The sequence below is a fragment of the Malus domestica genome, chromosome 07 (genome assembly GCF_042453785.1).
Source record: "Malus domestica chromosome 07, GDT2T_hap1".
In the NCBI taxonomy this organism is placed as follows: Eukaryota; Viridiplantae; Streptophyta; class Magnoliopsida; order Rosales; family Rosaceae; genus Malus; species Malus domestica.
The window spans coordinates 27,593,029-27,665,117 of record NC_091667.1 but is presented as its reverse complement, the minus strand read 5'-3'; the positions used below and the strand labels follow the sequence as shown (position 1 = coordinate 27,665,117).

The 72,089-nt window shown below is 37.8% G+C and overlaps 2 protein-coding genes, 1 long non-coding RNA gene and 3 pseudogenes across 3 annotated transcripts; 4 read left to right on the top strand and 2 right to left on the bottom strand.

Annotated features, from left to right (window-relative positions):
- Positions 1–17,021: 17,021 nt before the first annotated feature.
- Positions 17,022–19,058, bottom strand: LOC103406323 (dof zinc finger protein DOF3.6-like). Its single transcript, XM_029105887.2, has 2 exons — positions 18,712–19,058; positions 17,022–18,531 (listed from the first exon to the last, which is right to left on the bottom strand). The coding sequence occupies exons 1-2, from the start codon at positions 18,763–18,765 to the stop codon at positions 17,512–17,514; spliced, it is 1,074 nt and encodes a 357-aa protein (XP_028961720.1). The 5' UTR covers positions 18,766–19,058; the 3' UTR covers positions 17,022–17,511.
- A 12,931-nt stretch (positions 19,059–31,989) lies between these two features.
- On the bottom strand, positions 31,990–33,661 carry LOC114826106 (uncharacterized). The gene is made up of 3 exons (XR_011582877.1): positions 33,346–33,661; positions 32,326–32,508; positions 31,990–32,205 (listed from the first exon to the last, which is right to left on the bottom strand). It is a non-coding gene; the product is annotated as an uncharacterized lncRNA (long non-coding RNA).
- A 409-nt stretch (positions 33,662–34,070) lies between these two features.
- On the top strand, positions 34,071–35,197 carry LOC139197801 (heat shock cognate 70 kDa protein-like). Its single transcript, XM_070825774.1, has 3 exons — positions 34,071–34,277; positions 34,948–35,080; positions 35,166–35,197. The coding sequence occupies exons 1-3, from the start codon at positions 34,071–34,073 to the stop codon at positions 35,195–35,197; spliced, it is 372 nt and encodes a 123-aa protein (XP_070681875.1).
- LOC103417759 (heat shock 70 kDa protein 4-like) lies at positions 34,404–47,272 on the top strand (annotated as a pseudogene).
- Positions 47,273–47,946: 674 nt separating this feature from the next.
- Positions 47,947–51,577, top strand: LOC114826105 (heat shock cognate 70 kDa protein 2-like; annotated as a pseudogene).
- A 616-nt stretch (positions 51,578–52,193) lies between these two features.
- Positions 52,194–64,914, top strand: LOC103417741 (heat shock cognate 70 kDa protein 2-like; annotated as a pseudogene).
- The last annotated feature ends 7,175 nt before the right edge of the window (positions 64,915–72,089 follow it).

Sequence of the window (72,089 nt, the reverse complement as noted above, 5' to 3'; positions counted from 1 at the left end):
GAACCTAGATAATTATCAACTTGAGCTTCACATACTTAGTATTTCTTAAGGGCAATTTCGTCCATTCACAGCCACGAATGTAATATTTTGGAACGGGCTGTGACAATCTCCCCTCCTTATAGAATTTCGTCCCCGAAATTCCAGCCACCAATCAACCCATCAATACTCATACCAAACTCGGTAAGTTTCTTTCATCCGATTCTCTTTCTCCCACGCAATTTTCTTCCACTGAATAATTCCTTCACAAAACTTTTACCATTTACTCTATCTTAACTCTCAGGATTTTCTTTTTCCAATCCAAAGTCGTCCATAGCTCCTCACTAATTAGATCCAGCTTAATTCTCAATAGTTGCACCAGAATTCCATGAGACGACTCTGCCACCTAGTGACAACGCATCGAACACAAAATACATTATGTGCCTTAGCCAATTCTGAAGGCATCACAAACTTGTATGCAACTTCGTCGATTCCTTTAATGATCAAAACGGACTGATGTGTTCAAGACTTATCTTGTCTTCTTTCTGAATCTTACTATTTCTGTTCATGGTGAATTTTCCAAAATATTGAATCATGAAACACATCATGCACTTACGACAACTCTGGAAGCCATTCAATTCTATAATCAACTTCACCAACCTTTCGATGATCACATAAAATTCGGTTCACTTAGGATTTAACTTGCCTTCCTATCCAGACCGAATCACACTTTTCCAAGGTGAAAACTTCGAAAATATAAAACCATCTGTCTTATACACTCGATTAGTGGCATATCCATCTGTTGATCTCTTTTGCCATTCCTGGTTACTTCAGGTTAACTTAATCACCTGAATACTTTGAGGAGACTCATCCATAGTCTCAGGGTCTACTAAAACTCTTTCTTGATCGAATCTTTCTCTATTCAGAAGCATTTCATTCACACGACACGCTTCAGGGACCCTATGGCGTTATTTCGGAAACTGCGCACCTAACATACTTAAGAAACTCAGCAGTTCCGTAATCCAATTCTCTTTCCATAAAACAAATAAGTATCGTTGTCCTGTCTGGGAAAAAGTTATTACTCAACACTGGAGTAATTGTACTAACTTGGTACATTGACCAACTAACACTTCAAATTCGATCATAACCATCCTATGTACAAGGAAACTTGTACACATAATCCAAAGTAATATCTTTCTATTTCCACTGCGAAACAGAAAATAGTTATCTCAATCCAAAGGTTTATCTCTTTCTGCCTCAATCTGCTGACCAAATAAAACTGTCGAATGGTATGATAAATCTTATTACTTTTGGAATATTGCAGAAGTTAAACAATGTACTTCGTCCAAAATTGCTTACTTTAAATCCTTAGCATTAGGCACATACTTTTTGTTTTCTTGTATCCACATACCATTTGATTCACGAATCATGTACTCATTCTTTTTCCTTTCTTTCTCTGCCTTGGTAATTTATTAAATTTCCTCGTCAAACATTTAAGTTTCGAATACGACCTTACCAAACAGGCCTAACTTGAAAATTAACAAGTATAACTTCTTCTCGATCTTTCACTCTTAACTTTTCTTCCGTTGGTTTTCAATCCACAAGATGATACTCTTGGCAACGTGCCAGACATTAATCTTACTGCAATCTTTTCACCAAGTGTATCAGCTAGAACAATTTTACGATCACCCTGGTCGTACAATCATATACATTAAACAATACAATTCACTTTCGCTGCCTCATATCAAAATCCTTCCAAGTAATGGATATTGAAGACTTTTTTTTGGATTCGTAAAAAAAAAAAAATCTTGCATTCTCACTAAAATATAATGTCTCCATAACTTCACAGCAAGGATGGTAATCGTGACTTCCAAATCACCAGTAGGGTAATTCGTCTTATGAGATTCCATTTATCGTGAAACGTATGCAATCACCCTAACATTTACATCAACATGCCTCCAATACCATTCAAGAAACACCACTAAAAATTTATGATTACCACTATTCTCTGGAAATACCAAAATACGTGCATGAGTGAGGAAATACTTCAATTGTTGAATCCTTTACTCACAATTTCCTTCCCACTCATACATAACCTCTTTTCTCAACAGTCTCGTCAATGACAAAGCAATGACTAAAAACTCTTTCACAACCATCCAAGATAGCCTGGTAAGTTAAGAAATTCCAAATCTCAATTACGACTCGTGGTTGTTCCAAATTCTCAATTTCTGCTATCTTTTAAGGATTCACTTGAATACCTTAAGCTGATATAACAATTCTTAGAATGCCACTTGATTCATTTAACTTTAGCCTTTGCTACTTAGCATACAACCAACGTTCTCTCAATCTTTGCTTCATCGACTTAATACGTTTACATGCTCTGCTCTGGCTCAGAATGTACCAGAATATCGTCAATGACAAATGATAACAATTTATCACGACATTCGTGGAATACTTCATCCATAAACTCCTAAAACAGCGTGAGTTTTCTTATAGCATCACCAAAGCTCATAAAAGATCATAATAAATCCAGAAAACCATCTTATGATCAATGTCGCTCAAAATCTTCAATTGGTAATAACCAGACCTCAATCAATCTTTGAAATTACACAAACATCTCTGAGCTTATCAACTAAACATCAGTACACTATCATGGATAACGGTTCTCGATCGTTACCAATTCCATTGTCTATAATCAATGAACAATCTCTAAGTCCATTTTCTTTCTCACCAACAAACTGGTGCTCCTCAAAAGTGTTGTACTAGGTTGAATGAAACTTTTATCAACCAATTCTTTCAACTGAATTTCCAATTCCCTTAACTCATCCTGAACCAATCTTTAACATAAATTTATACCTGGCAACAATTCAATAATGAACCTCATATCTCTGCCTGAAGACAATCCAGGTATACTTTCAGGGAAGACATCAAGAAAAGTCTAACCCCTTTTTCATTTTTCACACTTCTCCGAGCAACATCCTTTAGTACCACATGAACTAAGTAATTTTGGGCAGCCTTTCAAAACAATCTCTTTGCTTTCACAGCATAAATAATGGCTGAACTCACTTCACTTTATATGCCCACCAAAGTAACCTCTAATTAATCAACTCAATGGAAAGTAACTGGTTTCCCGTAACATTCCATCTAGTCACAACTATAAACAATCACTCTAATGGAATAAAATTAATTGACCCAATACATACTTTATTATTACTGAACATTCTAAATAAGTACAACACTAACATAAAATAACCTACCGGTTTGCTTGCTTAGCGAATCCACGAATGAGTTATTAATATTACGGTCTGCAGCCCGCAATACTGATAAATCATCGTTGTCTCGATAAGTAGGCAACCACTCTCAAAGATATAACATTACTATTTTGTCACTCAATGCAAAATACATACATTCGTCTCAACTACATTTATTTACTACTCTCTAGGCAATAACATACATAATAAGAAATATATCAGCCGAAGTCAACTAGAATGACCAATACGGCTAATTCAACTCTTATCTCAATAATACGTCGGCCGGATCCACTCCGCGTGGTCGGTACGGCCGAGCCTATAACTCACCAATTTCTCATGCGTCAGCCAGATCCACCTCTCGTGGCTTGTATGGCTGAACATATAACTCATCAAATCTCTCTGTACCCACGGTCAATCCGACCAAACTACTAAGTCCATAAACCTGCTGAATCGATACTACGATGTCATAGAAAACTGTTGGGTACAACTGAGTTTAGGGACGATTCATAATTCTATGTCCCCTCTATCCACATAAACACATTCCTTGATTTCACACTTCCCAAAGTGTTAATTGTGTACCTGCTGCACAAGGTACATTTCCTTTACTCGAGACACCTTGTCTCAAATATCTGGGATTACCAGTATATCCATCACTTTTATTCTGACCAGCGACATTAAAACCTCAGCTGGAAGAATTAACTCTAGCTTCACTTCTTTCGAAACTCTGAATCCTTCGATATTCTTGATATGACGAATCATTAACTTTATCGTCTTCTTTTAATTCCCATTCTTTTCTTATTCCTCTTCACTCTAGCTGATCATATTCTCAGAGTCCTCAAGGCTCAACAACATCTTGTATACTCTTGGTAAGAAATACAATGGATAGTGATCACTCAAAGAACGCCGCTTTTTCTTACTATCCAGCATAAACAACATAACACCTCAACCAAATTAACAGTAATATATGGATGGAAACGAGGCTAGTCTGAAAACTTTCTATAATACTCATTTGTCGTCAACTCCCTTGATTCACATTTCCAAACTCTTGTTTACTACCATCGATCAATGCCGGAGGAATAAACTTTTCCTTAAACAAATCCTTAAACAATTTTAAATCGGCTGCTTCCTCTGGTGACAACAATTAATACTCCTGCTTCCATCAGGATACACGTTCATAACTCAAACCAGGTAGTCGTCTCGACCCCCTGTCAGAAGGAAGATTCCTTTGACTTGCATAATCTGAAACATCTTTTCCAAATGGTTAAACCGTTACTTCGTTCCCTCAGGTTCATCATTCCATAAGGTGATTCAAATTCAACTCATAACCCGTCTTAAAATGTCCATTTTGATAATATACTGAATCACCATAATAATAGTTTCCTCTAAACCGCTAAATCAGGGAGACTAAGTTCCTCTAACTACGTGGTTTGCTACGAGGCGGTGTAGTTCTGACAGAATTCACTAGAACTTCTCAAGATGTCCAAGGTTGTAACCCTGCTCTGATACCAACTGACACACCCCGTCCCGAAGGAGGGCATGCTGGCCGTCACGTGAGAGTGATGTAACCATTTGCACAGTACGGAAGCTTTTAAATACAATTTATAAGTTGATACACCCGAAGGTGAGTCCTAATTTTGTCCAATATGTCAGAACCCCGCTCGAATTCCTCGTAGTCACCACACCTTTGTGATTCCTGAACCTGGAGGGGCGCAAAACCAAAATTGAGTGGGTCAGTAAAACAATTCTTTTCCAAATCCAAACATTTCTCAAACGTTGTAACCCCTCTCCGTAAAACTTGTATACTTTCCCAGAAATGTAAAATATAAATATACATATATATTCTCAAAACTTCATTTTTACTATCTCAACATTTTTCTTTCTCAATCATGCCATGCCATGTCTAATTCAACAGTTAAGTATGGATGCATCAACAATAATCATATCAGGTGCAAGAAAGTAATCAACCGGAGGCCCTCTAATAGCCCTGTACGGTTGAACCTAGAGCTCAAAATCTATCACTCTCACTCTGCCGGAGTCACCTCTGTGACCTGTACGGCCTTCTGCACACAAGTTACGCTCTAGTGCTTTCTCATCAATCATCTGTGCACATAATCTAAGGTCACCCACCAGTCGAAATCTCACTAACACTCTACGACTGGCCCGTCGCACCCACTCCGCGTGGACTGTGCGACCAGCATCTACTTGGATCCAAGACGAGCGTGCGATGCGGTGAATACTATAAGCACTAAACCATGGTGCAGGATTTGAGCTCAATATACATCAACATCATCATAACAATAATAATACTCACCTGATACTCACCTGTGCGTCCACCGCACCATTTCATATATATGCATCATATCTCAATTCATATCATTTGATTCATATCATTTCATGCATGGCAATTCAATTTACATTTCCATATATATTTCATATACTTCTATGCATGACCTTTCAATTCACGTTTTCATATAATTCTATATACCTTTCATTTAAAACAAAATTTCATTCTAATTCAATTTCTGGGAAAACGTCAAGTATATATATATACGGAAAACAAAACTGCCCACTCACAGATTACATCGACGTCTCGTAGGTCCCTGAGCATCCCTTGGCCATGCCCGATGCCCGCATAAGCCTCACCTATACAAAAGTAACCAATTTGGCGTTATTTAACGCCTAACCCAATTCTTAGCTAATAACTCCTCATATATTGCTCAAATTGGGTATATGAATATACCACTGTGACCTACACAACCTCAGGATCATCCCCATATTTTTAAAATAATTTTTGGAGGTTTCACGCGCCCCCACGCGCCTGACGTGGCACGGACCTACGCGCCCCCACGCGCGGCCACGTGCAACGCATGCTGACGGCGTCAGTTAACGTCGTCAGGAATATTCCGTTAAAACCCCGGAATATTCCGTTAAACTTAACTGGATACCGTTACTGCCGTTAGGATATTCCATTAAAATTAACGGAATATTCCAGTCTCTTCTCCGACGGTCCTTCGCCGGACTCCGGTCGCCGGAAACTGGGTAATTTTTCAAATCCACTATTCTCCTTCGTTTTTCAACCATTTTTCATGTAATTTGTACCAAATTGAAGCCCTAAACACCTACTATCACGTTGGACTAGTTTTAGGGCCTAAAAACTACGAGATCAAACTTTTCAAAAATTCAAGAATTCGGCCAAACTTACAACTCGTGGTCCTGACGTCCAATTCATGCCAACGAAGCACTCCGAGCTTCCTTGGGACTTCCTTAACCTCACTGTGAGCTTGGTTTCACCTAAAACAAAGCCAATTCGAAGTTCGTGAACAGTGCTCTTCACGGGAACTTTGAAACTAGGGTTTTTCCGAAGCAAAACTTACCTGAAATGGATACCATCATGATTGTGGAGGTTCCAGGAGTTATCAACTTGAGCTTCACATACTTAGTATTTCTTAAGGGTAATTTCGTCCATTCACAGCCACGAATGTAATATTTTGGAACGGGCTGTGACACTCTTCACCTCCCCTCCCATCCAAAAACCCACCCCACCCCCACCTTCCCCGAGCCCTTTCTCCTCTTCACCCCCACACATCCCCCCCTTTGGCGCACCCACCCTCTTCCCTCCTCTACACACCCACTCCTTAAATCCACACCCATTTTCACCTCACAAACCCAGCGATGGTGGCGTAGACGAGATCTGGGTTTTTTTTTTCTAGGTTGTAGTTAGGGGGTCGAGGGAAGAAGATGAAGATAGGGGAGAAGGAGGGGGGAAGACGAACTGAAGGGGTTTTTTTACTTCTTTTTTTTTTCTGGGTTGTAGGGGGGAAGAAAGTGAAGATGGGGGAGAAGAAAGGAAGAGGAGGAAGGGGGAGGGAGGTGCGTCTGCATGGGTCGTGGGGGGGATAAGGTTTCTGGGTTTGAGGGTTGCGATGAGGTGTGTTTTAGCTTTTGTTTTTGGTTTTTTTTTTTTTTTTAAGAAGATTCAGAACTCCGCCTGTGTAAGTTTATCTTACATTGCCGGTCCCAAGCCCGGGTAAAGGAGGAAGGGGAGGGCGTCAGGTAGTCGACAGCCGGCACTCCACAGTTACGTCGAATCCTTATGAAAATGAATCCAGAACAAAATCGCGCTAAAGTTAGGGCGTCACCAGTAAGTGGCGCGCTGTGTGGCCCGAGCATAGTGATAAGTGAGCAAGGGTCGCTGTATCTCCATTGGCACCCGGATGCAGTGTTAAATGAGCAAGGGGGCCATAGAAACTTCTTTTTGAACAACTCCACTCAAAGTTGTTTGGGAGCATATGCTCCTATCAACTTTACACAGGACACACAAAATAAGTACTTTGAAGTTTGGACATGTGCAAAACCGAGCGCAATGGTGTTCTAGGATTCATATAGCCAACCCCACTTAGTGGGAAAAGGCTTTGTTATTGTTGTTGTTGTTGTTTTAAGAAGATTCAAGTTTTTAAAAAAAAAATTGAAATTTTTTTGCCACATGACACACATTTGGCAGCCACGTCAACATTTAACGAATCAATAGATGGAAAATCTAACAGAGGTATTATTTTGAAATAAAATAGTACGTGAGGTATGAAAATGAAATGTTTTAACACTACTACAAAAGAGGCTATCATTGGCGGTGTTAAAACCGACAATAAAACCTAATTACTGTCGCATTTTTTTGTAAAAATCCGGCATAAAGTCGTGCAATGTCGGAAAGGTGAAGCGACACCATTGCTACAGTCACCAAAAGGGTACTGACGTCGGTTAGTCCTTTTAATGCACCACCAAGAAGCAAAGTAATATAAAATAAAAAGAATAACAACGTTGCTTAAAAGCGACATCCAACATTACGTCGATTAGAAGTGACGTTAATTTCTGACATGATGGTTGTTCTAAGCAACGTCAAGTAACAATTAAAGAATTAAAATATCAAACCTACTATCGATCCTAACCGACATCAACAGTTAAAATAATAAATTAATCAAACATACTGTCGGTTCAAACCGATATTACCTAACATTTCGTTACATAAAATATTTCTTGTGTTGTCATCCATAAGCGACACCAAATATTTTAATGATAAAAAAAAATTAAATTAATTAATAATAATAATAATATTATTATATAAAACATAATTCCCAACATATTTTAAGCCAAAGCAAACACTAATGAAAATTAATAACAATTATCTACCATAACAAACAGTTTATATCACACATAACATACAAAAACTCATCCGCCATAACAAACTCGACTGGTTTATCAGTAATAATACGTTTTTTTTAAATTTATTTCTGTACTCTTTATGTACATGCTCCGCAATCTTAAGCGTCATGTGGCGGATCATCGGCATTTTTACTATATCTTCTTCTTGAAAAATAACATTGTCCTAAATTCATCAAAAAAATCCAAGCTAATTAATTATTATTATAATCATTGACTTATTCTACAATCTTCAAGTAAAAAAAAAATATTTATACCTTTATTCTATTCCAGAACACTTCCTTGTCTTCTTCCTTGATCAAACGCCAATCTCTCACAATTGGAATATTTTTGTAATCTCTAACCTCTACCGCTACATGTCTAGAAAACACACTAGAATTATCAATAATGCATTCTCCAGATGAATCAAATGAACAAGGATGTTCTTTCCAATTGGGAATTGAGGGTCCGCGTCTCCGTTGAGTTGATCCTTACAAATACAGAAAAAACAGTTAAAACCCAAGAAACAAAAAATAAATTTTCAATTTAAGCATAATACTAGTTAGACTACAAAGCAGAAACATAAATTAATAATTATAATAATTTAAAAATGAGCCACCCTCTAACTCTTCCTCTTCGAATTAGAGTTCCTCAGAATGTTGATCTTCAAAATGTTGATCCATAGCACAAGTTTCTGGAAGGAGAAGGAGAAAAACTGAAACGGAGGAAGAAAGGGACGCACGGGGAAGATGGAGGATGAAATGCGGATGGAGAAGGAGAAAGATAGAAATGAAGGCACAGATGAAATGGGGAAGAAGGGGTTTAAATATGGATATTGAGTTCGCGTCGCTTAAAACCAACATGGACTACATGACGTCGAAATAAATTAAGCTTAGTGTCAATTAAAACCAACACAAACTTCTGTCAGACTTTACTATATGCACGTCGAATTAAATGAAGCCTGACCAACTTTATTGAAGTTCAGCGACGTCGCTTTAATGAAAATTGGTGTCGGTTATAACCGACACTAGATTCTGATACACTTTATTGAAATACACGCAGCATCGATTTAAATGGATTCAGCGTCGGCTAAAAATGACGGCACATCTGACATAGACTGACGGTCCCCTTCCCAAGTGATTGATTGAATTTCTCTTCCCAAGTCACTTTACGTTGCTTTTAACCGACACTACTCACATGGCATCGAATTAAGAGATACAAGCTGGAAAATTCCCGCCTCAGTATTTCAAATAATCCTACCAATGGTGTCGGATAAAAGTGACAGAAAACTATTTTGAAAAAAAAAATGTTTACCCAAAGAAAAAAATTAACCAGCATTTGTTTTAAATGTTATCTCATATAATATTGTAAGATTTTAATAAATAAAAACGTAATAGAAAATAAAAATATAATTTTATGATAAAATATCATCACATACGAATTGAAACATAGTCTGATTAATACATAAAAGAATTAATATATTTAGTCTAATTAATATCATCACATACGGTAATGATTTATGAAAATGAGTCTCTTCCACGCCAACCCTTGTATGGAAATTTTCATTGTCAAGTATCCGATCATCCAAATTAGGTATGGCATAATCATCGATATGAATACAATGACCCTATATGAATAAAATGAATGAACTCAATCTTCAATTTTAAAATATTTACACTAGTGGATACCACAAAATCTTATGTTACACTTAATGAAAGTATGAATAAACTCTTAAGTATTAGTGAATCTATTGTTTTGATGGGATACGCATTCTATGAAACTAGTTTCAATGATTCAACCATCAAACATGTTTGTATATACTTCAAGATCGCATATGCCAAAAATTGCAAAAAACAAACATTCAGAGATCAAGTAACAGGAAAAAACTTTTCAACGGTTATAAAACGAAAAATCATGATTTAACAGTTATTTTAACTTCGATTTTGATTATTTTTTATAGTTACACTCTTTGATCCTATATGAATACAATGAATGATTTCGATCTTCAATTTAAAATATTTACACTAGTGGATACCAAAAAATCTTATGTTATACTTAATGAAAATAAAAATAAACTCTAAGTGTTATTGAAATCTATCGTTTTGATGAGATACGCATCCTACGAAACTAGTTTCAACGATCCAACCGTCAAACTTGTTTGTATATGCTTCGAGATCGTATACACCAAAACTCGTAAAAAACAAACATTCAGAGATCAAGTAACGGGACAAAACTTTTCGATGGTTATAAACGAAAAATCACTATTTAACGGTTATTTTAACTTCGATTTTGATGATTTTTTTACAGCTACACTCCTTGACCCTATCTGAATAGAATGAATGAATTTAATCTTCAATTTAAAATATTTACACTATATACTTAATGAAAGTATAAATAAACTCTAAGTATTAGTGAATCTATCGTTATGATGGATACGCATTCTACAAAACTAATTTCAACGATCCAACTGTCAAACTTGTTTATATATACTTCAAGATCACATAAGCCAAAAATCGCAAAAAACAAACATTTAGAGATCAAGTAACGGGACAAAACTTTTCGACGGTTATCAACAAAAAATCACGATTTAACAGTGATTTTAACTCTAATTTTGATGATTTTTTTACAGCTAGACTCCTTGACCCTATATGAATACAATAAATAAGCTCGATCTTCAATTTAAAATATTTACACTAGTGGATACCACAAATTCTTATGTTATACCTAATGAAAATATAAATAAACTCTAAATGTTAGTGAATCTATCATTTTGATGGGATATGTATTCTACGAAACTAATTTCAACGATCCAACGGTCAAACTTGTTTATATATGCTTCAAGATCGCATACGCCAAAAAATTGTAAAAAACAAACGTTCAGAGATCAAGTAACGAAACGAAACAAAACTTTTTGACAGTTATAAACGAAAAATCACGATTTAACGGTTATTTTAACTCCAATTTTGATGATTTTTTACAATTACACTCCTTGATCCGATATGAATACAATGAACTAATTTGATCGTCAATTTAAAATATTTACAAAAGTGGATACCACAAAATCTTATTTCATGATGATCGATGAAAATTGAGGATTTTGTAAAAGGAATAACATGCAAGCTTTGAGTTCCATTGGTAAGGTTTAAACTTTTGATGAAGGATTCACAACCTTGAAAACAAAAAATCTTTCATTTTGCATATCATTGCACATTTAACATTTTGTAATAGACCAGTAGTGTATGGATGATTGTTTATTAGGCTCTTATTTTCGAGTGTAGATGTAGTACTTAAACGACAAATGTGTTTTAATGTTTTGAAGTAATATTTATGTGGCAATGTGTGGTATGTGCGAATTTAAGAAAAAAAAATATTTTTCTTAATGGGTTATAACGGGTCGGGTCACTTTAAAGTGACCCAACCTGTTAAGGGCTCGTTAAGATAATGGATGAGACGCGACACGACCCATTAAGATAACCTGTGTTACACGAAACGACAGACACAACTTGTTTGCCAGGTCTAGTTATGTGCCACCTCATAAACTTATCCTTAAGAAAGATGCAAGAGAGGAAAAAGAAAACACAGGGAAGAGTATACAAAGACCATCAATTTGTCGCTTACAACCGACACTGAGTTTCAAAATATTAAAAAAAACTAAAATTTATGTCGCTCAGAACCGACGTAGGCTTTAAAATATTTAAAAATAATAATTAATGTCGGCTAGAAGTGACACCAATATTTTATGTCTCTTAAAAGCGACACTATTTTTTTTAAAGTGACACCATTATTTAAAAATTATTAAAATGGATGTCGGTTATAAGCGACATTAAATGTTTACGTCGGTTAAAAGCGACATAGACAGTTTATGACGCTTATAAGCGACAGAAAATCCAACGTCATGTTCAGTAGGTGTCGCAAATGTCTTATCCGCCACTATATTATATTAAAGTGACATCACCCAATGACACAATAAGTCCATTTTGTAGTAGTGTAAAGATGTTGTATAGGGTTGTAATAGACCTCAAACCTAAGGGGTTACTATGTAATTTACCCAAATAATTAACAACGTAAGTAAATTAAAACTTGTATTGAAATGAAGTATTATTGATCAAGATTTCATGGTTCTTCTAGTTTAAGTGGTCGATCTCTTAGAAACGGGAGCATTTTCGCTTATCAACATAACTATGGTGTATTCTCACCATACACCTAATCATTTGTCAGGTGTCATTTCATCTAACTTTAGTTAACTTATTAAATGTTCATTTTTCTAATTTTATAAAAAAATAACCAAAAGATATGTGGTAAATGATTAGGTGTATGGTAAGCATGCATCATAGTTTATGATGGTGAGCAAATATGCTCCCCTTACAAACCAATGGGCAATGGCTAAATCATCAAATTTATGATTAATTAAACTGAAAAATGCAATTAATTAAAAAATCAAAAGTAGGACAGTAGGACCCTAAACTGGGATTGATCCAAGGCCTATTTGTTGAAATCCCCCTGAATTTGTAACCTACTGCCAATTTTTCTAAGAACTTTAATTTCAACCAATTATCCGCCTCCCTCCATAAACTTTTATTTATGGCTAAATTACCATCTTCCGTTTAATCTCACACATTCATCCATGATTCCATTAGTTTGGGGGGGGCAAAATCGTCAGTTTGAACCAAACATTTTTGGCCTTTTTGAATTAGCATCTGGGACCTGCCATTGTAGGCTGTGAGCGTGGGCTTTGAAAACAGTACAGAGAGAGAGAGAGAGAGGGCAACAAGGAGCTATCGGTGTGGCGGTAGGTGAGCTGCATGCGAGAAGGTGGGTTTGCAGGGAGAAGGGACGGGAGGCAGATTCGCTGGCCTTTCATTTTTCGTGCTTTCCTATTTTATGCGATAATTGTTAAATCATGTTAATATTTTATATTATTTTTTTATAAAGATAATAAGATAAAAATGAATAGTAATATAAAATATTAACATAGCTTAACCGTAATCACACAAATAAGAGGACACAAAAAGTGGGAGGACAGAGAATCTGCCTCCGAAGGAAAGGGAGATCACTACTTGAATCGGGAATTTGGGACCCGCCATTGAAGATTGTGGGTTGGGTGGGGCGGGGTGGTACCCGGACTAAATTTGAGGTAAATTAGCAGTGAGTTACAAGTTTAGAGAGATTTCGACAAATACCTCCTCTTGATCCATAACAAGCAGTATTACCCTACCCTACACACACACACTCACTCTCTCTCTCTCTCTCTCTCTCTCTCTCTCTCTCTCTCTCTCTCTCTCTCTCTCTCTCTCTCTCTCTCTCTCTCTCTCTCCAACACACACATCATATCTCTTACTTTTATAAAGGCTGAGTTACCCTCGGCCACTCTTCTTGATATTAGCCAAACATTCCTCCCCCAAGTGACTCTCTTTCTGTCCCTCGCTCAATAAAATTCAATAAACAACAACAAATATAAAGTTTTGAATGAAATTTAGTGCTTGGTAACGCAAGCTTCCATATATGATTTTATTAATTTTTATGCTATAGATGATGTAATGATCAAGATAAAATTGCAGGGAGTATAATATATCAATCAATCAATCACCAATTTTATTAATACAATAATTATGCTCAGCGTCATCCTGCATATACGAGTTTATTGGTTCATGTCTTTCCTATTGACTCGTGATAATTGGCGAAAGAAAGTGCTCTCAAACTTCTCTTAGGATTCCCTCAGCAACAAGGTTATTTACGTGTCTTCCATAAAATCCTTTTTTTTTTGTCTATTATCAAACATCATTTTTTTTTTTTATAATCGGTAAGTTTCACAATGGGCTATCAATAATGTAGTTCAAAATCGTTTTTGATGAGAATCAAACCTAAGACATCTCACTTGCAAGTGAAGAGGAATATCACTCAACCATTGTACTAAATGACTTATTTATCAAACATGATTTGAATAGCTGAATTTTCACTAAGCGTAGGTTTGAGATTAAATTTTTATTTTTATTTTTATTAAAGATGACGGGAGATTCAAACTTCCTTCATTATTTAAAAGCTAGTTGGTAATTAGATTTAAACCACTTCTTTTCCTCATTCTTTCTTTCTTCTTTTCACATCTATAATAATAACACACCTACAGTAATATACTATCTTCTCCGCTGAGAGATGTGTGACGAAGTTTAGAGCTTTAGATAGGTGTGTTATGTATTATAAATATAGCTTTTATCACATTTTCATACCACATTTGTATCACTTCTCTAATAGGGGTAGACCTCACCAATACAAATGGATCATACCTGTATTAAAGAGGTGGGACGAATGTGGTATGAAAAATGTAGTAAGAGTAGCATTTTTTTATGGTTTATACATGTAGTTACATTAAATGTTACAAAAAAAATATACCTACTAACAAACCAAGTTAAATCAAAATCTAATATAACACAGAAATTTGATGAAAAAGCAGACTGAAAGGATGATCTAACATAGTAACACTAATACTTATTTGATGAAAAAGCATACTGAGAAAGCATACTGAGAGAGAGAGAGAGAGAGAGAGAGAGAGAGAGAGCGGACAAGGACGTCACAAAAGGGAAAGCTGCCATGGAAACGGAGAGAACATCTTCACGCCCATCACATGTGATGTGGCCATCAACATTTTTACCTAGTAACAGCATGGATTTACGAGCCACGCACCCGTCCTTTTCCCTCTCTTTCTTTTTCTTCTGCTCTCATTTTCTTCTTACTCCGGTCGATTATAAACGATGAGGATAATACTTTCCTTGTTAGTTGTTACAATATACTCTTTCCATTAATAACTAATAAGTTTCATCAGCTGTTTAAGAGTTTTCTTTCTTGCACCTGAAATCTTGAGTTCAAATCTCTCAACTTCATATATAATGTCCAGAATGAGTGCATAGCCTAATAATTATCAATTAATGGACAACAAGTAACCAATTGAATGAATATAGAACAATAAAAGTTCAGAACTAAAGCTTGAAAATTAAGTTACGTGAGTTATTATATAAAATTCAAACATCACAGTCCTACCGCAGTCTACGACCGACCAAATTAACAATCTTGACTGTTGCACTCTAGTGAGAAAGGCAGAGACATGGAGTAGCTTTGTTGACGGGTTTATTTGCTACACCTTGGTTAGTGGAAAAGCAAATCCAGACCCAGATTCCAATCTCTTAGAAATAACAATCACTAGTTTTTTTGTTTTTTGTTTTTTTTGTTTTTGCCCTGTTTTCGCTTAATTACAAAGGAGGAACTAAAAACTAAAACCATACAAATGTTAAAGAGGCTCTCAAATTTTTCCTTCCTTTTGGTTCTTTCTTATGCTTTTGACTGATATGAGTAGATAGCTAGTATGGTCCAAGAGCCTCTTTACGTTAGTATTTTCCGACAAAATTCCAAGGACTCATTGCTTGCTCTTTTGCATGGTTTTGAGTGGGATTTTGGCGTTTCTCTTAGTTTCTTTGTAATCACATCCAACAGAAGAGTCTCGTTTTGGACAATTTTTTATAATTGCACAATCATTTTAGTCATAGCACACTACAAACGTAAGTCGATCTTCTGATCACACTAAACCCTATTTTGTCCCCCCCCCCTCCTCTCTCTCTCTCTCTCTCTCTCTCTCTCTCTCTCTCTCTATATATATATATATATATATATATCTTGGTCTAAATTGAAAACTAGGCCATGAACTTTAGGGCAATGCAAGGACGAAGTCAGAGATCTGCATGGATGGAGGCATCTTTAAACAACAAAATCACAAATTAAAAAGTTCAAGAATATACTAAACAGAACACTTATATATTAGTCCATAAGATTTTTCATACAACATATCACAATATCCATCGATGTGTTTTTATGTTTTGAAAGCGTTGCACAACAACCTCATTACCAATACCATCAAACATCTCTCTCTACAAAAATAACCATGTTATCATTTTTCCATTAGTCTCTCATACAATTTCACTATCGATCTTCATAAATTTTATGGCCGAAAATGCTCTTTCAACAATAAAAATAGCGCATGAAAGAGTTAATACTAATGCCACAAACAACCGAAAGAGTACCTTTTTTTTCACACACAAAAATGAGTGGGGGCATCCGCCCCCTCTGAGCCTATGGTGGCTCCGTCCGTGGGGCAATGACTATCAAGAGTTAAAGATCCCCAAAAGTATGTGGTCGAAATATCTGCAGTTAACGCTATGATTAAAAGAAACTTGATCAAGTCGATAGTGGGGAGATATGGTGAACACTCTTTCATGTCCTCAAATATCAAACAACAACGAACCAACAATTCAAATAATACGTACTACAGACTCAAGAAGTCTGCTTGCAATTTTGGCTAAAATCGAAATGATAATATTGCTTCTCCCACTGGAAGTGTGTGTACTTACATGAGAGATTTTCTCGCATCACCAATTCATCACTTGACAATCTTCTATTAGATTGATAGTGCACTTTTTTAACACATGTGACATATTTGTTAGACAACCGTTGGAACTAAATCTTGGTTGCATACGGAGAGTGTGGGAGCTGACATGTAATTTTCTGATATAATTGTCCACCCTTTCACTGAAATTAATTAATGAGTAGGAGTAAAGATTCAACAAAACTTAAGTGGACACAATTTCATAAAATTAGTGAAGGAAACTTGTTACACATATAGCATTCATTCGAGGAATGATAACAATTTGGCCTTAAAAATATCAGATACAAACTACTCCAAGTCTCCATGAAACATGATTAACCATATATATATATATATATATATATATATATATATATATATATATATAGCTAAGCTACACAAACCCTCCCAAAAAACTAAAGCAATAAAAAACAACGAACGATTTCAAACTAAAAATCCTACCATTCCATCTAATTAAGATTTTTTGACAAAATATGATGAGACTGTTCCGCCTTCCCATTTCATCTCACACGTACTTTTGGACTTGAACCTTCAAAACCCATGAAAAGGTATGGTTGATCGATCGATTGGTTGAAACTCCAATATCTTGGAGAGTACCTGATCATTTCTTTCTGGAACCTGTAGTAATTCAATGAATTAAACACAAGTGACCATGATCAAATATCACAAGAGATGGCTGGTAGAAGAAGAAGTTGTGAAACCAGAAAGATCAGTCCAAGCATTCCCACCAGTACCAGTAGTACTACTACCCCAGTATTGGTGATCATTTCCAAGGCTTCCCAAAAAATTCCTTGACAAATTCAGTGCTTGATTCTGTTCCATTTTCACATTAGCCATCTGAGTAGTAGTAACTCCGTTACCCGCAGAATGATCCAACGGCTTAGATATCGGGAGCTGGACAACATTTTGATGATCTCCACCGTCAAATTGGTACAACCCATGAGTAGTACTAGTTGGTTGTCCCAAATTAACCAAGAAATTAGGAAATTGCTGTTGAAGTAGTGATGATCTCCAATGCTCAGTACTACTCATATTATTCATGCCTAAAATATTTGGCCTTGCACCGAACCGGTCCGAACCGTACTGATGGTGTTGGAATTCAACATCACCAGGTTGATTAATCCCAAAATTATTTAGCCCTAGCATGTCCCCGGAACCATAATCAGGAAGATGGTGTAAGGAGGGCAAAAACGGCAATTGATGTGGTGGTGGTGGATGTGTCAAATGGCCTATGATATTATCACTAGCGCTGCAGCTGTTGGAAGAATTAACCGTACTTGAGCTAGAATTACCAGCTGCGCCTGGTGATTTTGACCTGCTGCTGTTGCCACCTTTGCTTCTTTTATTTCTCCGGCAGCCTCCTCCCACCGGCACGCTTCTCAAGGCTCCTCCTCTTGTCCAGTAGCGCCTGCACGTCTTGCAAAAGTGGCGAGGCTGGGAAAGGTTGTAATTGTTGAAGTAGCAAAACTTTGTGTTTGTGGATTCACATCGAGGGCATTTCAGTGCTGTCTCTGGCTGCGGCAGCTTGGCCATCCGGGCTCGATCACACATCGATCCAGGTTTAATCGAGCCCAAACCACCGCCGCCATCTACAGAAGTGCATCTAGCTTCTGAAGAAGGCACCAATGGAAGCTGAGGATTATTCTGATCACTTCCACCTCCTTGTTGATGATGATTTGTTTGCTATGAAATCAAAAAGGAAAAAAGGTTCAAAAAACTAAAATCAATAATTGGTATATTCAAGAGAGGAGACATAGATTGAAAAAGGGTAGGAATATATTTTATCTTTAAAATCAACTTTTTTGGTGAAGAAGCTGGCTATGGAAAGAACAAAATATAAGGTTGCAGAAATTAAACCCTTACCTGTTGTTGCCAGTTGGGTGGATCCAGATAGACGGGAACGGATGAGAAAACCATGGCTAGCTTTCTCCTTTGTAAAAGTTTGATGTGGGTTTTTAGAGGATGTAATTTTGTTGGAGAATCACATCCACAAGAGATAGTTGCTGCTGCAGAGAGAAAGAGAGAAAAGATCAGAAGGAGACGGAAAGATAAAGAGGTGGGTGTTTATTTATTTTGTTCTTTGTTTCTCTCCTCCCATCGATTCCCCCACTACTCTCTTTTGCTTTTTGTTTTATTAATTTTAGGGTTTGAAGGTGAGGAACCATTTTTCTCAGTCTTTAAGCTTCTTTTTGACGCTGCTTAACCCAAAAACATCAGTGACCAATGGCCATGCAGAGTGAGAAAGAGATAGAAGCCCTAATTAGTAGAACTTTAATAATATAATATGAGTTACGCAATTAAATAATATTTTACATGGATTTAAAAATGAAAAGGGGAGTAATTGTGGGGGTGTCATGGTTGGAAGTGTCACCATCAAATGTACCTTTGTTTCTCCTATGTATTCCTTGCATAGTTTTTACTTTTGCATGGAAATGTATACTACTACTATATAATTTAAATTTTTTTTCAAATTTTTTTTTCGAGCATCTTTACGTACGTAGATTAATATAAGAGACAGAACCAATGTATCCTCCTGTATAAACTTTTTTAATTGCATAATTGTTATTATCAATTAGTGTTTTGGAATTTGTATTACCAATTGCTCGTCCAATGTAAAATAAGATAAAATGTATGCTACAAGCGTATGCCTATGTACACTGAAACAGTGTCTTACCAGAAGTGTGAAAAGAGATTTAAGTATTATTGCTAGTAGAATTATGCAATATTTCGTATCCATCAAAGGTTGAAGTAAAATTGATGGAAAAATAACCAAAATAATTACGTAAAAAGATGTATAAGATAGGATGTTGGGTTTCTACTCATGCGTCTCTAGTTCGAAATGCCCTCTCTTCTCTCTTAAATTATTGTAATAATTTGGAACCCTCTCCCTCTTTTAATAATAATAAATTAAAAAAATAAATACTTGTGGAAGCTTTTAGAATAATTAACTCTATTAACTTATCTATCAGAAATTAGTACTATTATAGCTATAGGCCATAGCTAGCTAATTTGATTCTTCACCAGTCTAATTAATTTGAGAGAAATGTTAGGTAAATTCAATTTTTAGACCAAATTTGCAAACTATGTGATGTGTTATCAATATGAAATAAACACATTAATCAATATTTAAATAATAATTCAATCATCAACAAATTAACACGTCATATGATTTACAAAATATGACTTAAATAGATGGTGTATCTAACATTACTAATTTGAAGGGTTTAGTTTTAGTTTAATAATGGGGTAAGCTTGCTGCAAACACATGCAACGCCAATACTAGTAATATAATAATTTACCTTCTTCGATCTTTAAAGGAGCAGCGTTTTCTCTTAACTTTTTTTTTTTTCGTTTTCTCTGCTTTAAGAAACTTTTTAACATTGGTCATTTTTAACGTTATAAATAACTAGCATTGATGATTATTATTTAGTTATTAAACTATTTAGTTATTTATATAAAAAAAATTAAAACTAGTTAATGGTAGTTAAGTCGCAAACACGTGACGCAATTTAAGAGAGATGGTAATGCTTACCACTTAATAGGAGTGTTGTAAAAAAATTCAAACTCTTATTTGTTGAAGGAAGCTGATGACTTTTGCAAGAATAACAATAATAAATTTCTCTAAAATGAAAGAGTTTTGAGGAATGTTTTTTATAATAGAATGATATTTTCCCTTCTAAATGTTTGACATTTCTTCGAATAAACATCTTTTTCAACAAAAAAAAAATCCAATTTGAATTTCTCATCCTCACTAACAAAAGCATTGTACATAAGAGAAAAACATAACAAAAGTATTGTACATTTTATAAAACAAATACTATGAAATTAAATAAGCAAATCAAGAAAGACTAGGGGTTGGTGCCTTGGTGGTGGCCTAGCCAGCCGCGGTTGTGGGCTGGATGGTCTGGTCGTAATCAGATCAGATGCTCGCGGTCGGGGTATTCTTACTTTATATTACCAATTTGCCACGTAAGTTAACAGTGGGTCCCATACCCACCTTCTTATCTGTTTCTCTGGGAAGAAAGTTTGGCTGTTGAAAAAATCAGTGACAACTCCTGTTACTAGCGAATCAAAAGTGAACACGTGTTCAAGTTATGATTAAAAAAATAAATTACTTAAACACGTGTGCATCCGTGATTCGCTAGCAACAGGAGTTGCTGCTGATTTTTCGGCAGCCAAGCTCCGATCTTTCTCTAGGGTTTTCTTTTCTCCACCTGCTGGGTCGCTATAAAAGCAACCTCATCATCCAAATTTTAGGTCCCCACGGATTGAAGTTTTCACGTAAACAAGAAATATTATTCATGTAACGAGCATCAGATTACGACCGTCCGATGGGCACTAATTTGTTGAATGTGCCCAACGAAAATGGTGATGTATATATTTGGCCCTAAGGCACAAGAGATTTTTTTAGGATGTTGGACACACAACTCGATACACTAAGTGTATAATTACAATTTGTTAAAAAATTTAAATTTTTAATCAATTGCATATAACATTTAGTGTACTGAATTATGTACCCGCAATTAATTAAAAAAATTTCTTCTAAGGCATGGATCTATTATTTGGATATGCAATGCATGTTCTTGACGATTTGCGTGATATTTATGTCTTGATGGTGATTTTGATTTTTCTTTTCTTTTGTTTAAAGGAGGATTGAGCGTACGTGGGAAATGCACAATGCCAAAGTATCACACATATTTAATTGGCATTGATGTATTTTAATTCTATTAATATAATCGGCATTGTTTATCTTCTCAATTCATCATTTTCTAAAAATATTAATCAAATAGACAATCATTAGTCTTGTATATGTATCAAACAACTTAGTGAATACTTAACGAACAGAATGTGTTAGTAATAGTTATATACAGCTCAACGATGTCTAATTTGATTTATGGTTATGTACGATAAAACAATCTCTAATTTGATTGATATTTTGTAGATGTAACTTATTTTAATACAACGTTAATTATTTATACTTAGGGGCGTGAAACTTTGGCTAATTGGTACTGAACTCGCTCCCAAATGAGTTGAACTCAAGACCCTTCACTTATAAGTGAAGAAAAATATCACTGTATAATAATGTTAGTGATGTGTAAATGTGATTTTGAATGATGACTAGTTAGTACTAAAAAATGAACAGATTTCATTTCTCAGATTTATACGGTCAAAATATACTTTATAGTATGAAAATAATAAAAACGAAGAGATATTTATGATACAAGTAAGAAGGGGTACGCGGCCAAGATTTAATCGAGAACATAAATATGAGGATAAGGAAGATGTGGAACAGCTGGAGTGAGAAAAACACATTAGCATTAATCAGGAGTCTTAAATATATAAATCAATTAAGCCAGTCACCCAGCTAGCTAGCAATGCTGATTACACTCAGCTTAACCCATCAGTATCAATATGGCGACTGAACTGATGATGATCATGAGATGGAACACTGTATAATGATGGAAAGAAAGAGACCCTTGATGATTTGATTTTCATGAATAATTTAGGATTCAGATGCACTCTAACAATTTTTATCGATCCCTTACGCGTTTACTTACAGTAATATTCCTCCTACACACCTATAACACAATATAATTAGGACTATTCAAATTCTTGATAACATTACACACACAAAAAAGTTAAATAATATAATAACCATTGAACAGGCTTTTATCAGAATTAAAAATCAATTAGAGGTTTTTTTTTTCATCAATTGAGTTCTTAAAATGTTTTTGTATAATCTCGTATTCATCACAGTTATCAGGATTTTTTTTCTAATTTAATAAAATAATTTTTTGTTCACTTTAATGCCCTCAATTAGCTATTATCATCTAATGATATATTTTTCTTCCCTAATCTTAAAAAGGTGTCCCAAATTGGTCTCCACCACCAAGTTCTCCTCCTCCTCCTCCAACCGAAAATATTTTTCGAATAATGATCGCAAACCTACCTGCTACCACATCAAAAGTGCAATAAAATTCTCAAATGTAAATCTCTCTTTTATTTTAATTATGTTCTTATTGGTGTTTGGGCCATAAATAAAAATAAAGTCTGCTATAAGGCCTATTCATTTTTATGTACGTAAAAATTGCACAAATTCAATCCACCAACTCCAAAGCCTAAACCAAAGCTCAGACAAACATCTCACTTCACTTCAGCTTGTCCGAGGCATCAGACAGAAGTCCCTTGGAAGTGCGTTTGCCACACAGACGACCAGAGCCCGGGAATATCTCAGCCCTTTAAATGCATAGGCATGTGTCATCTGCCACGCTGAGGTCACTGCTGTGATCGTGCAAATCGCCTCAAGATATAGTTGAAGGTCACCTACTAGGAATTACAATCACTATCAGTGGAAAATTACCAATCTACCCTTCCTGTAGCCCAGCGATATAATCGAGGTTGATCATTCTCCCATGCATATAAATAGAGCCACATGCCTTCAAGCTTAAGACTTTCGTCAAATTCAATCTCTACAATTAAACAAAAATCTTGAGTGATTCTGTAATCAACCTAATTGCTTTTCAGCACAAACCCAATTGTTTTTCCAAACAACTTTCTTATACAGACACAAAAGGTTTAAGCTAAGCCTCAGGGGCAGTCTCTCTATCAAGCCATGCTGCTTCAATCTATTTCTCTTTATCCGCATTCCCATACTAACTCTTCCCGCACTCTCTTATAGCATTAGCTACAATCTCAAAGTCTTCATTCAAAGCAAACACTGCCTACGATCCCTGAGATCTAAAACTTTTACAACTCTACCACCCTAGGGTATGATTCAATTGGTGTGCAATTCCAACCACCCTGATTTCCCCTCCTAGGTGCATGTTTTGTACTAAGTCCAATCCTACACCAATGATCTCGGTGGACTCCTCTAGCATTATCATACCCTTCATGGCCTAAATCTTGTTAGAGTTTTTATTGCTTTCCTTACGTTTCCGGTCAATTTACATTTCAAGTCATGTATCTCGGCCCATCAGCCTAGACTTTACTTTTGTAAACAATTGTAAAACTCTGTCATGAAATAATTACATTTTGTTCCTCGTTTTAGTTTCTATTTCACTTTCATTTACTTTGTAGGCAAGCATAAACGAAACTCAATCGTTTGCTCGAGGCACATGAGAAACCGAATCAGCACCCCCACTAGGTGCACAATCATTCGGTTAAGAAGTCAGATTAATGCGCAACTTTCACACAATCAAACACTAACACTGTCTGTTTCCAACAATGACATGCCTATTCTTGTTTTCTCGAGCCACCCTGTGACACTGAGACCAAAAATATATGAACATAGTCCAAACTCCGTCCAGTTTGAACACCGACAGCTGGAATGCAAGATGCGTGTTTAGGACCTTAGGTTGATAGACTAGCTGGTATATGCACTCTCATATTAAAAACATCAACTTCGGGCATGTGTTAACTTCAAATATTGGAAAAATTGTTTGGTTTTCCCTTAGGGGCACTCTCACACACACATTATTGGGAAAAAGTTGATTTATTAATTGTTACATTTATAGATACATGTATATCATGATAAGGCTGAAAAGGAGACAGTGATTCATGCTTTCCCAGTTCATCTTTCATTGACAAAGAAGCTACTTGAATCATATGGTCCTAACACCAACTGCAGCAAACATCAAAAGTTGAAGTTGAATATATATAGTACACTTCTGACTCCAAAGTTACATTCAACTATAATACAAAAAAGGTATGGTCAATAAACCATATTCCTAGTTAGAATTTATTGCAAAGAAAAAGGTATGATCAATAAACCATATTCCTATAGTTTATTGTAGTAATGGCCAAAATACTCAAGTTTCACTTTAGTAATTACCATCAATTTCACATATGTAACCGTCAATTTCACGCATGAAGTTAGTAGTAATCTCACTCAACAGAAATATATCAGCTTAGCTAGTGCGTGATGTGGTGGTTCACCATCTAGCATTACTGCCAGTGATATCTATATATTCATGGTCTTCCTGTACATTAAATAATTAAGGTGCAACATCTTATGTTTTCAGGCTGCACAAAATGGACCCCAAGTCATTGAGAAAAGAAAAAAAAAAGACCCCTAGTCATGTGCTCTTATGAAAAGGATCAGGGCATGGGGCAGTTTGCTTTCTTAGCTTTTTAGCTACGTTCACCAGACTCAACCCCATATCTTCAATTCAATTTTAAGGTATATATTAAACTCATTGTCGGCAAAAAAAAAAAAAAAAAAAAAAAAACAAAGCAAAACAAAACATTGATTTTGGGACCTCCTTAAATTTTAGTAGTGGTAAGATATATTGTGTGTGACCATGAAGAAATTAATAAGCACTTTAATACAATTTGGTGTTTCACCCCGGTCATGCTCGGACTCATTCTTTGTGAATTAAGTTAAAGCATGTCATTCACACATGTTCTCCTTACTCCCTATGGTGCTTCCATTTAAAAAAAAAAATAAACATATATATATATATATATATTATGATGTATCTGCTAGCTCGCTAGGATAAGAAGGGCGCAGATAGTGCCCACCACCTCCACCTCTGTGATTACTATTGATCGATCTTGACATTCCGTGCGCGTATGCATATTGTTAACATTTTCAGTCATATTCACACTAGGGTAACAAGTTTATTGAGCATTCACTGTTCTCATTCACTCTCATTACCTTTCATACCTAGGCTTTCAAGGCCAGATATATTCTTGCAAAAGTCTCGGTCATAGTCCCATATATGGCGGTATAAGGTTTAGGCCGGTTCAGGGCGTGTAAGCCAGTTTTGCAAAAATAAGTTATACGCACATGAGCTTGACATAGTATCGGAACGGATGTACAAAAATGAGAAAGGAGGGTCATAAGTTTGAAACGAAGTACCCTTTTCAAAACATGTGTAGTAGGGCCGTTTCTGAGATTTCGAGGGCTCTGTGCGAAATTTATAAAATAGCTCCTTTTTAGGACAATATATTGGTACTAGAAAGTAATAACTTAAATCAAAACAAACTTTATGACTCACTAATTGTAAGTTTACAAATGTCATTAAATAATAAGTAAAAAGAGTTACAAACATAACCTTCAATAAATGCACAAAAGCAGTTCAATCTTAGGCAACCAAATAAGAACCAAAAAAAAAAACAAAACTTCAAAAACTCTAACTTTAAGTTTCACTTAAATTTATAGCATTATTATATAATAAAATGAAAAGAAAATCATTTTTAAGGTGTTATTGACACTTCTCATCTCTTATGTGCACCCCAAATTTTTATATTTAGAAAGAAAAAAAAATTTACACTTATAAGAAGTGCACTATGAGGTTTTAAAGAGCTAATAAATGTAATTTTTTTAATACATAACATTATTACATATAAATATAAGATACCGCTACTTAAAACTACGGTCTAGTAGTATTTATCTTCACTTGTAAGTAAGAAATCTTAAGTTTGATTCTCGCCAAAAGCGAATTTTAACCACATTATTGCTAGTCCATTGTAAGGTTTAGCTCACTTGTCACCCCCTTAGTATAAATAATCATTTGTTCAAAAAATAAATATAAGATACCCAAAATTTTTTGGGGGCCCTTCAAATTTGGGGACCCTTCAAATTTGGAGGTCCGGTGCGATTGCACATTTTACTCCCCCCTTATCGCCGCCTCTGATGTGTAGTATGTGTAGTGTATTATGTATGAGAACATGAGCATCCTTTTCTTGTACCCACAGGGTTGACAACCTAGTCGTCCCTCGCTAGTCTTAAGGCTTTCCTAATTGGAGCTCAATATAAAGTGATTACTTTTGCTAAAGGTTAAGGGGGACATATATTCCAAGTACTAATTACTATAGTTTTAATCTGAATAGAATGTTGGGGAAATGGGGTATCATAAAAGAGAGTAACATGAAAGAAAACTAATTGAGGTATAACAGCTTCTTTTCCTTTGTTTACACGGCTACAAAAATTGACCCCTGAAAGATACCTTTCAAACCTACGTTCATTGTCTAAGATCTGTCACAAATTCATCCACACACACACACACACTCACACACACACACACACACACACACACACATATATATATATATATATATATATGAAATTGTCATATTCATCAAGTCATAAATTTCTATTTTAATTGCACTGTTAAAAAAGAGGGCCTTCATTTCCGGTCCCATTTCATGATATTGTATTGATCTAATCCAAGAGAAATTTTTTATATGTATCGGGAACATGGTCTGGTGCTCCAAGTGTCATAATACAATACAAAAGTTTTTTTGCTCGCAATTGAAGTCAAATCGATGTAAATAAAAAACTGAAACAAACACTTCCTCATAAATCTTGCACTCTAATCATTGTGCAATAAGTTACTAGATTTAAATTCTAAACAACTCAAGGTTCTCAATGGGTATCTAAAAAGTATTGCAATAACTTCATAAAAAGAGGCTGACTCATATCATAAAAAGGAAATTTATTTAGTTGGAATGCATAGCTACTGAAACTTGTTGATGGATTGTCACAAATTTAGAGCCCCAAACCAGTCACAAATCAAGCTTTAACTGATGAAACTTGTTGATGGATTGTCACAACAACAATTTGAATGCATATCTAAATGAGGTATTCATCAATTTACCCCCTGAACTTATAAGGATTGGCCAATTTCCCCCCTCAACTTTAATTTTGGCTAATTTCCCCTCTCAACTCTCATAATTAGTCAATTTGCACCCTACTGTTAATTTTTAAAAAAAATTTCATCTATTCTTCCGTTAAGTAGGTATCCACATGACTGCTTTTGATGGGCAAAAAAGTCATTTTCCCTACACATTCTATCTTCTTCCTTTTCTTCGTACTTTCTCTTCTTCTTCCTTTTCTCCAAGCCGAGCCCTCCCTCCTCCATTGTTTGCAGCCCAATCCATTTGATATGCTGCTTTTGCAGTTTGCAACTGCCCACACCCTGTCGCCTCCTCCCTCGGCCTCGTCTACCTCTGGTAAGGTGTAGGGAAACCTACTCAATGGAAAATGACAATAGGGTGCAAATTGAAAAAAAAAAATGACAGGAGGGTGAAAATTGACTTTTTTTGCCCTTCAAATGCAATCATGCGGATACCTACTTAACGAATAAATAGATGAAAAATAAAAAAAATTAACAGTAGGGTGCAAATTAACTAATTATGAGAGTTGAGGGTGGAAATTGGCCAAAATTAAAGTTGAGGGGGGAAATGGACCAATTATGAAAGTTGATGAAGGAAATTGGCCAAAATTAAAGTTGAAGGGGAAAATTAGCCAATCCTTATAACTTCAGAGGATAAATTGATGGATACCTATCTAAATACCCTTTAACTTATGTTAAAACGATCGCCGGACTTCAAATTTGCACCAACTTCCATACTGTATATGGAGAAAAAAAGTTCAAAGAGAACCTGTTTTATTTATTTAGTAATTATTGCATATTTTTGTTTTGTATTTTGCTTTTGTGCGTGCAACATACCAATCAGACCTCATTGACTTTTATTAATCATCATCTATAGCAGTTAGCACGAAAGCATGTGACAGATTTAGGAAATTAGTAAAATTTTAAGGTTGGTGGTGTAGGAATCTAATTCCCCTGTCTAATCAATCTTTGCAGAATATTTCTTTTACTCATTTTCATGCAGAAAAAGCAACTAGTACTCGCTGTAACAGTTATGCAAATGCAAAGGTAAGCTTGTAGCCTTCAGCCATGCAGCTTTTGCACCCATTACTTGTTCACTTGCTGTCGACTCTTTCTCCCACTTTATACACATTAAAATTACATGGGGTGTTGTAATTTTATTGCTTTTAGTATAATTATTTTGCTTATCATTGTAATATAATACGTGTTTTGTCAGAAGGAGAGGGATTTGAGAAATCTGAGATGAACATGCAGACAAATCCCAACCTTGATCTTCTCACGTTATTTAGCTTTTCCCGCTTAAAGATTGTGGTTTAATATAAAAATAAAATAGAATAAATAAATAATCTTCCATGCAATATAACCGGTTGTGAAAATAGATGAAGGTTGAAAAGCTACAAAATCGGTTAACCTGCTAATAAAGTAAAAGTAGGGTCCACTTGGTTCAACTCTTCCGTTAAAAAAAAGAAAGGAGGATGGCCCACCTGTCTCTCCTCCTCTCCTCTCTCTCCCTCTGCTTCTCTTTCGTCACCATTTATTTATTTTTTATTTTGTATAGATACCGCATGTTAAATGTTACAAAGCTTTACAATGTAGTATACAAATAATTCTTCAATCTCATCATAGCTATCTTATGCTAAGATATGAACACTAATTTCACCTCAAAGCTTCACAATGTAGTATGATATTTGTGTTCATATGTAATAAGAAATTCATCACATTCTAGTAATTATTCAATAAAAAGAGATATTTATCGAAGTCACTTAAAGATCCATATCGGAAAGTTCTAGCCAAAATAATTGTTGATCAAGTTATGTATATAAGAATGACTTCAACATGAGATACATCATGGAGATCATACTTCATACATATCTATATGGTTACTTCTTGTCATGCTATGTTTGGATTTGATACAATTGATAGATCTAGATTTGATTCTTTGTGCCAAAAATTTTTGTTTGACTCTGTATGATCCAAATGACTTAAATGGATTAGGGTATTAAAGAAGGTAAGAAATAGGTATTATGATTTCAATTAGTAGACATGTATTTTCCAACAAATTATTGACCTTTGAGTATTTCGGGTGGTTGCAGGGCAAGAAGGTGAATTCGATCATAAATACGAACTGCTAAAGAAAATCATGGTTAGACCTTTCTTGTTAATCATCATTAACAGATGATTTATAAATGAATTACAAGTTTTTGATGGCTGACGTAGAGATTAATCGGGCGATTTGGATATGAACAGGAATCAATGGCTGTTCGAGAAGTTCCGACGGTGATCATGTCATCAGAAAATATCCCTACTCTCTTCGACTAAGCATGTCTGTTTTATATTTTGGCTTCTACTTGATTTATTTTATTTCTTAAGCCTAGAAGATTATATTTGTGAATCTATCACTTATACCGTGTTGGTGAAAAGTGAATGAGAGTTACCCTTTTCACTAGTATATGTAAATTACACTTGTAACCTGTTTGTAATCTCATGGCCTTTCTTGCTTGCATATGTTTTGATTGATTGCAGGCAAGGCAAGGTTGCAAACACAGAGATAGAGGGGATGCTAATTGTGCCAAAAGTGATACTTGTGTTTGCACCTAAAATGTACCCATTTTTACTTATTTGGGCAATTGACAGAGGAAAGTGACTAATATTGCAGAGGAAAGTGACTAATATTGCAGATTGGTTTAAAAGGTAAGCCCCAAATATCAAATAATGATTAGTCTACTTTTTTTTTTCTCGGTAATTTTTTAAAGAAAAATTTATATAGATTATCCTAATTAATTTTTATGAATATTGTAACCTAAAAAAATATTAAAATTATGATAAACAATGAAAAATCACACAACCCACTCCATTCATTTTTTTCTTTTAACAAATGATATTATTTACCTTAAGGGTGGAGAAGTGGGCTTAGCCTCACAATGGTTCAGCCATAATAATGTAGTTTAAATTTGTCTTTGGTGAGAATCGAACTTAAGACCTCTCACTTACAAGTGAAAAGGAATACCACTAAACCATAATAACTACTAAGTGGCAACCCACGCCATTCTTAAACACAAGTTCATACACATATGAAAAACTATTTCTACACATTATATAGATCATCCTAATTTTGTGTGAATGTTTAAATAAATACATAGGTATTTTTAAGTTTTTAGGTGAAATTTGATTTAAAAATATTTTTTAATTGATTTAGCTGTTAGGCTTAATTTTAGGCTGTCGGATCTTTTTTACCTTAAGTTTGCTCATATTTCATCTTAACCGTCCAATTTAATGTAATTGTAAAAGAAAAAAAATTTCGTTCTGAATCATTGGATAAACCAACGACCCAATTATGCCAGCCGTTGGATCAAGGAAATAGCCATTGGGCTCAAAACTAGTGATCGGAAAATGTGTCAACGCGGGGACCCAACGGCTACAACTTTGTCACGTAGGGTAAGCGAGTGGGCCCAAATACTTAACCCAAGGCTTAAATTCTTGGGGGGAATATGGCCCAAAGTTTTTCCTTGCTCACCAACTTCTAAACCGACTCATCATGTTTTGCACACACACCATATGGACCGCAGTGGATCCAAAGCCTTTCGAAAGCCCAAAAGTCAAGTCCTAGCCCAAATGCAAAACGTCACCGTTCAATGAAAATGACAAAAAGACGAATTTGCGACGACCATGGAAGTAGACCCGAAGAGTCAATAAAAAAATAAGGAAAACCAACCCCGCGAGAAATATCCAATCGCCACCGTCCACAACAATCAAATCCAACGGCCGTAGTCAAATCGAACATTTGGACACCCTCCTAGGGCTGGGCACGGGCCGGGCCGAGCCGGGCCGAACCTAAGTTTGTAGGAACCTGACATTACCCGAAACGGGCCGGGACGGGGCGGGGATTGGATTTTCTTGTATAGGAACCGGACATTACCCGGCCCGGTTAAAACGGGCCGGTTCGGGCCGGGTCCACGGGTACCCTTTTTTTTTTTTTTTTTTTTAACTGCACTGCACAGTTTGCAAACTGCACAGATTGCAATTTGCAACTGCACAATCACAGTGACACTGCATTAGAAAGAAATAACAGTACGATTCATGTGCAAGGCATGAAGAGATAACAGCATGCCAATAGAAAATTTCCTCAATTTTTTTTTATCAGCCAGGTTTCTCTCCAAAGCAACATCAGGTCCATGCTCTGATACATGAAGCATTGCTACCGTTGAACCATATCCAGATTCTAAATTCTTCAAAAGGCGATGAGTAATTTCCTCAGCTGAGATAACGAGTGGTGCACTAACTAATGATTCATAAAATATAGCAGAAGCTGTTTTTCCCAATTGTTGGCTGACATTAACAACACATCTAAGCATTTTAACGAGCACCTCTAATTGAAGAATTAAACCCGCCTCCATGGTAACAAGATGGATGAGATCACCAGAAGTACCTATCAAATATGAATGTGAGAATTCCAAAATAAAAGGGACAAGCATTAAAAATAAGAAATAATTGGTCCTAAAACAAAAAAATGGAAAGGTTCAGCTAAAGCAACAATACCTGAGATACCATTAATAAGCCGCTCAATATTCTCCGAACAACGAAAAAGAGATACTGAGTTCTTTCTGATCAATCCAAAACTACCCCTGTAGGAATCCAAAAGCAAGCCACATAGTGCATTGCTCTTGCACCAATTTTGGAAGTAGGGAGAACAGAATTTTTTCCAACAGCACAATATTGACGTTGAATTATCACTAACACCCTAAAACAATAGACAACATACATTGGTTATCTGTTAGCTAGCAACCCCAGGTCATTCCTATCCCCTCCACGGTGTCATATGAGTGTGTGAGAGAGAAACAATAAAAACTCCAACGCAAACCTCATGTTCAATCAGGGAAAGAATTTCCTTCTTCAACATATCGGCGGTTAGAGAATGGAAATCTGAATCACTCCAGTGCCTGTTATAATCCAGCAAGGTTGAGCGCAAAGCAATATTATGATGAACCCCAGGAAGAAGCAGCCTGCGTAAGAAAATCGAGGATACAACCGGTACAATATGATCCTGCAGAATTTTCATCAAGCGAAACATCATAAGCAGCTTATTTAATATATAATAGCTTCTAGACTGGCTATAATGAACATCTTACATAAATTTGCATTCTTGTTCAGTTTATAAATATTTTCTACTAACGTTTATACTCAACCCATACACACAGTTAACGCTTGATTACCAACATTTTCTCAGCATTCAAAGTTACACAAACATATTTTCTGAGCAGCCAAACAGAGTCAAAAGTCATACAAAACCTGCTGGGGCCAAATATCTTTCTATTTTTTTTTTTAAACAAATCACAAAACCAAGAGCAGAAAAGTATGAGAAGAAAATAGAAAGTAGGTCCAACAAGTTTGGAAATTTCTAAACCTCACCATCAATAGCTAAAACTTCCAAACCAACAACAAACGCATGCAACAACCCGCAAACCCGCCATCGCTCTAAAACCACTTACAGAAAAATTTTAATTCGATAACTCATCCGAAACCACTACTCAGCTCCAAATATAAAAAATTAAAATTAACAGGAAAGAAGACGACTACAAAACAATCGGAACCAAATGAAGTCGGAAATGGAAACCAGAGAGTCATCTATCAGACTACCGGAGCTCCAAAAACGCCAAAAAGCAGTGAACTTTTTAACGATCGAGAATCCGAGAAGGATAATAAAATGAGGAAGCTTTAAGAGAAACATATCAATAACCATAGATTGGAGCTAGAACTCTTTATTATACTAAAAATAGAGAAACCAGATCATCTTTGCCGAAAACAATAGAGAAAACATCAACCCACTCACACACAGATCAGAGACAACGGCGTTTGGAACCCTGAAAATTTAAATAGTTACCTGAAAATTTAAACAGATCAGAGACAAAGTCGCAGCTGGTGATGCTTTGTGGCTGGCGCAGATGGTTTACGGCGGGTGAGCTAGGTATATGCCTGGTTTACGGCTGCTTGTGAAGGTTTAGGGTAGGTGAGATGGGAGAGAGAGAGAGAAAGAAAGACTGAGAGAGAGAGAGATCGAGAAGAAGGAGATCGAGAGGGAAGAGATCGAGAGAGAGGAGATCGAGAGGGATGAGATCGAGAGAGATCGGGAGAGCGGAGAGATCGATGGAGGCGGAGAGATCGAATTAGGTCTGAATCCTGATAATAAAAGGGTGAGTGACAGTGAGGGTCGAATTCTAATAATAAAAGAGACCGTAATCACAGTAGACCAACGGTCCGGGCCGGGGGCCCGTTTTCTACAATCTTTAGAACCGGCCCGCCCCGTTATTTATCTGGAACCGGCCCGCCCTGCCCTGTTGTGTATTTGTAATTCTTAGACCCGCCCCGTACCTGCCCCGAACCGCAAAGACCCGCCCCGTACCCGCCCCGAACCGCAAAGACCCGCCCCGACCCGCGAGTCCAGGACCCGTTTGCCCACCCCTACACCCTCCCACTAAAAATCGTAAATTGACTATACCAACGTTCACTACTCTCGCTCCCAATACCCTACGCCCAAAAATCTCAAATGCTCTTTACTTTTCTTTGCGGTTCTTTGCTTGTTTGATTGATTGAATCTCAGCGGTTGCAATGGAGGGAAAAGGAGAAGGGCCAGCGATCGGTATAGATCTCGGAACTACTTACTCGTGCGTCGGTGTTTGTCAACACGACCGCGTCGAGATCATCGCTAATGATCATGGCAACCACACGACGCCGTCTTACGTGGCGTTTACTGATACGGAGAGGTTGATCGGCAATGTGGCCAAGGACCAGGTCGCCATGAACCCCGTCAACACCGTCCTGGATAAGAATCGAGATACTTTCTTTTTCTTGCGAAATTTTTTTATGTGATGTTGTTTTTTTTTTTTGCCTTGTACTGTTTGATATGTGCTTGTATTGCTGATTTTATGAATTTTACTGTCAATATTTGCTGGTTGTTTAAATTTTGCTGTTTTTAGATTTCTATTACCTGAATTTCTGAGAAAAAGAGTTCAATTCCCTTGAAAGTAATTATCTTTTTGAGGTTTGGTGTGATAAATTACTATGCAGGTTAATCTTGTGCAGGGTTTTGTTGTTCCTTGAATTTTTGTTATAGCGAATTGATCATTTTATTTTTTATTTTTTTATTTGCAGGATTTGTTTAGTTAATATTTATGGACTATCAAATATTATAATTGGTGGTCAAGGCTATGAGTTTTAGTTAATCTGTTCAAAATTATAATTTGGGTTTTAAGTTTCTTGTTAATTGTTGGATGAAATTTTAAAAAAGCTATCCGAGTTTTTAGTGTTTGTAGCATGATCTGTTTGGTTACTTTTATTTTTGATAAGTTTTAATGGATTTAGCTTGATATTGTAGCTTGTTTTGTGTTATGAATTATTAATAAATTAGTATTTTTAAACGAGCTTGGTTAATTTTTCAGATGCCAACTAGTTGATTGGTAGGAGATTCTTTGACCCTTCTGTTCAGAGTGACATGAAGCACTGGCCCTTCAAGGTCATTTCCGGCTCCGGTGACAAGCCCACGATTGTTGTCACATACAAGGGCGAAGAGAAGCAGTTCACTGCTGAAGAAATTTCCTCCATGGTTCTCGTCAAGATGCGTGAGATTGCCGAGGCCTATCTTGGCTCATCTATAAAGAAAAGAATGTCGTTGTTGCTGTCCCGGCTTACTTCAACGATTCTCAGCGTCAGGCCACAAAGGATGCTGGGGTCATTGACGGCCTTAATGTTCCGTGCATTATGAATGAGCCCACCGCTGCCGCTTTTGCATACGATCTTGACAAGAAGGTCACCAGCGTTGGCGAGAAGAATGTCTTGATTTTCGATCTTGGCGGAGGCACTTTTGATGTCTCACTGCTCACAATTGAAAAAAGGGTCTTTGAAGTGAAGGCAACCGCCGGAGACACCCACTTTGGAGGAGAAGATTTCAACAACAGAATGATGAATCACTTTGTTCAAGAGGTCAAGAGGAAGCACAAGAAGGTTATCAGCAGCAGCCCAAGTGCTCGTAGGCGGTTGAGAATTGCTTGTGAGAGGGCAAAAAGGACTCTCTCCTCCACTGCTCAGACCACAATTGAGATTGATTCTTTGTACGAGGGTGTTGATTTCTACTCAACCATTACCCGTCCTAGGTTTGAAGAGCTTAACATGGATCTTTTCAGAAAGTGTATGGGGCCGGTTGAGAAGTGTTTGAGAGATACAAAGATGGACAAGAGCTCGGTCCATGATGTTTTGCTAGTGGGCGGTTCTATTAGGATTCTGAAGGTGCAGCAGTTGTTGCAGGACTTCTTCTATGGCAAAGAGCTATGCAAGAGCTGTTGGAAGCTAAACAGCTCCTGGAGTCGAGGGATCGAAGGCAGCAAGGAGCTCCCGAGCATGGCTGTTATCTGCATTGAAGAAGAAAGAATAAATGAAGGGTTAAAACCTCCAAAGGTTATTTTTTTGTTTAAATGTATGTGTGAGCGACAAGTGTACACTCCAGATTAGATCACTTAAAACCCAAATGAAGGGCTATGATTTAATCTGGAGTAGTAAGGCTAAAATAGTTGTTTAGGTCTGTTGTCAATCACTCTCTAAAACAAGTATGGATCATGGCAATGCACCATCCACTACAACATTTTCCCTTACTTAATGAAATCAGTGCTACTGCATTTTGCACAACCTTGAAGCCGTAAAACACACTCCAAAAGGTCATCTTCATTCTCTGCCATTTTAACCCTAAGAAACTAATCCAAACAATCAACCAAAAACACCCAAAAAACAAACAAACTTTATCATGGCCTCAAAGTTTAGTTTTTGATCTTACAACTTTCTGGGTGTAATATGTGCAAGTTGAGATCTTTGGGAGCACCTACGTAGTGTCCTCAACAACAACAACCAACAAACAACCCTGCAAATGAAGGGATCCAGCAGTAGCAGTGAGCTAAAAGCTCTAGTATTTGATGAGAAGAACTATGATTTTTGGAGAATAATAATGACAACCATTTTCAAGTCCTATGATATATGGAATATGGTTCAATACGGGTATGAACTACCTGAGATGGAGATCGATGCTCTAGAGAAGGACCTCACAGAAACACAACTCCAAACACTGAACCAAAACCGGATAGAGGATTTTAGAGCACTTGGAATCATCCAAGGTGCTGTCTCAAACACCATTTTCTCGAGGATAGCAAATAAAGAGAGTGCAAAGGGAACTTGGGAAGTTTTACAACAAGAGTACATAGGAGACACCAAAGTCAGAAAGGTAAAACTCCAATCCCTTAGAAGAGATTTCGAGTATAAAAGAATGAGGGAGAATGAGCTGTTAAAAGACTAATTTACTAGGCTATTTGATGTTGTAAACAAAATGAAAACATATGGTGAGGAACTGCCTAATGAAAGAATTATCTATACATTGTTAATTAGTTTGACTAAACCTTATGATTTAATAGTGAGTGTCATTGAAGAAACCAAAGACACTGAAACTCTTAGTGTGCAAGATGTGATGGCATCTTTAAGAGCTTTTGACCAAAGGCTTGAGAGGCATGCTGATTTTTCACCTGAGAAAGCTTTTCAATCACACAATGTTGGATCTAGTAGTCAAGTTAGTGCAAGTAACAAAAACCACAGTGGAAGCACAAGAACAAGAAATGGGAAAGAAATGGGTATCAAAACTCTAGACCTAACCAAGGCAGCTACTTAAATGAAGGTCCAAGAACCAAGCAGCAATGCAAGCACTATGACAAATTCCATCTTGGAGAATGCTGGTTCAAGGACAAGCCCAGGTGCCACAAATGCAACAGGTTCGGGCACATCATGTAGGATTGCATATTAAAGAATGTACAATAAGTGAACTGTGCAAATCAAGTAGAAGAATAAGCAAATGTGTTCAGTGCAAAAATGGAGAAAAACAATGAAGTGTGGTACATTGACAGTGGCTACAACAACCATGTGACTGCACATGAGTCATTACTTATTCATATTGATACAAACTTCACTGGAAAAGTGAAAATGGGGGATGGAAACATTGTCAAAGCCATTGGAAGAGGAACTCTGGTCATTAACACCAAGAAAGAAAGAAGATGCATAAGGGAAGTGATGCTAGTGCCTGGATTGGATGAGAATCTACTTAGTGTGGGTTAAATGATAGAGCATGGCCATTTCCTACTCTTTGGGGGAACTGTGGTCGAGATCTATGATGACAGGTCCTTATCAAACCTAGTGACTAGAGTGGAAGTGAAAAACAGAAATTTCCCACTTATGCTGAAGTACCTAGAGGAAGTGGCAAGGAAAGCAAGTGTGACAGGTTGTACGAAGCTATGGCACAAGAGGCTTGATCATTTAAACATGACAAGCTTACAAAATTTGCAAATGCATGAAATAGTGCAAAAGATACCAAAAATGGATCAATGCAATGAAACTTGTGAAAGGTGTGTGTTTGGCAAACATCACAAAGATCCATTTGAAGCTGGAAAGGCTGAGAGGGCAACAAAGCCACTTGAATTGATTAACACGGATGTGTGTGGACCAATGCAAACAACAACAATCAGTGGAAATAGGTATTTCTTAACCTTCATTGATGACTATTCACGAATGTGTTGGGTGTATTTTATAAGGTTCAAGTCTAAGGTATTCACAATATTCAAGATGTTTAAGGCAATGGTGGAATTTCAAATTGGATATCAAATCAAAAGACTGAGAAGTGATATGGAAGGTGAGTACACCTCACAAGCGTTTAATGTATTATGTGAAGATGTGGGGTTGGAGAAGCAGCTCAATGTGGCATATTCACCATAATAGAATGGGATTGCAGAAATAGGACAATAGTTGAAATGGCTAAGTCTATGATGCATGAGAAGAACATGCCCTAAACATTTTAGGGTGAAGCTGTAAACACCTTAGTGTACCTATTGAATAGGTGCCCTACTAAAACACTGGATAAGAAGACACCATTTGAAGTGTTCAATGGAAGGAAGCCTTCTATGGATCATCTGAGAGTGTTTGGCTCAATGTGCTACACCTACATCCCTCAACAACTAAGGCAGAAATTGGAGAAATCAAGTAACAAGGGTGTTTTTGTAGGTAATGAAACCAGTAAGAAAGGGTACAGAGTTTACAATTTGTCAACTCAGAAGATAATTCTATCAAGGAATGTTATCGTTGATGAAGACTCAACATCGAACTGGGAAATAAAGGTAGTAGAGAATGACATTGTCTCTCTACAACTTGACCTCGACAAAAGGCAAAACAATGGAGCATATGGAGACCTCAGTTCAAGAAGAAGTCATAGAGAATGGTGACATACAAGGGACTCCACAACAAGCAAGCATGAGTCCACAACCGAGTCAATCACAGATAACAACTCCAAGTTCAACTCCAGTGAGGTTGAGAAGCTTGGATGAGATCTATGTTATATGTAACTACTGTGTAGTGGAACCAGAAGCATATGATGAAGCTGAGAAAGACAAAGTTTGGAAGAAAGCAATGAAGGAAGAACTTGAAATGATTGAGAAGAATGACACTTGGGAACTTGTAAATCGACCAAGTGACAAACATGTGATTGGTGTGAAATGTGTGTACAAAGTGAAGCTCAACCTAGATGGTTCTGTGCAAAAGAACAAGGCCAGATTGGTAGTTAAAGGCCACTCACAGAAGCCTGGTATAGACTTCAATGAAACCTTTGCTCCAGTAACAAGGTTAGACACCATAAAACAACCTCAAAGGTTCACAAATCAAGAGTTTCCAGATAAGGTGTACAAACTAAGGAAGACTCTCTATGGCCTAAAGCAAGCAAGCTCTAAGAGCTTGGTACAGCAAGATTGATTCCTATTTCACTGAGAAAAGATTTCAGATTTCAGAAAATTCCTAGTGAAGCTACACTCTACACCAAGACAGAAAGCAACAACAAGACACTCATTGTCTCAATCTATGTGGATGATATTGTCTACATTGAAAATGATGCTGCAATGATTGAAGAGTTCAAGGAAAATATGATGAAGAGGTACGAAATGACTGACCTAGGCCTCTTGCATTATTTTCTTGGCAGTGGGGTAATTCAATAAGCAAGTAGCATCTTCATTCATCAAAGGAAGTATGCTGAAACTTTGCTTGAAAAGTTTGGATTAAAGGGATGTAAACCAGTCTTTACACCCCTAATTGCAAATGAAAAGCTTAATAGGGATGGTGGAAGTGAACCTTCAGATGCTAGTCTCTACAAAAGAATTGTTGGCGATCTATTGTACCTAACTGCAACAAGGCCAGATCTAATGTTCTCAACAAGCCTACTTTCCAGGTTTATGCAGAATTCTAGCAAGATACACATAGGGACAACAAAGAGAGTTCAAAGATATGTGCAATGAACATTTGATTATGAGATCAAGTATGAAATAGGGAAGTCAACTATCTTAATTGGATTTTGTTACAGTGACTGGGGTGGCAGTGAAGATGATAGCAGAAGCACATCGGGTTATGCTTTCAATTTTGGTTTAGGGGTTTTCTCGTGGGTCTCTGTGAAGCAACAAAGTGTTGCACTGCCATAGTCGAGGCAAAGTATGTGAGTGCATCAAAAGCTACAGCTCAAACTATTTGGCTAAGGTTTATGCTTAAAGACTTTGAGGAATTGCAGGTTGATGCCACACCACTTATGTGTGACAACACCTCTGCAATCGCCATGACCAAAAACACAGTATTTAATCAGAGAACAAAGCACATCAAAAGAAGATATCATTTCATCAGAGAGGCATTGCAGGATAACACAATCAAGCTAATCTATTGCAGCACAGAGGATCAGATCGCAGACATTTTCACAAAAGCATTACCGAATGAGAGATTCAATTACCTGAAAGGATTGGTTGGAATGACTCTCATAAGCAATTTAGAAGGGAGTGTTGGAAGCTAAACAACTTCTAGAGTCGAGGGATCGAAGGTCGCAAGGAGCTCCCGAGCATGGCTGTTGTCTGGATCGAAGAAGAAAGAAGAAATGAAGGGTTAAAACCTCAAACAACTAGTTTTTTTGTTTAAATGTATGTGTGAGTGTGTGAGTGACAAATGTACACTCCAGATTAGATCACTTAAAACTCAAATGAAGGGCTAAGATTTAATCTAGAGTAGTAAGGCTAAAATAGTTGTTTAGGTCTCTTGTCAATCACTCCCTAAAACAAGTATGGGTCACGGCAGTGCACTATACCCTACTATATTTTCCTTTACTTAATGAAATCAATGCTGCTGCATTTTGCACAGCCTTGAAGCCGTAAAACACACTCCAAAATGCCTCATCTATTCTCTGCCATTTTAACCCTAAGAAACTAATCCAAACAATCAACCAAAAACACTAAAAAAACAAACAAACTTTATCAAGAGCATCAACCCAGACGAGGCTATTGCTTATGGCACCACTATGCAGGCTGCTATCTTGAGCGGTAAGGGTAACAAGAAGGTGAATGATTTATTACTTCTGGATGTTCACTCTCATGTCCCTTGGTTTGGAGGCTGTCGGAGGTGTGATGACTGAACACTCCCGTTCCAACCAAGAAGGTGTTAAACCAAGTCATAGTCTCTGTGAGTCTTCAGGAGTTTGTGATCGAGTAGAATAGTTATCTAACAAGAGTTAGATTAGTTTCAAACTCTTTCACTGTATATTCAAAATTTAAATATTTTATGTTGTAGTTTTGAATTTTGAATGGTCTTGTAAATAGGGATTTCATTCCCTAATGTAATCTGAAATGGAATATAAATACATGCAGCCTCTCCTTGAAAATGTATGCAATTGAAGTAAACCTTGAGTGTACTTGAGTTTTTACATGGTATCAGAGCCCTAGTAGTCTAACGACACATATCTTGAATTTTTTTTCCTATGACTTATTATAGCAACGGTGCTGCAACCACAACAACCACTAACTCCAATCCCACCAAGAACCTTTTCTCTTCCATGACTACAGTTGTCAACATTAAGCTGTATTGTACCAACTACCTTTTGTGGTTGGCTCAGATTCTACCAATCCTCAAGAGTCGTGACCTGATGGGTTATGTCGATGCGTCCATTGTTTGCCCTCCCAAACAGCTTCTTGGAAGTACAACCACTAACCTTGCGTACACAATATGGGTGCAGCACGATCAAATGATACTAAGCTGGATTAATGGCTCTTTCACGCCATCTGTGCTCTCAGTCGTGGCCAGCAAAAAGACTTCGCGTGCTACCTGGGAGGCTCTCGAGCAACGCTATGCCTCTATGCCCCAAAATCGTATCTATTTCTTCGTAATGAACTTTTGCAAACCAAGAAAGTTGATTTGTCGATTGCTAATTATTTAGATCGTATAAATGTTATTTCTGATAACCTTGCCTTAGCTAGAAAACTTGTGGATGATGATGAACTTGTCCAGATTATCTTGAGTAATCTGGGTCCTGCTTATAAGATGATAGTGAACGATGCTCAGGCACGTGATCTTCAAATCACGTACCCTACACTTGAGGCGTTCTTACTGACAACAGAGAGGAGAAAGATTGAGCAAATTGCTCAACTCGTGGAGGCTACTCTTATGAATGCATTTGGCACTGCAAGAGGTCGTGGTGGACGACTTCGTTGAAATGGACGATGAATGTTTCCGTCTGCTCGTAGAGGTACTGCTGGAAACCAGCTATCTTTCAGTTCCCACAACAATAATGTCAAGCCCAACTTTGCCTGCAATGGTGAGAGGTTTAATGCTTCCGGTGAAAGGCTTACGTGCCAAATTTGTGGAAAACAAGGGCATCCTGCCCTAGATTGCTAGCAAATGATGAATTCTGAGTATGAAGGAATGATTCCAGCCAAAAGGATCACTGCTATTGCCATGTCTCCAATCACACTGAATCGTCAGGACAATGGGCAGTGGCTGCTGGATACTGGTGCCAACGCACATGTCACTCCAGATATTCAAAATTTGGTTAATCCAAATGAGTATAACGATAAAGAGAATTTTGGTGGTGTAGGTAATTATTCTGGAATTTATATATCTCATTTGGTTCAAATAAAATACAAACTAACTCTTGCTCATTTGATTTAAAAGATATCCTAAGATGCCCCACTGCCTCCAAAAACATTATCTATGCGCATAGGTTTACCCTAGACAACCATTGTTATATAGTTATATTTCCTCATTTTTTTTCTTTTCAAGGACCTCATGACCCGGAAGATGCTTTTCCATGGGAGATGTGAGAATGGCTTATACCCATTTTCAGGTGGCAGTGGACAATTCAATTACCCTATTTCAGTGTGTGTAGGCATTTGAGTCTCGGCCCAGAAATAACATTCACGCCTTGGTCATCCTACTTCATCTATTGTCAAGTTTTTTATTTCAAATAAGAAAGTACCAATTCTTGGTGCTTCAAATGTAACGTTTTGTCAGTCGTGTCCACTAGGAAAAAGTACTAACTTATCATTTAGTCTATCAGTTTCCTTTGCAACTTTTGCATTCAGATGTTTGGTGTTCTCCAGTTATTTCAATTGAAGGCTTTCGTTATTACGTGTTGTTTGTGGATGATTATTCTAGATATTCTTGGATTTTCCCAATGAAAAATAAATTTGAAGTATTTGAAATATTTGTGAAATTTAAGGCACAGGTCGAAAATATGTTTAACAGTTCAATCAAAACTCTTCAATGTGATGAAGAAGGTGAGTATAAGAGTCATGTTTTTCAAAACTACCTTAAAACTCACGATATTCCCAAAGATTTTCGTGTCCAAAACACCCTAAACAAAATGGTATTACGGAAAGAAAACATCGTCATATTGTTGAGACTAGTATTGTCATGCTTTCTCATACAAATATACCAAATAAATACTGGGTTGATGCTTGTTTAATAGCAACTTACTTAATCAATAGGTTGCCAAGTCGTGTTTTGTCTCATAAGTCACCATATGAAAAGTTGTTTGACAAAACTCCAAAATATGATACTTTAAAAGTGTTTGGTTATTAGTGTTATCCTTGGTTAATGCCCTATGCACAACATAAACTCCAACAAAAGTCCAAACCATGTGTGTTTTTAGGTTACTCACTGAATCATCAAGGGTTTAAATGCTTGGACTTATCTATGAGACGAATATACTTGTCTCGCCATGTCCTATTCAACGAGAACACTTTTCCATTTAAGGAACTCACATCTTCATTGGAAAGCCTTGGATACACATGTAGTATTACTTCTCCTGAATTATTATTTACTTTTCTAATATTATCTCCACCACATAATGCCAATCCGCTGCCTATTAGCCAACCACTAGAGTCCTTAACCCAACCAAATACTACCTCATCCACTATACCTAATCTTAATTCAAATAACCAAACCGCAGCCACCACTTTACATGTTCCTTCAAATACGCCAGCCATCATGCCTTTAGAGAATCCTAGGTCTACCAACCCTTCAAATGAGCAAGAGGCAGTACTATCTGCTGATATAAATAATACCGTGATAGTTGATAATCACGGTGCTCCTTCCTCACACCAATAGTCATTGCAACCACAAAGAATGACCACTCGTTCCCAATCTGGCATTCAAAAACGTAATCCTAAATATGCTTTGCATGTTAACATTGATCATTTTCCAGTTGAACCAACTTGTTTTAGTCAAGCAATTAATCAACAGGAATGGAGAAATGCCATGGTTCAAGAGTTCAACGCATTACAGCGATGTGGTACCTGGAAACTTGTTACGTATCATCCACGCATGAATTTGTTACCAAACAAATAGATGTTCAAGATTAAAAAACTTGCAGATGGCTCGGTTGAAAGGCATAGGGCGAGGCTAGTTGCAAATGGGTTCCATCAAAAGCCTGAAATTGATTATACAGAAACATTCAGCCCTGTGGTGAAGCATAGCACAATCAGACTTGTTCTTAGCCTTGTTGTTTAAAAAAAGTGGCATATCAGACAACTGGATGTACAAAATGCATTTTGGCATGGTTTTTTGAATGAAGAGGTGTATATGCGACAACCTGCTGGTTTTGTTGATAAGCAGTACCTTAATTATGTTTGCAAATTTCAATGGAGCATATATGGCTTAAAACAAGCTCCCCGAGCTTGGTTTCATCGTTTCTCAGAATTTTTGCTCCAATTAGGGTTTCAAGCATCTACTTGTGATTATAGCTTATTTGTTTACAATCACAGAGGTATATACTTGATTTTTTTAATATAAGTGGACGATATATTGTTGACAAGAAATAGTCAAAGACAAATGGCTCGCTTAATCAAGAAGTTGGGCACTTTGTTTTCAATGAAAGATTTGGGTCCTCTTAATTATTTCTTGGGAGTTGAAGTTAAATATGTAGGTGATCAGATGCATTTGAATCAAGCAAAGTATGCGCTAGACTTGTTGAAACACACAAAATTCTTGGATGCCAAACCTATTTCCACCCCCGTTCCTTATGGCCAGAAGTTGAATGCTTATGATGGTGAGCCGCATGACAATCCAGAATTGTATAGAAGTGTTGTTGGTGCACTTCAATACCTTACTATCACAAGACCTGATCTTTTTTATGCAGTGAACCAGGTATGTCAATTCATGCATTCTCCAAAGAATACACATTGGATGGCAGTCAAGAGGATTCTTCATTATATAAAGGCCATATAAAACCATGATTTTTTTTATACTGCATATCTCATGTCATTTTCTGATGCTGATTATGCTGGGAATCCTGACACATGGCATTCAACTGGTGGTTTCTGCATTTAGTTGGGTTCTAATCTTGTCTCCTAGAGCTCTAAAAAACAAAAAATGGTGTCTAGATCAAGTTCAGAAGCTAAGTATAGGCAACTGGCATACACACTGCTATATTATCTTGGCTCAGGTCTCTTTTTTGCGACCCGCATTTACATATTCAACGTCCAACAATTTGGTGTGACAATATCTCGTCCATTGCACTCTCTTCGAACCCTGTGTTTCATTCCAGAACAAACCATTTGGAAGTAGATTATCATTATGTTCATGAGAAGGTGGTTTGTGGTCAGTTACTTGTGAATTATATTTGTTCTCAAGATCAGATTGCTAATTTGTTTACAAAATGACTGTCTTCTTCACGGTTCAAACTTCTTGTATTCAAGCTTCCAGTTGTCTCTCCACCTATCAGCTTGCGTGTAACATCCCACATCGGCCAACGAAGAGGGGGTGATGTGCCTTATATGTACATGCCCGCCTCCATTTAGCACGAGGCATTTTGGGAGCTCACTAAATTCGGATTCCATCAGAACTCCGAAGTTAAGCGAGTTTGAGTGAGAGCAATCCTAGGATGGGTGACCCACTGAAAAGTTCTCGCATGAGTTCCCAGAAACAAAACAGTGAGGGCGTGGTCGGGGCCCAAAGCAGACAATATCGTGCTACGATGGAGCCGGGATTAGGATGTGACATTGCAGGGGATGCAGACCAAGTCATAGTCTCTGCGAGTCTTCAGAAGTTTGTGATCGAGTAGAAGAGTTTTCCAACAAGAGTTAGATTAGTTTCAAACTCTTTCAAATATTTGTTTACTGTGTATTCAAAGTTTAAATCTTTTCTATTGTAGTTTTGAATTTTGAATAGTCTTGTAAATAGGGATTTCATTCCCTGATGTAATCTGAAGTGGAATATATATACATGCAGCCTCTCATTGAAAATGTATGCAATTAAAGTAAACCTTGAGTGTACTTGAGTTTTTACGGAAGGAACAAGTCTTCTCTACCTACTCAGACAATCAGCCTGGTATCTTGATCCAAGTATATGAGGGTGAAAGGATAACAACTTGCTGGGAAAATTCAAGCTTTTTGGCATTCCTCCTGCTCCAAGGGGTGTTCCGCAAATCAATGTGTGCTTTGATATTGATGCCAACGAAATCTTGAACGTCTCGGCTGAAGACAAGGCTATAGGGCAGAAGAACAAGATTATCATCGTCAATGACAAGGGAAGATTGTCGAAGGAAGAAATTGAGAAGATGGTTCAAGAAGCTGAGAAGTACAAGTCAGAAGATGAGGAGCACAAGAAGAAAATGGAGGCCAAGAATGCTCTGGAAAATTATGCCTACGACTTGAGCAACACGATCAAGGATGATAAGATTGCCTCCAAGCTGGACGCCGCTGACAAGAAGAAGATTGAGGATGCGATTGACTAGGCCATCCAATGGCTTGACGGAAACCAGCTTGCTGAGGCCTACGAGTTTGAGGACTAGCTGGAGAGCATCTGCAATTCGACCATTGCCAAGGTGCAGCAGGGCTGGCAAACCTGATGTCGGTGGCGCCATGGATGAAGATGTTCCTCCTGCTGGTGGCAGCGGTGCTGGTCCCAATATGGAAGAAGTCGATGAAGGATGTAGGATGTTTGGTGATCTTGGTCATTTTGTTCAACATCGTATTCCAGTATTTTGCCTACGAAGCCTATTTTCTTTCTAAATTATCTCTCTTAGATTCACTGTTTGATGGCAAGACCGGTATTTTTAGTTTGCATCTCTTTAGATTAATTCAAAAGGTTGCCTTTGTTCCTCTTGCGTATTAGTTTATTTTAATTAATTTAGTAGAAATTTTCATTTTTATGTTCTTTTTGCCAATGATTTATTTTAATTTAATTTAATAAAATTTTCATTTTTGGTTTCCGGGTAATTGAATGTTTGAAATTTTTTAATTTGTACAATCAGTTTTGAAGTTGGTTTCACAGGGAAAATACAGAAGAAGTATATTTTGCTCCATCCGACTATGAAAGGTTTCAGTCCTTTCGTTTGGTCTTCTTTGATGTACGCTGCAAGAAGTATATTTGAAACCCTAGAGTCTCCGAAACAAAGTCCTATTCAGTATAGAGTTTCTCAGCTTTTGCAAACTGCTTGAGTTTCGCAAGCGAAGATAGCATACACATGTATACTTAGCATTGTTCATTTTGAGTTTCATTTTAGCAATCTAAGATAAGGATTACAGATTTGGACCATTAATATTAAGGGAACTCTAATGAAAATCTCCCAATACTGTTCACTTTAACGAAAAACCACATTTACACCAAGAAGTCAATCCTAGTAATATTCACTTTATCCTTTATTTTATCATTATCGTTAAAACTCAAAGTTTTCAAGCCTTTTTCATTAGTTTTCCTTAATATTAATCCCCATTTACTAATATTAATTTTCTACCTACATTCTCCTCATTTTTTTTTGGTTTAATAGGCTTTGGTGCAGTCATTCTGTTTGTATTTACAATAGGTTACCTTTCTATTAACTTCTTTATCATATACTAATTTATTAGTTAAATAATGGTTTAACAGGTTTTATGTGATTTTCTCAAGTTGAGAGACTTGCATAGTCTTAATTTAAATCTAACGGTGCAAAAGTTCATACAAATTTTCAACTAAAAAAATTAAAATTAAAGAATGTCTCTTGACAAGTACAAATATTAAAATTAAACATTGTACGTGCGCTTCGCGCATTGTAACTATAAGAATGTTTTCATGCGCCAACAAATGTAAAAAGAAAATATAATTCTACACGCCGCGCGTAGCGTCTTTCATACGCACATGCAGAAGGGAGGGAATATTTTACAAACTGAATTTCTTCCTGGCTAACTTTCTTTACCTATCGCCCAAAAATCTCAAAAGCTCTTTACTTTTCTCTGCGGTTCTTTGCTTGTTTGATTGATTGAATCTCAGCTGATGCAATGGCGGTAAAGGGAGAGGGGCCAGCGATCGGTATAGATCTCGGAACTAGTTACTCGTGCGTCGCTGTTTGGCAACACGACCACGTCGAGATCATCGCTAATGATCTGGGCAACCGCACGACGCCGTCTTACGTGGCGTTTACTGATACGGAGAGGTTGATCGGCGATGCGGCCAAGAACCAGGTCGCCATGAACCCCGTCAACACCGTCCTGGGTAAGAATCGAGATACTTTCTTTTTTATGTGATGTTGTTTTTTTGCCTTGTACTGTTTGATCTCTGCTTGTATGGTTGATTTTATGAATTTTACTGTCAATATTTGCTGGTTGTTTAAACTTTGCTGTTTTTAGATTTCTATTGCCTGAATTTCTGAGAAAAAGAGTTCAATTTCCTTGAAAGTAATTATCTTTTTGAGGCTTGGTCTGATAAATAACTTTGCAGGTTAATTTTGTGCAGGGTTTGTTGTGCCTTGAATCTTTTTATAGCGAATTGATCGGTTTATTTATTTTTTATTTTTATTTGCAGGATTTGTTTAGTTAATATTAATGGACTATCAAATATTATAATTGGTGGTCACGGCCACGAGTTTTAGTTAATCTGTTCAAAATTATAATTTGGGTTTTAAGTTTCTTGTAAATTGTTGGATGAAATTTTAAAAATGGTTTTTATCATAAATGGTCTCTTAAATTGATCTACCTTATCAAGATGGTCCATGAAATTGAAAATCAATCAATGTAATCCCTGAAAATTGGTGTCACAAATCAATGTGGTCATTCCGTTACAATTCCGTCAAAAATTCTTTGTGGCACATAACTGGTTCCCACAAATATAAGTAAATATTGCTCTATGGATTTAAAATATTTAAATAAATTAAAAATTATTTATATAATTAAAAACTTAAAAATATATATATATATATATATATATATATGACTGTATTCCTCCATTAATTTGCTTTTTCTTCCCGTAATTTCACATTTTCTAATTTATTTTATTACATTTTTTATTTAATTTTTGAATTTTGTATTCGAATTCTGGGGATGTGTCACTTCATTGTGTGGTGGATGCGATATTAGGGGCTTTGGGGCTTCTGGATATCAGGCATAGTTTCTGATTCAGAGCCGAAGTGGAGGGGTGCAGCTTCCTCGGGTGGGAGAAGATGGCTATTTTTTTTTTTAAGTTTTTAATTATCCAAAAATATTTTTTTCAAAAATAATTTCAAGTATTTCTAATCCATGTGGCAATATGAATTAGTCTTGTGAGACCCATTTATGTGCCACATCAGCACATAACAGAGTTTGACAGAATTGTGACAGAATGATCACATTGATTTCCGACCCCGTTTTTATGGATTAGATTGATCGATTTTCAATTTCAATGATCATTTTGATAAGTTCAATCAATTTCAATGACCGTTTGTGATAAAAATCCATTTAAAAAAGCTTTCCGAGTTTTTAGTGTCTGGCATGATCTATTTGGTTACTTTTATTTTTGATAAGTTTTAATGGATTTAGCTTGATATTGTAGCTTGTTCTGTGTTATGAATTATTAATAAATTAGTATTTTTTTAACGAGCTTGGTTAATTTTTCAGATGCCAAGCGGTTGATTGGTAGGAGATTCTCTGACCCTTCTGTTCAGAGTGACATGAAGCACTGGCCTTTCAAGGTCATTTCCGGCCCCGGTGACAAGCCCATGATTGTTGTCACATACAAGGGCGAAGAGAAGCAGTTCACTGCTGAAGAAATTTCCTCCATGGTTCTCTTCAAAATGCGTGAGATTGCTGAGGCCTATCTTGGCTCATCTATAAAGAATGCCGTTGTTACTGTCCCGGCTTACTTCAACGATTCTCAGCGTCAGGCCACGAAGGATGCTGGGGTCATTGCCGGCCTTAATGTTCTGCGTATTATGAATGAGCCCTCCGCTGCCGCTTTTGCATATGGTCTTGACAAGAAGGTCACCAGCGTTAGCAAGAAGAATGTCTTGATTTTCGATCTTGGCGGAGGCACTTTTGATATCTCCCTGCTCACAGTTGAAGAGGGTATTTTTAAAGCGAAGGCAACTGCCGGAGACACCCACTTGGGAGGAGAAGATTTCGACAATAGAATGGTGAATCATTTTGTTCAAGAGTTCAAGAGGAAACACAAGAAGGACATCAGCAGCAGCCCAAGTGCTCGTAGAAGGTTGAGAACTGCTTGTGAGAAGGCAAAGAGGACTCTCTCATCCACTTCTCAGACCACAATTGGGATCGATTCTTTGTACAATGGTGTCGATTTTTACTCAACCATTACCCGTGCTAGGTTTGAAGAGCTTAACATGGATCTTTTCAGAAAGTGTATGGAGCTCGTTGAGAAGTGTTTGAGAGATGCAAAGATGGACAAGAGCTCGGTCCACGATGTTGTGCTAGTGGGCGGTTCTACTAGGATTCCAAAGGTGCAGCAGTTGTTGCAGGACTTCTTCGAGGGCAAAGAGCTGTGCAGAAGCATCAACCCAGATGAGGCTGTTGCTTATGGCGCCGCTGTGCAGGCTGCCATCTTGAGCGGTGAGGGTAACAAGAAGGTGAAGGATTTATTGCTTCTGGATGTCACTCCTCTGTCCCTTGGTTTGGAGACTGCCGGAGGTGTGATGACTGTGTTGATTCCAAGGAACACGACCGTTCCAACCAAGAAGGAACAAGTCTTCTCTACCGACTCAGACAATCTGCCTGGTATCTTGATCCAAGTATATGAGGGTGAAAGGATATGGACTCGCGATAACAACTTGTTGGGAAAATTTGAGCTTTCTGGCATTCCTCTTGCTCCAAGGGGTGTTCCGCAAATCACTGTCTGCTTTGATATTGATGCCAATGGTATCTTCAACGTCTCTGCTATAGACAGGACTACATGGAAGAAGAACAAGATTACCATCACCAAGGACAATGGAAGATTGTCGAAGGAAGAAATAGAGAAGATGGTTCAAGAGGCTAAGAAGTATAAGTCAGAAGATGAGAAGCACAAGAAGAAGGTAGAGGCCAAGATTGCCTTGGAGAATTATGCCTACAACATGGGGAAGACTTTGGTGATTTATGCTGTCAACATGATGAACACGATCAAGAAGATCAAGGACGCGAGTGACCAGACCAACCAGGCTATTCAATGGCTTGATGAAAACCAACTTGCTGAGGCTGACGAGTTTGTGGACAAGCTGGATGAGCTGGAGAGCATCTGCAATCCAATCATTGCCAAGGTGCACCAAGGCTGGCATACCTGATGTCTGTGGCACCATGGATGAAGATGTTCCTCCTGCTAGTGGCAGCGGTGCTGGTCCCAAGATGGAAGAAGTCAATGAATCTGTTTTTGTTGAGCCAATATGTGTTTCTTAGTTTAAGGTTTGAAATTGGGTACTTTTTTAATGGGATTCTAAAATCCAAGATGTAGGATGTTTGGTGATCTTGGTTATTTTGTTCAACATCGTATTCTAGTATTTTGTCAATGAAGCCCATTTTCTTTCTAAATTATCTCTCTTGGATTCACTGTTTGATATTGTTTGAATTTTATCCTTTATGTTTGGTGATCTCGGTACTATTCACTTTACTTTTTATTTTGTCCTTATCGTTAAAACTCAAAGTTTTTAAACCATTTTTATTAGTTTTCCTTAATATTAATTCTCATTTACTAATATTAATTTTCTACCTACATTCTTTTCATTTCTTTTTGGTTTAATAGGCTTTAGTGCAGTCATTCTGTTTGTATTTACAATAGGTTACCTTTCTATTAACTTCTTTATCGTATACTAATTTATTAGTTAAATAATGGTTTAACAGGTTTTGTGTGATTTTCTCAAGTTGAGAGACTTGCATAACCTTAATTTAAATTTAACGGTGCAAAAGTTCATACAAATTTTTAGCTAAAAAAATTAAAATTAAAGAATATCTCTTGACAAGTACAAATATTAAAATTAAACATTGTACGTGCACTTAGAGTATTATAACTGTATTATAACTATAAGAATGTCTTTACGCGCCAACAAATGTAAAAAGAAAATAAAATTCTACAAACTGAATTTATTTCGTCCTGGCTAAGTTTCTTTACCTATCTCAAAAGCTCAAAAGCTCTTTACTTTTCTCTGCGGTTCTTTGATTGATTGAATATCAGCGGTTGCAATGGCGGTAAAGGGAGAGGGGCCAGCGATCGGTATAGATCTCGGAACTAGTTACTCGTGCGTCGCTGTTTGGCAACACGACCGCGTCGAGATCATCGCTAATGAACAGGGCAACCGCACGACGCCGTCTTACGTGGCGTTTACTGATACGGAGAGGTTGATCGGCGATGCGGCCAAGAACCAAGGCGCAATGAACCCCATCAACACCGTCCTGGGCAAGAATCGAGATACCTTCTTTTTCTTGCGAAATTTTTTTATGTGATGTTTTTTTGCCTCGTACTGTTTGATCTCTGCTTGTCTTGCTGATTTTACGAATTTTACTGTCAATATTTGCTGGTTGTTTAAACTTTGCTGTTTTTAGATTTCTATTGCCTGAATTTCTGAGAAAAAGAGTTCAATTTCCTTGAAAGCAATTTGTTCGTCGCAGGAATCTCCTGGCGGACGAGTACACAGCTCCCCTGGGAGAATGGCGTCGGTTGAGGGTATCTGTCGTACTTCTGCTTTCTTCTCGGACTCGCTCAGGCAAGCCTTTGTCGGGCAGATCTTGGTCGGGCAAGACACACTTCGGGCAAGGCTCGTCGGGCAGTTCTGAAAGAGAAGGACAGAGTTAATTTGAAAGGGTGCCTTTGTGGGGCCTTAGGTGTAGGCCTTAAGGCTCACAATCAAGATTAACTTTGTCGTGCTCAGGCGTGCCACTGCCATCTTTAGTATGGCAGATGTTGAATGGGTGTTAAGCTTTGATTGAATATGTATACGCCCGAGAAACCAAGTTAGATATAACAGGTGCCTTTGTGGGGCCTTAGGTATAGGCCTTGAGGCTTCCTGTCAACCTAAACCAGCGCTTGGATGTATCATATTTGGTCTTTTATGGTTGCCAGAGTCTTATCACTATTATACCTTTGATTATCTGAATCCAAGAGGTAGGACGAACCCAAATGAGTGCCTTTGTAGGGCCTTAGGTATAGGCCTTGAGGCTTCCCATCAGAGTTAATCCTTATACTCGGACCAACTAGACCGCAACATGAAATGAAGCTAAATAGATGCCTTCGTGGGGCCTTAGGTGTAGGCCTTGAGGCTTTCTATCAGAATTCACTCCGTGCTTAAGCCTTTTCTACGAATCAAGATATAATAGCAACAAAACGGAGAAATAGATTGATTACTTGCGCCCCAAGTAACTTCGGACTTCTCGCTTATCAAGGATTGTCGTGGATGGGTTGAGTCCACATAGAGTTCTTTTTTATGCCTTGAGGCCAAGGACTTTACTGATCTTTAAATTACATGCCCGCGGGCTTAAGACTTAGATCTGATTTGAACTCTGACACGATTCAGATCGGATTCAAGTGCTGAAGACTCATTTTCATTATGACTTTGCTAGAAATAACTTGTATATAATTGGGAATATATAACATGTTATTGTGCTTTTAAAAGAAATAAAAGACAAAGACAGAGCAAAGATAGTCGGGTAAGTTTGAACCTTATCGGCCAAGGCTGAACTTCTTACAAAATCTATCTTTGTGGCTCTGTCAGAGGTCTGAAAGCTTTTAGAGGGGTTGACGGGGGAGAAGAGGATACAAAATGAATCGATACCACCATGAACAAGGTAGCAGAGCTATTACAGGGGTTTGGGAAGGTTTATCCCGAATGGGATGAATGCTTGTGCTGACTACAGCTTTGTTGAAGGCAAATCTGGCTTGAGCAGAGTTTTGGCTTTTGTTTGTTTGTTTGAGTGTCTTTAATTCTGTCTTCTCTTCCTCCTTTTATAGACGACTTCAGCTTGGGTTCCTGTAGCAATAGCGGTGCCCGAATGCGGTTTGGTGATGACTCACTAGCTTTTTTACATGAATGCCACCAATAAAGTACTTTATTGGGCTATGTAGTGACTGAATAGCCTACCCCCTGTGGTCTTTGAGCAGGTAAGCAGGTGGCCTTTGTAACTTGTGCCCAGCCGAAAGCCTCTTTCCTGCCTCCTAAGTTTTCCTCTGGGCCTTGGGTTTGGGCCGACTTTCTCTCTGGCCCAAAGTTCAGATTTTATCCCAAACAGTGCCCCCTTCAATTGATGTTAAGGTTGGGATCCCAGGCGCCAATATTAATTGAAAGAGACCCCTGCTTTAAACCCTTAGAACTCTTAGAACCCTTGTGAGTGAACTTCTCTGTTCTCTGTGTTTCGTAAAAAGAAAACCTTCTCTGATACAACAAAACTTCCCAATTCTTCCATCATTTCTTTCTCGTTGTCCGACGAGGTTGTATCTTTACCGTTCTCCTTGTTTTTCTTCCCCACGGCCTTCATTAAATGGCCTCAGGATCCGGCCAAACCCTACCATCCTACGAGTCTGGTGAAGGAATTGCCACTCTACGCCGTCTGCTCAACGGGCTGCATCGTCCGCGGGCAGGTCTGCATTCTGAACTCTTCTTTGAGATGCATGGGGTTCAATCTTTGGGTCCTGCCTGGATTTCTCGGGTTCCCTCAGTAGTAGAAAGTAATATGCCTAGGGGAAACTGGTTTACCCCAAATCCTTATTTGGCCGACTCGGGCATTTCTTCTTCTAAGTGGTCTTTTCATCGTCGAGTCTTTCCCTTGATGAATGATCTTGCCTGGGCCCAGTGGATTGACGAATTGGAACCTTCCTTCAAGCAGAAATGGATGAGTAACGGCATCTACGAACTGATTATGCTTTCGAAGATTTCAATTACCCCTAAGCCCGAATTGCTTGCTTCTGCCCTCCTCTTTTGGAATACGGGCACAAACACCTTCGATTTCCGTATGGGTCCCATGTCTCCCACCATTCTTGATATGGCCCAAGTCTTCGGGTTGAGGCCATCGGGCAGGGTGATAGATGTTACTCAAGATTGGATTCCATCCTCTACCACCGGGGGCTCAAGTTCTTCCACCTACTTCCTTCCTCTTAGCTATAACTCAGTTACTTTCAAAAGTTATGGGACCTCCTTTAAAGGATTCATCCCTTTTGTCAAGAAGAACTTCGGGGTAGGCTCTCCTCAAGCCGACAAAGATCAAGAGCATATGTACTTTCTTCTTTACTGGCTTAACAAGCACGTCTTCCCCAACAAATCCAAGGGGGTACGGGTAGAATGGATCCCCTTGGTAGAGGTTCTTCACAATTTTGATGACGTTACCACAGGTCCATTCCTTCTCTCCCATCTCTATCACCTTCTTTTTGACATGACCCGGGATGAGCCCTTTGAGACCAATTTGAACGGCCCCATCTGGATGATACAGATTTGGCTACAATGGTATTTTCCAGAATTTCGGGCTATCAATCTAGAGTTTCCAGAGGGTGTGGCTCCTGCCCGAATCCTGGCTGAAGCTCCTCCTGTAGATCATTCCACCTTTGCATGCTTCTACTTTTTCCGAGTCTGCAGGACTCGGTCAGACTTGGAATGGGGTGCATCGGTCTTGAGGAGATATCCTTGGTTTTCTGACCAAGCCTTCCAAGATGCCCCTGGTGAGGATGCTGCTCCCTTCTGCAGGGAAAAGTTTATCAGCTGTATTCAGCCAAGAGACTTGGCCTGGGGGGTCCGGGGAAATCGGTATGATCGAGGCTTGGATGTGTATCATCCTAACTTCTGCAGCAGGCAATTAGGATTTAGGCAATCCATACCTGTCCCATTCTTCGACTCCATCCATTGTGGCACTTCATTTCGGTTACAGACTCATTCTGAAGCAATATTTCGAGCTGCCCGCCGTAGTTTGGACGTGATGAGCCAAGCAGCCCGACATTCCGTTGTTCTTAATTTCGAATGTACCTCGCTGTTTTCTTCTTGGTGGGAGGAAAGGTGGACTAGAAAATACGGAGGAGATTTGAAAGTGAACCACGATCGTATTTTCAGCCAGCTTTCTCTTAAATCATATCCTAGCTCGGGCGAGCTTGCAAATTGGAAAGATATGATCCAAGAGAAAAACTGATTACTCCTAATAGGTGACTTTCTTCCCATCCGATTTTGCTTTCCTTGTTGTTTACTTTCCTCACTCTTACCTGTTTCTGCAGCTTCAGTTGATACTGAATCCGAAGCCATCGAATCAGAGAATGATTCTGCTGATGCCGCAGTTCTTCATGGTGCTGCAGCAGAAGCTGAAAGGCGGGAAGCCGGGGAAGGGACAGACGTCTCTGAATCTCTTGGGGATTCAGGAGCTGAAGAAACAATTAAAAGAATAGCCAAAGATACGACCAAAGCATCTAAACGAAAGAGGGTGGCCATAACTAAAACCACAATCTCTGATCCGGCGCTTCCTTCAGCAACCACACGACCAATTCTTACCCGAAAGAGTAAGCGGGCAAGAGTCACCGTGCCTCCTAAACCAGCAGCCCCATCTGCTCCCGTTTCTGAAGCGGGTAAAGAGACAGAACAATCTTCCAGTGAGTCTCTCCTCTTCTGGATCAAATGGCTACCTTTCTCCCTTATCTGATTATCCCTTTATCACTCAACAGGACCTCAAGCTTCTAAAAGGTCAACCCTTGCTTCTAAGAAGGAATCACGAAGGGCTGCTACGCTTAAAGAGGTATGACTTCTATCTTTATACTTTCTTATTTTCAAACCTTTCTGAATTTTGAATAATTTGGCTTTAGGCTACAAGGAAAGAAAGTCTTTCTCCGCAACCTGCCCTAGATGCAACCCCTTCTTCTCAATTTGATCCTTCCACAAGAATCATGTTGCATTTTGTGGATGAGGATGATACTTTGGTGAGTTACTCTTTCTTTTCATTTCAACTTTGCACATTGCTACCCAAGTAACTCCTATCCATGTTCTTTGCAGCCATCTTCGGGATATGAACCCCTTTCCCCGTCAGTGGCCTTGGATAAAGAACCCATAGTTCCTGAGATCCCTGTAGCTTTAGACACAACTATTTCGCAAGCGCTTACTCGCCAGACGGTCGATGAACCTCCTTCTCCTCAAGATCAACCTCAGGTGCTGGAATATTTTCTTCTTGTTTCTTCCTCTGGTGACCTTTTGCTGATCATCACTACTTTCTTTGGATACAACCAGGATGTAGGCACAGGTTCAGGCACAACTTTCCCATATGTCGCTGGTGGTGAAAAATCTTCACCTCGACAAGGAGTTAGTGCATTTTCTGGTGAAACCCCGGGGTTAAGTCAGGTAACTTTCTTCTCTCCAAAGCCTCTTTTGTTTTGATTTGTGTATAGTTCATCTTGTCCTGATCCTGAAGTTTTGTAGCGAGCTTCCCCAAAAGAAACTTCCCCTCCTCCAATGGCCCGTAACCCAAGGTGCTTTCAACCTCCTTCTTCCTCTGGAGATGTTGACACCTCCCTGTCTAGAGATGAACCGATTGAACAAACAGAAATTGCCCCTTCCATAGGCATTATCTCACCAGAAGAAACTGTTATGCCGGACCCTTCTCCTTCCTCCTCTGATCCTGCCAAGTTGCCCAAACTCTTCGAAGCACTCGGGCGACTTGAGACGCGGTTGAAGTCTTCAAAGCAGGCTTCAACAAAATCTATGTCTTCGGAGCAGCAACAAATCTTTCAAACATGGGCAAAGAAAGAATTCACTGCATCATTTAGCCTCAAGGCTCTCTGTGACCTCGAGAGAGTCATTACTGAGTTCTTTAAAAACGATCGCTTATCTAAGCCTCAGTATGATTCTTTCCTTTCTTTCTTTGAAAACTTGAGGGCCCTCAGGGAGCAACATCAGAGAGCAGACCGGCTGGCTAACCGGGCAAAATGCTTCATAGAGAGAGAATCGAGCTCCTCTACCCAAGTTAGTCGGCTGATGGAAGAGAGTATGCAGACCAAAGAACGGATTGAAGTTGTTTCTTCTGAAATTCAGAAGTTGGAGAGACAACTGATGATCCTTAAGGCGAAGCAAACAACTCTTCTGGATAACCTTGAGCAACAGATCGAAGGGGTGGAAAAAGCGACTTCAGAGTTAGAGCAAACCAAGTCTGAACTTGTAAACAGCCATACTGTCTTGGCTGAACCAAATAGAATTTTTACCATCATGCGAACATACCATTCTAGAATAATCACCTTATGTGAAGATATAAAGTTTTTGGAATAGAATTACTTTGTAATCTCTTTTTGTTTTAGAATGGATATGTAACATTCCTCCTGTTCTGCTCCATTTGGATAGGCCTCAGGCAACTCTATGCCCCCTTGCCTACCTGCTTTTCTCCTCCATCTTTATTGTTGGCAATCTTAGCCCCTGCTCCCGGGTCCTTTCAATGGCATTTTACTCTGTTGATAACCCCGACTCCTTGAAAACGAGGTCGATCATGCTAATAGGAGCTTCGGGGAAAGGGTTAGTATCCACCAACATACTAGCCTGAGGTGAATCGAGTAGTAACTTCCCCTTCACTATAAGATCATGTACCCAGTCCCTAAACTGGACACAATTGACTATAGAGTGGTTGAAGGTATAATGCAACTTACAATACTTCTTCCCCCTGAGTTCCTCGGGCTTGGGCATCTTTTTGGTGCTGTCGGGCAAAATGACTCTTGCCCGCACAAGTTCTTCATAGATTTCTGGCGCCTTGGTTAGATCGAAAGAATAACTTTGATACTTTGGGGGTTTCATGGGTACGAACCCACCATCATTCATCACGATCTTCTGGTCCTTGACTGGTTGGACTAACCCTTTGATCGTCAATGGCTTGAAGGGTGTGGTCATCTCAGCAGCACATACATCTATACTCTTGTCCTCATGATCATCTTTGCATTCGGGTCCGGCTTCCCCTACTTCTACATGGTGAATAGTAGCTTTATTTTTGTAGAACGGAGGAGTTTTGGAAGTATGTTTTACCTGCTGTTCCTCCTGTAACAGCCTCTCATACTTAGTAGCAGCAATCACCAACTCTTGTAGCTCATTAAACTGTGCATCATAGAACCTCTTTCTCAAAGGTAATTTTAAAGCCCTTTGAGCAATGGATATGAGCTGTGCCTGGTTGACAGGGAACTGACATCTCATCCTTGTCCTCCTGAACCTCATCATAAAATCTTCGGTGGACTCATGATCATATTGTTTCACTTCTACCAGATCATTAATGGTGAGCTCTGGCTCTATCCTGTAGAGCTGTTCATGGAAAGCCATCTCCATTTGCCCCCAGTTAGCAATGGAATTGGGGGGTAATAGAGAATACCATTGAGATGCCAATCCTGCTAGTGAATTTCCAAACAACCTCAATTTGTAGTTTGGATTGTCCTCATACGCCACACAGTGATTAGAAAATTTGAAAATACGATCTCTGGAGGACACACTGCTATCTTCCCCTGTGAAAGTCGGGAATGCGGGCATCTTGAAATTAAGAGGGAATGGATTTAACTCATCGATATATTCAGGATATGGCTTCTGGTAGGTAACCCTGAATACTGGACGAACTCGAGGCTGGGCGTTTTGAATCACCGTTCTTCTTAACTCAGCCAATTCTTCTCTTAGTTGCTGAGTAGCTAAATTATCATTCTGGCCATGGATAGCTGACTCAATCTTCGGACTCCGGTCATTGCCCGCGTTTGCTTCCCTCTTGGTTTCAGATTTTCTCCAGTTAGATCCTCCACCTTTGTTGACCATCGGGGGTGGCCTATAAGGTAGAGGTTTATCTGACGTAGTAGTGGTTGTTTCTTTCCCGCTAGTTTCTCCAGCCGTGGCTGGCAGTCCAAACTTCATTCTTTCTTGTTCGCTCTGCCTCCTATTATTAAATGATAATAATGGGAAGCTGGGAAACTCCTTTTCTGAAGCTGACTCCATCACTGCTTGACTTTCTTCAGGTATCACCTTCTTCTTTCCCCTATCCTTTTCTTCTTCTAGTAGTGGAAACAAAGAAATGATTGGCTCACTTCTTATAACAACTGGACTCATTCCACTTCCTTGAGCACCCTTTGGAGTAGAGAACTCCAAATCCAGCCTCCTTTGTAGATTTCCTGTAAGCATGCAGAGTCTGCTTACTTCTCCCTTAGTCTCCAAGGAAATTCTTTCCATGCTTTTCAACACTTGGATCATTGTAGCTTGCAGTTCTTCATTAATCCCTTCCCCCTGTGATTTCTCAGATGCAGTCGAACTACCTGAGACCACCTGTCCGGATGGGGATAAAGGATTTTCTGATTGTTCTGTCATCTGGAAAAGATCCTTCTTGGCTTCTTTTTTGGCAAGTTTATAGCTTCTCTTTTTTGGACATGTAAGATCTTAGAAGTGTAGCTGTTTCTTGTCCCACCGGGCGTGCCAAAACTATGTTCGTCGCAGGAATCTCCTGGCGGACGAGTACACAGCTCCCCTGGGAGAATGGCGTCGGTTGAGGGTATCTGTCGTACTTCTGCTTTCTTCTCGGACTCGCTTGGGCAAGCCTTTGTCGGGCAGATCTTGGTCGGGCAAGACACACTTCGGGCAAGGCTCGTCGGGCAGTTCTGAAAGAGAAGGACAAAGTTAATTTGAAAGGGTGCCTTTGTGGGGCCTTAGGTGTAGGCCTTAAGGCTCACAATCAAGATTAACTTTGTCGTGCTCAGGCGTGCCACTGCCATCTTTAGTATGGCAGATGTTGAATGGGTGTTAAGCTTTGATTGAATATGTATACGCCCGAGAAACCAAGTTAGATATAACAGGTGCCTTTGTGGGGCCTTAGGTATAGGCCTTGAGGCTTCCTGTCAACCTAAACCAGCGCTTGGATGTATCATATTTGGTCTTTTATGGTTGCCAGAGTCTTATCACTATTATACCTTTGATTATCTGAATCCAAGAGGTAGGACGAACCCAAATGAGTGCCTTTGTAGGGCCTTAGGTATAGGCCTTGAGGCTTCCCATCAGAGTTAATCCTTATACTCGGACCAACTAGACCGCAACATGAAATGAAGCTAAATAGATGCCTTCGTGGGGCCTTAGGGGGCCTTAGGTGTAGGCCTTGAGGCTTTCTATCAGAATTCACTCCGTGCTTAAGCCTTTTCTACGAATCAAGATATAATAGCAACAAAACGGAGAAATAGATTGATTACTTGCGCCCCAAGTAACTTCGGACTTCTCGCTTATCAAGGATTGTCGTGGATGGGTTGAGTCCACATAGAGTTCTTTTTTATGCCTTGAGGCCAAGGACTTTACTGATCTTTAAATTACATGCCCGCGGGCTTAAGACTTAGATCTGATTTGAACTCTGACGCGATTCAGATCGGATTCAAGTGCTGAAGACTCATTTTCATTATGACTTTGCTAGAAATAACTTGTATATAATTGGGAATATATAACATGTTATTGTGCTTTTAAAAGAAAGAAAAGACAAAGACAGAGCAAAGATAGTCGGGTAAGTTTGAACCTTATCGGCCAAGGCTGAACTTCTTACAAAATCTATCTTTGTGGCTCTGTCAGAGGTCTGAAAGTTTTTAGAGGGGTTGACGGGGGAGAAGAGGATACAAAATGAATCGATACCACCATGAACAAGGTAGCAGAGCTATTACAGGGGTTTGGGAAGGTTTATCCCGAATGGGATGAAGGCTTGTGCTGACTACAGCTTCGTTGAAGGCAAATCTGGCTTGAGCAGAGTTTTGGCTTTTGTTTGTTTGTTTGAGTGTCTTTAATTCTGTCTTCTCTTCCTCCTTTTATAGACGACTTCAGCTTGGGTTCCTGTAGCAATAGCGGTGCCCGAATGCGGTTTGGTGATGACTCACTAGCTTTTTTACATGAATGCCACCAATAAAGTACTTTATTGGGCTATGTAGTGACTGAATAGCCTACCCCCTGTGGTCTTTGAGCAGGTAAGCAGGTGGCCTTTGTAACTTGTGCCCAGCCGAAAGCCTCTTTCCTGCCTCCTAAGTTTTCCTCTGGGCCTTGGGTTTGGGCCGACTTTCTCTCTGGCCCAAAGTTCAGATTTTATCCCAAACACAATTATTTTTTTAGGCTGGGTGTGATAAATAATTTTGCAGGTTTATTTTTTATTTTTTATTTTTTAATTATTTTTTGAACTTTGCAGGTTAATATTCTCTGAAAATTGATGTCGCTAATCAATGTGGTCATTCCGTTACAATTACGTCAAAAATTCTTATTCTTTGTGGCACAGGTGCCACAAATATAATTAAATATTGCTCTGTGGATTTAAAATATTTAAATAATTAAAAAATTATTTATATAATTAAAAACTTATAAATAAATAAAAATTAAAATAAAAGATGAATGTATTCCTCCATTAATCTGCTTTTTCTTCCCGTAATTTCATATTTTTTTAATTTATTTTATTACATTTTCGATTTAATTTTTGAATTTTGTATTCGAATTATGGGGATGTGTCACTTCATTGTGCGGTGGATGCGATATTAAGGGCTTTGGGGCTTCTAGATATCAGGCATGAAGTTTCTGATTCGGAGCCGAAGTGGAGGGGTGCAGCTTCCTTGGGTGGGAGAAGAAGATGACTGTTTTTTTTTTTTTTTTTTTTTTTTTGTAATTATCCAAAAATATATATTTTTAATTATTTTAAGTATTTCTAATCCATATGGCAATATTCATTAGTCTTGTAAGACCCACTTACGTGCCACATCAACACATAATAGAGTTTGACGGAATTGTGACAGAATGATCACATTGATTTCTGACCCCCCATTTTCATATACCAAATTGATCGATTTTCAATTTCAAGGATCATCTTGATGAGTTGAATCAATTTTAGGGACTGTTTGTAATAAAAACCCATTTAAAAAAGCTTTCCGAGTTTTTAGTGTCTGGCATGATCTATTTGGTTACTTTTATTTTTGATAAGTTTTAATTGATTTAGCTTGATATTGTAGCTTGTTCTATGTTATGAATTATTAATAAATTAGTATTTTTTAACGAGCTTGGTTAATTTTTCAGATGCCAAGCGGTTGATTGGTAGGAGATTCTCTGACCCTTCTGTTCAGAGGGACATGGAGCATTGGCCTTTCAAGGTCATTTCCGGCCCCGGTGACAAGCCCATGATTGTTGTCACATACAAGGGCGAAGAGAAGCAGTTCACTGCTGAAGAAATTTCCTCCATGGTTCTCTTCAAGATGCGTGAGATTGCTGAGGCCTATCTTGGCTCATCTATAAAGAATGCCGTTGTTGCTGTCCCGGCTTACTTCAACGATTCTCAGCGTCAGGCCACGAAGGATGCTGGGGTCATTGCCGGCCTCAATGTTCTGCGTATTATGAATGAGCCCACCGCTGCCGCTTTTGCATACGGTCTTGACAAGAAGGCAACCAGCGTTGGGGAGAAGAATGTCTTGATTTTCGATCTTGGCGGAGGCACTTTTGATGTCTCCCTGCTCACAGGTGAAGAGGGTATCTTTCAAGTGAAGGCAACTGCCGGCGACACCCACTTGGGAGGAGAAGATTTCGACAACAGAATGGTGAATCACTTTGTTCAAGAGTTCAAGAGGAAAAACAAGAAGGACATCAGCAGCAGCGCAAGAGCCCTTAGGAGGTTAAGAACTGCTTGTGAGAGCGCAAAGAGGACTCTCTCATCCACTTCTCAGACCACAATTGGGATCGATTCTTTGTACGAGGGTGTCGATTTCTACTCAACCATTACCCGTGCTAGGTTTGAAGAGCTTAACATGGATCTTTTCAGAAAGTGTGTGAAGCCCGTTGAGAAGTGTTTGAGAGATTCAAAGATGGACAAGTGCTCGGTCCATGATGTTGTGCTAGTGGGCGGTTCTACTAGGATTCCAAAGGTGCAGCAGTTGTTGCAGGACTTCTTCGAGGGCAAAGAGCTGTGCAGAAGCATCAACCCAGACGAGGCTGTTGGTTATGGCGCCGCTGTGCAGGCTGCCATCTTGAGCGGTGAGGGTAACAAGAAGGTGAAGGATTTATTGGTTCTGGATGTCACTCCTTTGTCCCTTGGTTTGGAGACTGCCGGAGGTGTGATGACTGTGTTTATTCCAAGGAACACAACCGTTCCAACCAAGAAGGAACAAGTCTTCTCTACCTACTCAGACAATCAGCCTGGTATCTTGATCCAAGTATATGAGGGTGAAAGGACAAGGACTCGCAATAACAACTTGTTGGGAAAATTTGAGCTTTCTGGCATTCCTCTTGCTCCAAGGGGTGTTCCGCAAATCACTGTCTGCTTTGGTATTGATGCCAACGGTATCTTCAACGTCTCTGCTAAAGACAGGACTACAGAGCAGAAGAAGAAGATTACCATCACCAATTACATGGGAAGATTGTCGAAGGAAGAAATGGAGAAAATGGTTCAAGAGGCTAAGAAGTACATGTCAGAAGATGAGAAGCACAAGAAGAAGGTGGAGGCCAAGATTGCTTTGGAGAATTATGCCTGCAACATGGGGAAGACTTTGGTGATTTATGCTATCAACATGATGAACACGATCAAGAAGATCAAGGATGCGAGTGACCAGACCAACCAGGCTATTCAATGGCTTGATGAAAACCAGCTTGCTGAGGCTGACGAGTTTGAGGACAAGCTGAAGGAGCTGGAGAGCATCTGCAATCCGATCATTTCCAAGGTGCACCAGGGCTGGCAGACCTGATGTCGGTGGTGCCATGGATGAAGATGTTCCTCCTGCTGGTGGCAGCAGTGCTGGTCCCAAGATGGAAGAAGTCGATGTAGCTGTTTTTGTTGAGCCAAGATGTGTTTCTTAGTTTAAGTTTTGAAATTTGGTACTTTTTTTATGGTATTCTAAAATCCAAGATGTAGGACGTTTAGTGATCTTGGTCATTTTGTTCAACATTGTATTCCAGTATTTTGCCAATGAAGCCTATTTTCTTTCTAAATTCTCTCTTAGATTCACCGTTTGATCTTGTTTGAATTTTATCTTTTATGTTCTTTTTACCTGTTTACCTTCTCCAAAACCATCTTCTCTGTTCTTCCTCCTGCTCAAGCAATTGGGATTCTCAGAGGCCCCACTTAGGGTGGGAGGGACAGAATGGCCTGCCGCCATGCCATTAAAACTCACCTTCACCTGCGCGAGAGGCTTACATGGCAGTCAGGAATGACGGAAGGAAGCTGTCGATTACAGAACTAAGTCAGCAAAACAGCTGAGTCTGCTGAGGCTAAGGAGGCTGTTAGTTCTGTAGCGCAGTCCCCTGACTCCCTTCGATTACAAGCATGAGCGTTTGCCGACTTGTGAGTCCGGCTTATACTTCTGCGTGCTTTAGTTGTTCGATACTCATATATTCACCGGGCACCCGCCATAACTTTATTATGCTTTCATGGTAGTCGGGATGTAAACATTAGCAAAGCTAGATAAGTACGTCGTGGATTCAAGGACTTATTCTCGTCTCAATCTAGCAGACGATGTGGTACAGATGCAGATATGGGATACGGATCACAGCACTCATCCAAAAGAATACGGCCTGTATAGCAGCTTCTTTAGAAAAACTCATCTAAAAATCTTATTGAAAATCCAACTACTTTATGAAAAAATCACATGGCAGCTTCTTTAGGAAAAACACTTCTAAGACCCGTAAGCGGTTATAAATTATATTGACAAAGGCAATCAGAAGTCTTTATGGTTGTCGAGAAAGAAAATTGTAATTAGAAGCATTTGTGAACTACTTATGTATCATAGAAGCGTTTTATAGAAACGCATTTAGCAACCGATGATTTAGGAAGCACTTCCAAGTGATTTTCCAATAAGTATTTGAACATTTAATAAAAGATCCAATGTTTCTCTATGAAAGCACTTGTAGAACAAACGCTTATGAGCATTACAAACCAATTGAAGACCAGGTGCAATGATGTGAGTTAAAGCTTAAAATTTTAAGCCATAACCCATACACAGTTTTTTTCTCCAACGGTTATGGCTTGAATTGTGGACGGAATTTGGGCTAATGGTTTTTTTTCTCACCAAGACTTAATAAAACCTAATGATGGGAAATGCTTTTAGGGGATTTAAAACTTAAATTTTACGCTTTAACACAATCATTACACTCGAACTAAAAACTCTTGTAAACTGAATTATCATAATGATACAAAATATATACCACATTATTGAAACTTTCTTTGTCAACTAAAAGAGTATGAAAAGACATTTGTTTTCTATCACAAAAAAAAGGACAATAACGTAATTTCACAAATAAAAATTTTACTTTTTTTGTTTAAACCACACCTACATGTGAATTTATCATCTCTAATTTAAAAAAAAATAAAAAATAAACCTCTGTCCACCTCTCCCCATTCCCACATTTTTCTTTCGCTCTCTTCCTCTCTCCATTAATTTTGAAAACAAAAGTAAAAAATTCTCGCAATTTGTTTGTGGGCATATACTAGTATATCAAAAAAAAAGGTAAGGGCAATTGTGTAAAGAAAAAAAATCCTTTTATTAGAAGAAAAAAAGGAAAAAAAATAAAAAATAAAAAAGGGGGAAGACATGCCGATTAAGGAAAGATTAGCCCCACTGCTCTTTCATTTAAGACATGCTGATTAAGGAGAGATTAACCCCACTCCTCCTCCATTTTAGGAGAGAGATTAATATCCCATAAAATGTATAATAATAAGAAAATACAATTAAAAAAAACGCAGGATGATTGTAAACATGAAAATAAAATTAAAAAAGGGACGTGATGAACCCTCAATAAAAAAAAATTGAATGTGAAAAATGGAAAAACTGCACCCACGTTGAGCAAAACATAGCTTCTATCAAACTAAACTGCCGATATATCTTTCCACAAATCTCATTTCAATCCAGGAAATCAGAAAAAATAAATGTGCACAAAGTCTTCATCTTACAAAATTCGTAATTTCTTCTCAACAAGGTTTGCTACATATTATATGATTACACGGATAGATTTTTTTTTAAATAGCGAATTATTTCTCTATTTATATGCCTCCATAAATTTAACGTCTAAATTGGGTTATGATTTTTATGTTTGTAGAGTTTCAGTGGCGGAGCCAGATAGAGACTAGTGATGGCCCAGGCCTATCTTAAAATTTCAGGTCTTATACATGCTGTCTACAAGCTTTTACCAAAATGAGCATGCAGCTCATTGGATTTTGGCGTTTTGCATATCCAAATGGTCTCGGTTGGAGACTTGCTTGTGCTCTGACACTTTTTAGATTTTTTTTTAGAACAAAACTTGGCTGCTAAAAAAATCAGCAACAGCTCTTGCTGCTAGCACATTACAGATGGATACGTGTCCAATCTGTGATTAAATTGGAAGCAAAAATCCTTATAATTTGCCTTATTTTTCCCGATAATAAAACTAAGCCCTCCTTTTTTTTTGTTATAATTTGCCTTACGTTTTACCATATAAAAATCATACTTTTTTTTAGCTAGTTGATATAAATCAAAGGCCTAAATATTCTAGAGAAAAATCTAATTTAAGTCATGATCATAGATTTTTGTTCAAATCTGTTTTTTATTTTTTATCAAAGCTTGAAACAAGTTTTGTTCATATGATATAATGATTTCAATACTAAGTTTGCTATACAAAATGTAAAGTTCTACCATTCTTGTTTTATTAGAATTTTCCATGCCAATACAAAAAACAAAACCTTTAATTTCTCTTCATTAATTATATTTTAAAGGCTAATTTCTAAGGCCCTTCCTAATCTGGTTTTCTGGCTCCACCACTATAGAGTTTTGTTGCAAAGCCGGAAACTTTACCTAATGGGACGATTAATTTGATGGTGTTGAATTGCATGATTCTTGGCAAGACCGGTATTTTTAGTTTGTATCTCTTTAGATTAATTCAAAAGGTTGTTTATGCTCCTCTTGTGCATTAGTTTGTATTAATTAATTTAGTAGAAATTTTCATTTTTATGTTCCTTTTGTCAATGAGTTTATTTTAATTTAATTTAATAAAATTTCCATTTTTGGTTTCTGGGTAATTGAATTTTTTTTGTCAAACGATAAGTTTTATTAGATTAGCCACCGATGTGGTTCGAAGACACGCTATCATGCAATGGCTCAATTCATTTCCACCACTGTGGTTTCTAGGTAATTGAATGTTTGAAAATTTTTAATTTGTATAATCAGTTTTGAAGTTGGTTTCATAGGGAAAATACGGAAGAAGTATATTCTGCTCCATCCGACTATGAAAGGTTTCAGTCCTTTCGTTTGGTTTTCTTTGATGTATGCTGCAAGGAGTATATTTGAAACCCTAGTGTCTCCGAAACAGAATTCTATTCAGTATAGAGTTTCTTAGCTTTTGTAAACTGCTTGAGTTTCGCAAGCAAAGACAGCATACATGTATACTTAGCATCGTTCATTTTGAGTTTCATTTTAACAATCTAAAATAAGGATTACAAATTTGGACCAGTAGTGGGTGTATGTTTCATTTACTTCTTTGCATTTACAAATATTAATATCCTCTCTACATTCTCATTATTTCTTTTTGGTTTAATAGGCTTTGGTGCAAGTCATTCTGTTTGTATTTACGATAGGTTTTCTATTAACTTCTTTATTATATACTATTTTATTAGTTAAATAATGGTTTAATAGGGTTTATGCTTTTTTCTCTTTTCAAGTTAAGAGACTTGCAGTATCTTAATTTAAATATAACGGTGCAAAAGTTCATAAAATTTTTCAACTAAAAAAAATAAAATGAAAGAATGTCAATTGATAAGTACAAATATTAAATTGTGGGCGGAATCTGGGCCAATGGTGTTTTTTTTCTCACCAAGACCTAATAAAACCTAATGACTGGAAATGCTTTCGGGGGATTTAAAACTTAAATTTTAAGCTTGAACCCAACCATTACACTTGGACTAAAAATGCTTGTAAACCGACTTATCATATTGATACAAAATATGTACTATATTATTGAAACCTTCTTTATCAACCCAAAAAATGTGAAAAAGACATTTGTTTTTATCACTACAAAAAAAGTTAAGGACAATAACATAATTTCATAAAACAAAAATTTATTTTTTTGTTTTGTTTAAACATCACATACATGTAATTTTATCATCTCTAATTAAAAAAATATATATAAAAAAATAAACCTCTATCCATCTCTCCCCATTCCCACGTTTTTCTTTCACTCTCTTCCTCTCTCCCTCAATTTTAAAAACAAAAGTAAAAATGTCCACACAATTTGTTTGTGGGCATATTCTAGAATATGAAAAAAAAAAAGTAAGGGCAATTGTGTAAAGAAAAAAAATATTTAATTCCTTTTATTAGAAGAAAAAAAGGAAAAAAAATAAAAAAAAAGGGGGAAGACATGCCGATTAAGGAGAGATTAGCCATACTGCTCTTTCATTTAAGACATGCTGATTAAGGAGATATTAACCCCACTCCTCCTCCATTTTAGGAGAGAGATTAAGATCCCACCCATTAAAATGTATAATAATAAGAAAATACAATTAAAAAAAACGCAGGATGATTGTAAACATGAAAATAAAATTAAAAAATGGACGTGATGAACCCTCAATAAAAAAATTGAATGTGAAAAATGGAAAAACGGCACCCACGTTGAGCAAAAAGTAGCTTCTATCAAACTAAACTGCCGATATATCCTCCCCCAAATCTCATTTCATTCTAGGAAATCAGAAAAAATAAATAAATAAATGTGCACAAAGTCTTCATCTTACAAAATTCTCAATTTCTTCTCAACGAGGTTTGCTACATATTATATGATTACATGGATATAATTTTTTAAAATAGCAAATTATTTCTCTATTTATATGCTTCCATAAATTTATCGTCTAAATTGGGTTATGATTTTTATATTTGTAGAGTTTCAGTGGCGGAGCCAGATAGAGACCAGTGATGGCCTATCTTGAAATTTCAGGTCTTATATATGTTGTCTGCAAGCTTTTACCAAAATGAGCATGTAGCTCATTGGATTTTGGCTTTTTGCATATCCAAATGGTCTCGGTTGGAGACTTGCTTGTGCTCCGACACTGTTTAGATGTTTATTTTTTTGGAACAAAACTTGACTGCTGAAAAAATCAGCAACAACTCTTGCTGCTAGCAAATTACAGATGAACACATTTCCAATCTGTGATTAAATTGGAAGCAAAATCCTTATACTTTGCCTTATTTTTCCCCATAATAAAACTAAGCCCTCCTTTTTTTTGGTTATAATTTGCCTTACGTTTTACCATATAAAAATCATACTTTTTTTTAGCTAGTTGATATAAATCAAAGGCCTAAATAGTCTAGAGAAAAATCTAATTAAGTCATGATCTTAGATTTTTGTTCGAATCTATTTTTTATTTTTTTTATTTTTATCAAAGCTTGAAACAAGTTTTGTTCATATGATATAATTATTTCAATACTAAGTTTTCTATACAAAATGTAAAGTTCTACCATTCTTGTTTTATTAGAATTTTCCATGCCAATACAAAAAACAAAACCTTTAATTTCTCGTCATTAATTATATTTTAAAGGCTCATTTCTTTCTATGGCTGAAAGGCCCTTCCTAATCTGGTTTTTTGGCTCCACCACTATAGAGTTTTGTTGCAAAGCCGGAAACTTTACCTAATGGGACGATTAATTTGATGGTGTTGAATTGCATGATTCTTGGCAAGACCCGTGTGGATGCAAATTTCTTCCTCCTTGATCTTGGACAATTTTGCACCTACAAAACAATTAACACCTTAGGTTAAGGCCAAGAGCCTCGCGCGCCCACAATGAATGGGGGGGCTTTGGCCGAAAAACCTCCGATGCCAAAGTTAGAATTTAAAGAGAAAGAGTGTTTAGAGAATTTTGGGATTTTTTACAAAGTGTTGGAATTGGCTTTTTTGGTGAGAATGAGAGTATATTTATAGGGATAGGAGGTGGCTGGGTTTTTTGGGTTTAATTTAGGTTTAATTAGGAGTTACAAAATTGATTATTTGTATATGGGGTAATAAAATGGAGAAAAGTGAAAAAGGTTAGGAAAAGGGAGGTGGCCGACCTCTTAGTAGTTTTAGGTGTGAATGGGTGTTTTAATTGATAATTAAGTGATTGATTAGGTAATTAATCCCTTAATTAATCAATTTTTAGGGAATATGAAAGGAAAATATCATTTAGCTAATTGATTAGCTAAATAATGGAATACAAAATATATAGAATAAATTTGGTTTTAGGAATTACCTTATAGAAAGGATTTGATGAAATAGGCATTAAATTGTTATCTATTTTGGGCACTTTTGACTTGGTTTAGGGATGATTGCCCGTTGCTCGCGCGTAGGAATCCCAGTATGCCTCAAGGGTATTTTTGTCCTCTTTTACCCAAGAATCCACGTGTCGCCTTGTGATTATTTTTTGCTCCACAAATGCCCCCACACCTGTTGGGCTGCTCGTAGGAAATTGCAGCAGGTGTAGAGATCATCTTGCTTTAGGAAACGTGGGACTGCTTCCTATTTTGATGTAGATTCTCTCTTTAATAGGAAATTAGATCCTTCTAGGAAAGGGAAATAAATTTCTCTCAAATCCTATTTAAGTCCACCTTAAGTGGGTTATTAAATCAACTTTGGAGAACGATTTATTGTATCCTACAAGAGAGAGATAGCTTAGAGGATATTTGTTCCCCCTCCTCTAGCAATTTTCTACATCTTGCACGTGCAAAGGACCGTCTTTCGTTGCTTTCTTCGTCTTCTTCATGCCGCACTGAGGTAAGAAAAAATTAATTTTCCTTGTCTTCTTCTTGGATGGTGCTACCTTGGGGCAGCCGTCGGGGTGGTGCGGCATGTTGGCTAGCATGGGCCAGGAGTCGGCTCGACATGGGCCGATGAGGTATTGTGGCAGGGACCACTGCTTTAAACTGCTCGACTTGGCTAGAACCAAAGGCAGCTTGTATGGCTAAGGCCACGGATTGTGGCGATGTGGCGCAGTGCTAGGCGAATCACATGGCTCATGTCTTTTTGGGCTTTTAGACATGACGCGAGCTAGGCAGGTGATTGAGAGAAATGAAAAGGTTGTGGGCCTCATGAGCTGCTGGAATGTTGGGTTGAACTCCCCTGCTAGGTACCATGAATGGCGTTGGCTACTTTAACTCTCTTCGTCAGGACAAACATG

Bases quoted from the DNA above. Each gene is read 5' to 3' on its own strand.
- LOC103406323 (XM_029105887.2), bottom strand. From the start codon at position 18,765: ATGGTTTTCTCATCCGTTCCCGTCTATCTGGATCCACCCAACTGGCAA. The intron at 18,532-18,711 runs GTAAGGGTTTAA...TTGATTTCATAG, and splicing joins CACCCAACTGGCAACAACAG to CAAACAAATCATCATCAACA.
- LOC139197801 (XM_070825774.1), top strand. From the start codon at position 34,071: ATGGAGGGAAAAGGAGAAGGGCCAGCGATCGGTATAGATCTCGGAACT. The intron at 34,278-34,947 runs GTCCTGGATAAG...CCTTCTGTTCAG, and splicing joins CCATGAACCCCGTCAACACC to AGTGACATGAAGCACTGGCC. The intron at 35,081-35,165 runs GTGAGATTGCCG...AACGATTCTCAG, and splicing joins CATGGTTCTCGTCAAGATGC to CGTCAGGCCACAAAGGATGC.